Source organism: Watersipora subatra, chromosome 9 (genome assembly GCF_963576615.1).
Source record: "Watersipora subatra chromosome 9, tzWatSuba1.1, whole genome shotgun sequence".
Lineage (NCBI taxonomy): Eukaryota > Metazoa > Bryozoa > Gymnolaemata > Cheilostomatida > Watersiporidae > Watersipora > Watersipora subatra.
Window position 1 is genome coordinate 16243086 of NC_088716.1, and position 72089 is coordinate 16315174.

The 72089-nt window shown below is 34.9% G+C and overlaps 1 protein-coding gene and 1 pseudogene across 1 annotated transcript; both read right to left on the reverse strand.

Annotated features, from left to right (window-relative positions):
• Nucleotides 1-14093: 14093 nt before the first annotated feature.
• LOC137404836 (fumarate hydratase class I, aerobic-like) lies at nucleotides 14094-49794 on the reverse strand (annotated as a pseudogene).
• A 696-nt stretch (nucleotides 49795-50490) lies between these two features.
• LOC137404837 (malignant fibrous histiocytoma-amplified sequence 1 homolog) lies at nucleotides 50491-56926 on the reverse strand. Its single transcript, XM_068091064.1, has 5 exons — nucleotides 56841-56926; nucleotides 55196-55336; nucleotides 51159-53203; nucleotides 50997-51080; nucleotides 50491-50723 (listed from the first exon to the last, which is right to left on the reverse strand). Exons 1-5 carry the CDS (start codon nucleotides 56924-56926, stop codon nucleotides 50491-50493), a joined length of 2589 nt encoding a protein of 862 aa, XP_067947165.1.
• Nucleotides 56927-72089: the final 15163 nt, after the last annotated feature.

Sequence of the window (72089 nt, forward strand, 5' to 3'; positions counted from 1 at the left end):
ATTCCAATCTACGGCGGCTTTTTGTTTTTGAGCTTTTAAGAGCTTGTAATCACATTTCCACATATTTTGCACCTACAACACAGCAGAGTAAGACATGGTGAATCTTTTGATACCAAATAACTGTAATGTGAATTTTGTTGCAAGTCAACCTTTAAAGAAGCACTTCATTAGGGGTGGCATTCGAATAAAGGGTGGCGCTGTATTTTCCACACACCTCGACCGAATGTTGAGAAGATAATCGAATGTCACCTATAATTTGTACTCTCTTTCAGGCAATACAACATTAACCCTTTCGAATGCAAGACATTTGCTAGCATACCTCCAACTTAGCGTAGATCTTTAAATAAATATGCACAAGGAAGGTGATACATGTTTCTACCCATTGATATTTATTGCTTGCAATTAACCTATGATGATCTTATAGAGTAAGTTGCATTATCTTAAAACTTTAAAGTTTTTTATTTCATCTTAAATTTGAAGGCGTATTTACATTTTATAATTATTTTTAATAAGGTTTCATAAGAGCTCATTGCACTTATCGATATGTTTGTTACAGTTTAGAGAGTCGATCCATTGTTAGCTGAGTGGAGATTATCGCAATCGTTCTATCAAATAATATGCTATAAATCGGCAAAATTACAAGTTTTACAATAATAATGATCTATCAAATGTTACAAATATATATCCAAAAAATGTGAAATAAACAAACCATAATTATAATATATGCAGCAACTAAAATTAACATTTCAAAACAAAATTATTCCTAATAAAACAAAAATATTAGCATTATTTGCTTGGCCAGTTGCTTTACGATTGTTGCTTCTGTTTAAAACCATTTCATATTCTTCCGGCTGTTTACTACCTTCCACACTGTCTTCTCAACTTAATCTGTCTTCTGCACAGCTGAGCTATGCACTGAGCCATGCTAGAACATTGGCGTCTTAACTAGTTTTAGAAGAACAAAACACACGAGGCCATTTTGAATAAAAACTTCTAGCGCGATTAAAGAGAAACCGCGTGTAATCAAAATAACCTAAATATATTAGCCTCAAAATATGTAGTAGCACATTTCCCACCAAAATTGTAAGAACTTTTTCATATACATCAATACATCAAGACTGCGTTGAAAAAGGAACTACTATTAGCTTGATACTGTTACTAATCACTCCTATGGTGTTGCTTTCAAAGTTTGTAACGAAAAAACCTGAAGATATGGAGTTGGAAAACAGACTTCGCTTCGAACAGAAATGATGAACGAATTAATTTTTATTGAGATAATCAACTCACTATTAGTAGTTTTATGGACACTATTCTACTGATCCCTTGCTATTATGAGTTCGTAACAATTAAGAATGTCAAATAGCGACGGTCGAATAAAAACTGGCCTTGAAATAGATGTGACATTTAATTAAAGGGTGACGCTCTATTTTTCAACCCTTCTCCCATAGTGATGGTCAAATAGAGGGGATGTTCAATTAAAGGAGGAGTTCAAATGAGGGTTTTACGGTACATGGAAAGTTTACGGTTACCATTAAAGCTAAGCAAATGGTTGTCAGATGGCCCATTCCTGTCACGGCCTACCTCTGCAGAGAATCAAAAAGCCGCGTCACTGGGTGTTGGGAGGAGGTGGTTGGCGGTTTGCCAGTACCAAGGCAAAATATAAGTATAGGCGAAATTGTTGAGAATACACCCACCTCTCAGAATCTAATCATTTTGTGTTGAGATATGGTCTAAGCCTTGGGTCATGATCTCTAATCTTAGTAGTGTGAGAGGTACCATGTTACAGCCTAACTCTCTTCAGTATGCTGGATATTCTAAGGAAGGCTACAAAGTTCACACCATCTAACCGAACTAATGGTGTTTGTGAGCAGTAACTAAGCAGTGCCTTGCTAGTTTGTTGACATTACTTATCACTATACTTGAATCCTAGACTAAGGTGCTTGATTGTCTCCCTCGTTATTTATAAGAGGCTTGGTATGATATGAGAGGAGATAAGAATTGGTGTAGCAACTATCTGAACTGAAAATAGCAAGTAGATAGGACTGCTGTCCCTTTTACTTCTCACCATCGTCTCCTTGACTGTGTATTTTAGTGAAATTCAGTTGTTGAGTGTGTTTAATAGCCTTTTAGTTCAAATTATATCACAGCATATCTTGTGGTTGTATAACACAGTGTTCTTAGTACATCATATGGTTGTACAGCACAGGACTCAAAATATATCATAGCATATCTTATGATTGTATAACACAGTGTTCTTAGTATATCATATGGTTGTACAGCACAGTAATCAAATTATATCATAGCATATCTTATGATTGTATAACACAGTGTTGTCAGTATATCATATGGTTGTACAGCACAGTACTCAAATTATATCATAGCATATCTTATGATTGTATAACACAATGTTCTTAGTATATTATATGGTTGTACAGCACAATACTCAAATTATATCATAGCATGTCTTATGCTTGTATAACACAGTGTTCTTAGTACATCATATGGTTGTACAGCACAGCACTCAAATTATATCATAGCATATCTTATGATTGTATAACACAGTGTTCTTAGTATATCATATGGTTGTACATCACAGTACTCAAATTATATCATAGCATATCTTATGATTGTATAACACAGTGTTCTTAGTATATCATATGGTTGTACAGCACAGTACTCAAATTATATCATAGCATATATTATGATTGTATAACACAGTGTTCTTAGTATATCATATGGTTGTACAGCACAGTAATCAAATTATATCATAGCATATCTTATGATTGTATAACACAGTGTTGTCAGTATATCATATGGTTGTACAGCACAGGACTCAAATTATATCATAGCATATCTTATGATTGTATAACACAGTGTTCTTAGTATATCATATGGTTGTACAGCACAGTAATCAAATTATATCATAGCATATCTTATGATTGTATAACACAGTGTTGTCAGTATATCATATGGTTGTACAGCACAGTACTCAAATTATATCATAGCATATCTTATGATTGTATAACACAATGTTCTTAGTACATCATATGGTTGTACAGCACAGTACTCAAATTATATCATAGCATGTCTTATGCTTGTATAACACAGTGTTCTTAGTACATCATATGGTTGTACAGCACAGCACTCAAATTATATCATAGCATATCTTATGATTGTATAACACAGTGTTCTTAGTACATCATATGGTTGTACAGCACAGGACTCAAATTATATCATAGCATATCTTATGATTGTATAACACAGTGTTCTTAGTATATCATATGGTTGTACAGCACAGTAATCAAATTATATCATAGCATATCTTATGATTGTATAACACAGTGTTGTCAGTATATCATATGGTTGTACAGCACAGTACTCAAATTATATCATAGCATATCTTATGATTGTATAACACAATGTTCTTAGTATATCATATGGTTGTACAGCACAATACTCAAATTATATCATATCTTATGATTGTATAACACAGTGTTCTTAGTATATCATATGGTTGTACAGCACAATACTCAAATTATATCATAGCATATCTTATGATTGTATAACACAGTGTTCTTAGTATATCATATGGTTGTACAGCACAGGACTCAAATTATATCATAGCATATCTTATGATTGTATAACACAGTGTTCTTAGTATATCATATGGTTGTACAGCACAATGCTCAAATTATATCATAGCACATCTTATGATTATATAACACAGTGTTCTTAGCATATCATATGGTTGTACAGGACAGTACTCAAATTATATCATAGCATATCTTATGATTGTATAACACAGTGTTCTTATTATATCATATGGCTGTACAGCACAGTACTCAAATTATATTATAGCATATCGTTGATTGTATAACACAGTGTTCTTAGTATATCATATGGTTGTACAGCGCAGTACTCAAATTATATTATAGCATATCGTTGATTGTATAACAAAGTGTTCTTAGTATATCATATGGTTGTACATCACAGTACTCAAATTATATCATAGCATATCTTGTGATTGTATAACACAGTGTTCTTAGTATATCATATGGTTGTACAGCACAGTACTCAAATTATATCATAGCATATATTATGATTGTATAACACAGTGTTCTTAGTATATCATATGGTTGTACAGCACAGTACTCAATTATATCACAGCACATCTCATGCTTGTATAACACAGTGTTCTTAGTATATCATATGGTTGTACAGCACAGTACTCAAATTATATCATAGAATATCTTATGATTGTATAACACAGTGTTCTTAGTATATCATATGGTTGTACAGCGCAGTACTCAAATTATATTATAGCATATCGTTGATTGTATAACACAGTGTTCTTAGTATATCATATGGTTGTACAGCACAGTACTCAAATTATATCATAGAATATCTTATGATTGTATAACACAGTGTTCTTAGTATATCATATGGTTGTATAGCACAATACTCAAATTATATCATAGCATATCTTATGGTTGTACAACACAGTGTTCTTAGTATATCATATGGTTGTACAGCACAGTACTCAAATTATATCATAGCATATCTTATGATTGTATAATACAGTGTTCTTAGTATATCATATGGTTGTACAGCACAGTACTCAAATTATATCATAGCATATCCTTTGATTGTATAATACAGTGTTCTTAGTATATCATATGGTTGTACAGCACAATACTCAAATTATATCATAGCATATCTTTGATTGTATAACACAGTGTTCTTAGTATATAATATGGTTGTACAGCACAGTACTCAAATTATATCATAGCATATCTTATGATTGTATAACACAGTGTTCTTAGTATATCATATGGCTGTATAGCACAGTACTCAAATTATATCATAGCATACTTTATGAATGTATAACACAGTGTTCTTAGTATATTATATGGTTGTACAGCACAGTACTCAAATTATATCATAGCATATTTTATGATTGTATAACACAGTGTTCTTAGTATATCATATGGTTGTACAGCACAGTACTCAAATTATATCATAGCATATCTTATGATTATATAACACAGTGTTATTAGTATATCATAAGGTTGTACAGCACAGTACTCAAATTATATCATGGCATACTTTATGAATGTATAACACAGTGTTCTTAGTATATCGTATGGTTGTACAGCACACTACTCAAATTATATCATAGCATATCTTATGATTGTATAACCCAGTGTTCTTAGTATACCATATGGTTGTATAGCACAGTACTTAAATTATACTATAGCATATCTTATGATTGTATAACACAGTGTTCTTAGTATATCATATGGTTGTACAGCACAGTACTCAAATTATATCATAGTATATCTTATGATTGTATAACACAGTGTTCTTAGTATATCATATGGTTGTACAGCACAGTACTCAAATTATATTATAGCATATCATATGATTGTATTACACAGTGTTCTTAGCATATCATATGGTTGTACAGTACAGGATTCAAATTATATCAAAGCATATCGTATGATTACATAACACAGTGTTCTTAGTATATCATATGGCTGTACAGCACAGTACTCAAATTATGTCATGGCACATCATATGATTGCATAACACAGTGTTCTTAGTATATTATATGGTTGTACAGCACAGTACTCAAATTATATCATAGCATATCATATGATTGTATAATACAGTGTTCTTAGTATATCATATGGCTGTACAGCACAGTACTCAAATTATGTCATGGCACATCATATGATTGCATAACACAGTGTTCTTAGTATATTATATGGTTGTACAGCAAAGTACTCAAATTATATCATAGCATATCATATGATTGTATAACACAGTGTTCTTAGTATATCATATGGCTGTACAGCACAGTACTCAAATTATGTCATGGCACATCATATGATTGTATAACACAGTGTTCTTAGTATATTATATGGTTGTACAGCACAGTACTCAAATTATATCATAGCATATCTTATGGGTTGTTATTTTAAAAGGCTGTTTATAAACTGTTGTACACTTGAGCTTAGTGAATGATGAAACTATTGCTTGAAACATTAAGATTAGCGCTCAAATGAGAGCGGACAACTCAAGGTGGTGATGTTCAATGGGAATACTCATCTCATAAGTTAAGCAGAAAACAGCTAATATTACAATCAACTAACCTTGTGATCTACATGTAGATCAGGAAACTCATCACCCACTTCGCAATCATCTTCTGTCATACAGAATACAATTCCAGGCCTTTAATAAAAACAGGCAAAAATCAGATGGTTGAGGTAGAAGCCACATGCCGCAAAGGTGAAAAGCTGAAGCCCAGCAGCATCTCCTAAGGTACATGAAGAACATTAATTTGACAATCATTCTCAACAGAAAACTCCTAAATATTTAAATGTATATCCAAAATTTTGTGTGACTCAATTGGCATTATTCATTGCCATTGTACATCGGCAGTAGTGTTGTGAGATATTGCTAAGTATGCCAGTACTCAGCATGATGTATGATTGTATAATACAATGTTCTTAGTATATCATATGGTTGTACAACACAGTACTCAAATTATATCATAGCATATCTTATGATTGTATAATACAGAGTTCTTAGTATACCATATGGTTGTACAGCACAGTGCTCAAGTTACATCATAGCATATCTTATGGTTGTATAACACAGTGTTCTTAGTATATCATATGGTTGTACAGCACAGTACTCAAATTATATCGTAGCATATCTTATGAGTGTATAACACAGTGTTCTTAGTATAACATATGGTTGTACAGCACAGTACTCAAATTATATCATAGCATACCTTATGATTGTATAACATGGTGTTCCTAGTTTATCATATGGTTGTAAGCACAGTACTCAAATTATATCATAGCATATCTTATGATTGTATAACACAGAGTTCTTAGTATACCATATAGTTGTACAGCACAGTACTCAAATTATACCATAGCATATCTTATGATTGTATAACACAGGGTTCTTAGTATATCATATGGTTGTACAGCACAGTGCTCAAGTTACATCATAGCTTATCTTATGATTGTATAATTCTTATTCTAAAGAAATTCTGTTTCCTCAGCACATATTAAAATGTCATAATTCTTTCCGTTAGTTTGTCTTACTCGAATATCAGACTAGTTTGTGCTGCCTGGATACGAGTCTAAGTATGATAGACATTTGATGGATTCTACTTACCCTCTGCTAGTCTATTCCTTTCTAATATTATTAAACCTGAAGTGTAGAAAGAGATAACTCTACATTTAAATGAACAGCCTGATGGAGATCCTAAAAAGTAAAACAGAGAATGTTACTTTTACAATTGGGGAAAAACTAACACCAAACTGAAAAATAATCTAGAGTGACATTGTTCATTTACCCCACAGCCGTACTTGACTACAAATATCAATGATTTGTAGTTAGTTTATTTCTTAAAGATGTGGTTGCGTCAAATTTGAGTTGATCTTAAAAAAGAATTTTTTCCTCTATCAGTTAATTTGTTGTTTATTGTGTTAGGCGATTTTATTGCCAATATATTTGAAGATTAAAACCAAAAAAATCTAATCGCGGTAAAAACGCTCAGGCCAAAAAAACATGCCCGGACTTGCCCAAAATGATGTCACGTGCGATATATCTGTCAATATATCTCGTATTCACATCGGCTATTTGCGATAAAAGTCTAGTCCTACGCGGCTCTATTGGCATATACTTTATTTTGTATTTGCTCGTGTTGGCTACAATAAAATTTTTAATCCTGCTACAGATACATTATTATGAATGTTTCAAAGGCCTCAAATAACGAAAATTGAAAATTTGTCTTACTCACTTTCTCTAAATGCTGCGTAAACATTTGAGTACTGACTACCAATTCTACCGGTCTACGGTAATTCTGTCAAGCAAACTATGTAGAATAAGGTCTTTGTATCGGCAAGGTTCCGCCGCTACCCACACTAACGATAGACAGCCTTCCAAAAGCCCCGCCCACATTATGCTCGTCGCACATCCTTGGGGCGGGGCTGTATATCATTTCCCACACCGAAAACTAGTTTCTTACTACCGTAAGTAAAATAAGCAAGCTGCGTCTTAGAAAAGAATATACATAGGGATAGAGTTCCAAGGATGAGAAATCTGCTGCAAACTGGACTTGAACTCACATTCTCCTGTTTTGCGGACATCCATATACCGTAACCAATTCACTACAATATTTTGCGAATCATGTTTTGCATTATCTTCAACAATATAATTTTATTATATAATTTTTACAAGCAAAACAATTTTCATCTCGGCATAAAGCTTTTATTAAAAATAATCATCAAATCGTGGCCACTCACATAGTTTTAGCTGATACAATAAGACAAATTCATCTACTGCAGCAAACTCAAACAAAACATCATGGTTTATGCAGCACACATTCAAGTCTCTCTTTCCCATTTATGGCAGTTTCCACACTGACAAAGCTGCTTCAGCGGGTGGGACCACATAAACATCCTGTAATCAGTAAAACAAATGCAATAAATATATGTCATTCATAGATATGTCATTCTAACGCGTATTTACTGAAAGCTTTCAAATTGGGAGTTAGATAGATTGTGAGTGTAATTTTAAAAACGAGTAAATGTTTAACAAAGGCACAAGTACGCCAAGCCAACGATTCGAAGCTTTAGTTTTGGAAGTTGAAGATTTGCATTGATCAATCGATTTTCTTCCTTTTCTACAAGTGAGAAGTGAACATCTAAAGTCAAATCATAAATCTAATTTACTAGATAAAACTGCCACAGAAATATTGAAGCAAATGTAGCTAGGTGAACCGATAAAAAGTATAAATCGATTATTAGTGATAGCAAAAAGTTATAATTTTATTAATTAGTACATGTATTAATGAGTACAGAAATATTACCTTTAGTATATTCATCAACCTAAGCCATTGTATTGCTAGATGCTAAAGATTAAAAAGAAGCCGTCAAGAACTCACTGTACATACGTATCTCGCACGCGCAGAAAATTACCTTTTTAGCCTCAAACAGGGAAATATAATCTGAATGTAAATTCAACAGGAAACTCTATAGGAGACTCAAAGTAAAAGATAAATTTACCTCCATTCTCCGATCTTCCTCCGTAGAACTTTAACCACCTGATGCCCAGAAAACTCGGAGTCACCTTCGCAGTAAGTTCACAGCAATTTTTACAATTATGTTGCTTGCCAATAAAACGTGTCGATCGAGTAATTCATCAAAGTAACGATGTTAATTGATTTAGTAAATATCGATGTCCATGCGATTTAATAATAGAGTGAAATCCCTAAATTTGAAATCACCGACAACGTGTTTTACGAGTGATAACATTTATTACAACCTATAAAAAAATTTCGCGCTGATGATTGGCTAATGAAGCAACCTTATATTTATCGCTTGTGGTTACTTTTCAGATGTATCACTAGTGACGTCAGGAAAGAAGCACCCGCTGGACCGTGAGCTTTTCAAAAGAGGGCCTCATTCAAACGCATATATCTCTGGACAGGGTTGGTCTACAAATACAAAAATGGCATCAAATTGTAGCTGATGTTTTAGCTTTTTATGGGTCTTTATTTCATTTAATCGATTTTTTTTGACGCAACCACATCTTTAAAGGCTATTTATAAATACTAGTGATGCTTGCTTCGTTAATAGCTCTTGAAAAGCTAAACTATTATATTTCTACCATCAACTTCTTCTAAAGACAGCTCTGTGTGATTCCTTTTACAGGTACCAAATCATCGATGACTGCTGTTTTTCATTGTTGGGTAATGAAACAAAGCTTAACAGAAAACACCAAAAGACCACGCTAAGTTGCAACGATATTTTATTTTTGGGGCAAGCATGACATTGTGTGAGTCGCAATGTTTAGGATAAAGTCATAATAGATAATTACCAGATTATCTAGAAAATAGATAGAAGCATTCACCATGTTAGTAGTAAACACAATTGCAAAATTTGACTGCTCTGCATTGGTGACCAGGTCAAATCAGGGAAGACATGATTTGTATATTACATATAAACAGTATACTGTACAAAGGTACAGTATAAGTTTATAATGTGAGGAAACATCATAGCTAACATAAACATCAAGAAAGTCCTAGTATAGCACACTATAGTTTATGATTGTATAGAAATGCACTCAGAGTGTGCTTAGCATACTATATGAAGTCTTTTATTTGTCTAGCAATTGTTCATAGAATACCATACGGTTGCATAGCATAGTTTGCATATGTGTTAGCAATTCTCCAACTTTCACAATTGGTAAGCTAATGTGCTACATGGTCGACATTCTCTCAGAGCTCTACGACCAGTTAACTAATACAAAAATAAATAGCTATATATAAATATAAATTATTACCTAATTGTTAAAGTTAACTAATTGACAAGACATGGCTATATATAAATACTAGTCATTTGGTCTAGCAGGTAATATTTGAGTTGATTAACAACTATGATCCTTACTACCTGCATAAGTATATACATGTATATGCACCAGCTGAATGCCTCGCATTTGCACGGGTAATAAAGAACAGTTTATATACATTAACTTATCTGCATTACCTTACCAACTATATTACTTTTACACTACATTACCTGCAACTGTTTACAAGATTTTTTTTATTACCCGTGCAACGCGGGCATTGAGCCGTGAGGCCAGCCGGTAATCGTTACATGTAATGCAACATCATATATGTTTTAACCAACACATCATATATTTTAACCGACGTAATGAATATCTTCATTATTATTAATTGCTATGCTCAGTTTGATACCTAGTCGATTGGGTAAGCACACTGCCTCTAGAACTGAAGGCGCGCAGTACAAAGCCAATTTTTTGTTTCTAAAACTTTCCACTATGATTGTACAGATAGACAGACACTGAGATTTATATATAGACTAGCTGCGCTACCCAGCGTTGCCCGGGTAATAGAAATCTTTGGACAGAAAATTGATTTGTATTTACCATATAACAACATTTGCCATTCTAACTTTCAAACTACATATCATGAGAAAAGTGTTTTGTCTTATAAACAATGAGAAGTAGTGAGAGTTTCGCGCTATCAGCCAGTACGTTTAATAATGTAAGCGAACAGCTTCTCGTGACATTATGCTATGACCCGCATTGTACACAAATATGTTGGGTATTTGCTCTCATATACTGATTTATATTGGCAAGGTAGCAATTCGATTTCTGTGGTCCAGTGGATAGCATGTCTATCGAGCGAACGGCTTTTTTATCTCTATTCCAAGATTTTAAGATCTATAGCCGGAATGAGTACCAACGTATCCACATATATACATACAGAAGAAGACAGGCATACTTTGAGAAATATATATAGATAGTACTACTGGTAGTGATTATTAAATATAGATATATAACATTTACCACAGAAACTGTTTAACCCTTTTCTTTAGAAACCGGTTACATCGTACTAAGGGACTTGTCCCCTCGTACTAATCCCATGTCTAAACCCGTCTAGATTCAGTATTTCATCGATATTTTTTAAATCCAAAGATTTGTTTGTAAATTTGTATTATAGTAACTAAGTTTTGATTTGTACGACAGAATTTGTATTAATATTTGAATAAAATTTGTGCTTTGCACACATGAACAAGCTGGTCACGTGGTTAAAAGTTTCATTTTATTTGTGCAAAAAATTTGTATTATTAATGACTACGTGTTAAAGTTTAGCTCAGCTAAAAAAATGTTTGACCGCTGTATCGATTAGTTCAGTTGTACAGAAAAGGAATTGGGGTCAGAAGACACCGTGGAAGGTATTGAACAGACAGAAGAAAATTTTGTTGCAAGTCAACCTTTAACACTGGACCAATGATATTTTTGGCTACTACACTTTTATAATAAAACCTTTAACAATGGACCAATGATAATGTGGCTACTACATTTTTATAATAAATAATGTTTGTCTGCATTTTAGTCAAACTGCTTGAAAAATAGCAATTTTTTTGCAGTTTCACTAAACTACAAAAAATACAACATTCCTTTTTACACATGCATTGACTCTTGTGCAGAACTATTGTGCTAGCCGAACTCTGCTTTAGCCACAAAAATAGTGTATGCCAGCACAAAATGGGAAGCATGAATTAATTCCGCTCAAAAAAGCATTCTACACAAAAAAGCAATGAAATCCCTGATGAAATAGTTGATATTTGCTATACAAGCAGTCAACAGCCTGAGTTAAATCATGTAGCAGAACTAGTAATTGTGGTTTAATGTTATTGTGATATATTGCAAGTGAATTTTTGTAACAATTGATAGAAATTTGATTTTGTCTATTTGGGAGAATTGAATTGAAGGGAGTCATTGAAGTGATAATAGCTAAAGAATTGAATTGTGATATTCTTGCACTTAATTGAGAATCGAATCAATTCTTATAGGAAATATGATGCAAAAGAATTGAGAATTGAATTGTTAATTTTTAGGTGAGAATTGAAATAAATCGTGTCATGTTTCAAAGACTTATAAATAATCATTGGAATAAAATAAGAAATATGCATTCACATTTAAAATTATAAAATAAAAATTGAAAACTCCAACTTTTTGCAGTGCAGCCTAAAATATTTTCATGAGTTAACTGCAAGCAATAATAACCAACTTGTAAAACAATTTTTCAACTTTCCAATGTATATTTATTCAGAGATCCATGACCAGTTGGAGATAAGTTAGGTCAGCCTTTTCGTAACTATGTCAAACGATAAAATTGCTAACCGACAGGCTCGATTCCCTGAACAATTCTCACACGTTAGGCTCGGTAGAAGACACATACATCAAAAACTCGAGCATCACTCATAAGCAAATAAGTACACACATTGTTTTATTATCTATAGTAAAAAACCTTATAAAAATAGGCTAGATACCAAACATCATTGCATTAGTACGACGTTCTATGAGCCTGAAATATTTTCTAAAAGCGGTAAATTGTATGACAAGCAAAAATCAGATACACTACATAAAAATTTCAGCACTGCATGAGTAGTCCATACCTTAATTCAGAAATGCAGTTTTAATCTCATTCTAAACTAACCTCTGCGCCCGCCAGAAAAAAAACCGAATAAAAATATCGACTTTATCGTCCTTAGTCTAGCTTGGTTTTATTCACAACACCGGGTTTATACAAAATTTTAAAATTTTCAGGATTTTGGGTTATTGTAAATAAAAAGCATCACACGGAATCACTAAAAATGATCTAGTGACTTTCTTTTAATAACATGACAGGTGTGACAACTTCTCAAAACTTACATCCTCAATTTGTGATTATTTCAGTCATGGTCCTAATAAAACATGATGCACAAGTATACCAGGTCTAAATGAGAAGCCATGTAAATGGTTAATTACCTAAGTTCTAAATACTATTTTTAGCATCTCTCAAATTTCTAAAATGTCATCATTTCACAAAACAAAAGTTTGACTGGTACAAACCTAAATATTCTGCTATGTATTCAACAGTTGCTTAATAAAATATTGACTACTCAAGTAATACAGATGGTATATTACAAGCCAATTTTTTATCATAAATCCGTGTAGTAGGGATCTTGTGTGATTGGCATAAATTTATTAAATTTTATTATTTTGTTGAACTTTTAACTAAAACTATCTGTACAACATAAGAGACAAAAATAACATACTATATTGGCAAATTCCTATAGTGATGCAGAATCAAATAAAACTTTATTGAACGATTGATACCAGCCAGTCATCTGGTTATTATATTAAAATAGACCATTCACAATATCGTTATGAACAAATGAGAACGCATGGATATAATTAAATTGAAAGTTGTCTTCTACCGTATATACAATAACTCCTGTGCAAGAGCTTGTGATAAGATAGCTGTCAGATATCAGTTCTGGAAGAAAACCAGGAGAACCTATTTTGCCAAGGAAACCAGAAACTACTATGACCTATGATGACAACAATACACGCAGAAAGGAAATTTAATGACCTATTCATCTTAACACAACACACAGACCACCTCAAAGAATGTCAGATGCTAACTGAACGGAAAACCACAAATCACTTTATCTCACCATAATATATACATTTATTTATATATCTATTCAGATTCAACACAACTCATCAAAATATTGCATAAACATCGGAAGATGAGACATGAGAGCTGAGCAGCCATCCAATCCTATATAGAGCCTGTACAGAGTAGAAGAGAGCCTCCATGCGTACATCCCGAGCTACAATGAAAAGATTGAGTATATAACATGAACAATAACTGCATGGCTTACACTTTTACCTCTTTTACTACTGTTTTACCTCGAGGAGATAAAGCCATTTGGCTGAACACTACGATAATACTTGTACGTTTCTGAGGACATCTTTTTTTATCGCTCATTTTGACGAGATATACATTTATTATACTACAGATTATTTAAACAATTTTCTTTATTCGTTTTATGCCCAAGTGAGGCTTGTTATTGATAAATATACTTTATATCGAAGACTGAGATAGGCCAATCTATTACTGATACGACAACGATACTTGAGTTTGCAACCAGCATTTGAAATTGACGCCCGAGAGAGGCTATATACTGATAAAACAACAGTGGTTAACACTCATTCTACAAAGGAACATACATTGGTGCCCAAGCGAGGCAGGACAACTATTGAGTAGGCAGTTAAGTATAAAATATTCAAGAGAAGACAACTTGTGTCAGAATTGCAAATACGGTAACAGATCATACACAAATTCGCAGTATTGATTTGACAGTTGATTGATATAGAGAACATTTCTTTGCCTGGCAGGAAGAGCCACTTTGCCAGTTCAAAAAATTTATTTGTCACGTGAGAAAATCAGTCAGGAGTGCTACCTTACATAACATTATATAGAACCACACGAAAAACACGATTGCACTTATAAGTTACATTTTATTAAATTTTGAAACTTTCATTTAGTTTAAATAATTATATACATATTAATAAAATATTATCAAATTTTCTCCAGTGACAAAGCTGTAGCTTTGCACCACACTACGAGTAATTTAGAAATTTAGAAATTATATCAACAACAAAAATATATTTATATAATTTAAATATAAATATATTATTTTATTTATTACATATTATATTAATTATTATTTTTCTCATGTGACATAGCCAAACAGAAAAGTGTTCTATTGTTTTTCAGGTAGTGGAGGCGTGTAGCCAGGATATAGGTAGAGCTTTTAACCATCAGTTGGTAAACACATCAAGGTGGGCTGCTGTCTGCTTATTCTTGGATATCTGTTGTTAACCTCTATGCTTTTTGCTCTCACCTTCTTAGCTATCTACAAGGTGAAGGATACTTTAGAGTACCGGGTAAAAGCCTTGCTTCAGTTGCAGAAGTATTATGGTAGACAGGAGAACAGGTTTGTGAATTCTGATGTGTTTACCATCAGAATTCTACAAATTTTTACAAGTATCCTTCACCAAGGTGAAGGATACTTCAGGGTAAACGGCACTATTCAATTTTAGTTCTTGAATCATAAAGTTAGCAGACTTTCCTTATGGTTTGTCAAATAATAAAACCTACTTAACAAATATGTGGTGTCTAAGAAGCTGAGAGAAACACTTCAAAGTATAACAATATTTACTAAGATGCTGTTTAGTAAAAGGTGAAAAATGAAAGATGAGGGTTAGTGACAATATTATAGCTATTATTAGGTAGTACCTGCTCCTCAAACAGCCTCTTTACCTCCCGATGACAGCTGTATTTATAGACAGCTTTCACAAGGGCTCTTATAAAGAAGGAACCATGAGTATCGTGTCTTCCAGAAAAATAACCTGTAAATACCAACACAGCAGTAGCTCCATCTACTCACAAGCTGTTACTTACGAAACTGGAAATGCTGTAGTATACTCCAAACATGACATACGGTGCTTCTTATCACATTATATAATATTTGCAGAATAAACAGCTCTTATTGGTCACTATGAGATATTCTAGCAAGAGAAGACAAATCATAACACAATATAAAAAAGGTTTCTGAAATGTTTATTTCATTCTCATTAGGTAACTCTAAGCCATGAAAATGAAGAGCTGTAGCAATTTTACAGAGATATTTGTTATCAGTGGAAACAGAGAGACTTCATATTAGAGATGGTCTTCACGAACAGCCGTTTAAAATCACAAAAAACTGGTCATTTTAAAATTGAGCAACCCTTATCAAAGGGTAAGTACATGACACTTGGTGTACAATATCCACACCATGTGTTTAATAGTGACACATTGTGTAAAATAGGTACACTTTGTGTACAATAGTAACATCCGATGTATAATAGTGACATTCAGCGTATATTAGTGACATCCGATGTACATTGGTGTAATAATAATATGAGGTATAATAATAGGGTATAATGGTGACATTCTATGTGCTTTTTAGAGACACCCGGTGTACTAAGTGAATACTATCGTTATAACAAGTGAAGAATTGATTGAAATTCAATTGCAGCAGCCTATTGCTGTGGCAACTCATTTCCAATTTGGAAGGAAGAATCATCACTTTATTGCTGAGCGTCAGGGTTTTTCTGGTTACAAAACTGAAATTTTTTGGTTGCTTTTCGTGCAATTTGGAAATACATCCTCAGTAAGCATGCAACATTACAAATAAGAGAAACTATTAAAACAGTACAGGTAATTTTAACAAAAACTTTGGATCCAACCAATATGTTGCCTGACAACAAAACAGATGTTGAACAGACAACTCATAGATATTCATATCTAGAAACTGTATGATTTGCTGGTTCTTCTGAACGTATTCGAAATGTAAAAACTCGCTCTATTAATTTGTTCTACTTGAATACAAGTCGAAGTACATAATACAAATTATGTAGCGATGTCAGTCAAACAAAATATTACATATTATTTGCTAATAAATTCTCATCAAACTTGTGCACTGGTAATAAAGTGATGAAATTACTAAGTCCATAAGTGATTACTCATCAGTAGATATAATCTCATAATCAAACCTGTTTGTTTCAAGTCTTTTGTCTCTACTTGATGGATTCTACTTTCACTCTGCTGTTTTTCCTTCATTAATATTGTAAAACCTAAGGGTTGTTTCTTCAGTGTAGGATGAGACAACTCTAAAGTTGACTAAGCAGTTTGAGGAGCTCCTACAAATGTACAACTAATGTAGGTGTATCATTTTTTAAGTTCGTGAGAAGCTAGCGTTTTTGGCATAAAATTCAAAAGAAATGATGTGTGAAATTATTTAATTACACCAAAGCAGTACTTGATGACAAAGATTGATGATTTGTATTTAGTTTCTTCCTCGAAAGCCAATTATAAAATACTAGTATTGCTTGCTGCTACAATCTTTACTATAATAATAAGAATGCAAGTCTGTCCTTCTGTCTGTCTAAATCCATGCCAGGAGAATGATAAAGAATAACTATAAATTGAATGAAATCATATTTTAAAAAAGATTATGAAGTGCTACTTTCTGCTTGAGCAGCTGGTATGTATGAAGATGCAGAAACAGCCGCACACATTTCCAGGTGCTTTAAAGTAAATATGATAACTTCCACCTATTTAGCAGCTGGTATGTATGAAGATGCAGAAACAGTCATACACATCCAGGTACTTTAAAGTAAATATGATAACTTCCACCTATTGAGCAGCTGGTATGTATGAAGATGCAGAAACAGTCATACACATCCAGGTACTTTAAAGTAAATATGATAACTTCCACCTTTTTACATACACCTGCATTTATAGCAAAAGGTACCGACTTTAATCAGTTTAAACAGCTATCATTTCACTAAATGAGTTGACCTAATATAAACCATTAAATGGATTTTGGAACAATTTTTTCGTTTCATAAATCGAGATAAGACAACTCCCATTAAACAAGGATAGCATGTTTTTAGCAGCCCTATACCTATAGTAAACCAACATACTTTAAAATGATTTGTCATGTTCTCCATTTAAGTAAAAGAATTAAAACAATTCCCTTTTATTGGTATAAATAAGATAACAATAACAAATTTAAAAGTCTAAATTATCAAAAGTTGAAAAATTATTAATAATATAATTATTAATATTATGACGTTGGCACCGGATGAAAACAATAAGAGATGAAAATATGGCTACTTTTAATATAACAGAGTTGGACACTATTCCAAAATAAGAAGCCATAATGAACAGGTTAGTAAACAGAAAAGATCTTTATAAACTTTTACGACTAAAATTTAATTATGAATTGGAAGTTTTTATTCATGTATAATTGAGCTCCATCTGCATGAACAATTCCATTACCTATAATGATTGTGTAGGTCAATATATTTTATGAATCATCAAATGTGATGAGACTGTATAAAGTTACATTAGCTGTCCTCACACTGACTGAAATACTGAAGTACTTTCATAATGCTGCTGTTATGGCTGCTCTATAACATGATATCTTCTAATGGATTGACAGCATGTATACATGTCAATTGATATAATGTTTTTAAGCTCATCTTGTTTTCTGCTTATACACTGTGAGACCAATAACCTGTCTTTACATGTCAAAAAGCTTATGACACAAGGATTAGCATAATCCAATTCCACTGCTGAGTACACCTGCACTTACAGTCAGATACTAAATAAACCAGATGGGTTAACAGGGTTAAACACGTCTGGGACAAACATTGTTAAACTCGTCTGAGACTAACAGAGTTGAACACAACAGGGAATAACAGAGTTAAAAAAGCTGTCCGGTCAAGACCTACAGATGCTAACCCACATACAAACATTTATATTATGCACTACGGTAGATACGAATGGTGTTGTTTGTACAGACACTAACCTATAACTCTTTATAACTATATTTAACAGTGTTACATGGAAGCTCATCACACTAAGTGATATGTTTGCTACAGTTTGCATCCCAACTGGCTTTTTATGTGTAATAGAAGAGGAGTTATAAGAGAGGATCTACAGTAAGCTGAGTCTATATAACAGCAATTATGCTATCAAATAATATGCTATAAACCCGCAAGCTTATAGGTTTTATAAAAATTTATTGAATGCTACAAATAGATATTCAAAAACAAGTGACATAAACAACCCATAATTATAATACATGTACATGCAAAAACTCAAATTACACTTTTTGAACAAAAATCTTTATGAAAAATCTTTATCTTGACTTTATTGCTGAGCGTCAGGGTTTTTCTGGTTACAAAACTTTTGGTTGCTTTTCGTGCAATTTGGAAATACATCCTCAGTAAGCATGCAACATTACAAATAAGAGAAACTATTAAAACAGTACAGGTAATTTTAACAAAAACTTTGGATCCAACCAATATGTTGCCTGACAACAAAACAGATGTTGAACAGACAACTCCTAGATATTCATATCTAGAAATTGTATGATTTGCTGGTTCTTCTGAACGTATTCGAAATGTAAAAACTCGCTCTATTAATTTGTTCTACTTGAATACAAGTCGAAGTACATGATACAAATTATGTAGCGATGTCAGTCAAACAAAATATTACATATTATTTGCTAATAAATTCTCATCAAACTTGTGCACTGGTAATAAAGTGATGAAATTACTAAGTCCATAAGTGATTACTCATCAGTAGATATAATCTCATAATCAAACCTGTTTGTTTCAAGTCTTTTGTCTCTACTTGATGGATTCTACTTTCACTCTGCTGTTTTTCCTTCATTAATATTGTAAAACCTAAGGGTTGTTCCTTCAGTGTAGGATGAGACAACTCTAAAGTTGACTAAACAGTTTAAGGAGCTCCTACAAATGTACAACTAATGTAGGTGTATCATTTTTTAAGTTTGTGAGAAGCTAGCGTTTTTGGCATAAAATTCAAAAGAAATGATGTGTGAAATTATTTAATTACACCAAAGCAGTACTTGATGACAAAGATTGATGATTTGTATTTAGTTTCTTCCTCGAAAGCCAATTACAAAATACTAGTATTGCTTGCTGCTACAATCTTTACTATAATAATAAGAATGCAAGTCTGTCCTTCTGTCTGTCTAAATCCATGCCAGGAGAATGATAAAGAATAACTATAAATTGAATGAAATCATATTTCAAAAAAGATTATGAAGTGCTACTTTCTGCTTGAGCAGCTGGTATGTATGAAGATGCAGAAACAGCCGCACACATTTCCAGGTGCTTTAAAGTAAATATGATAACTTCCACCTATTTAGCAGCTGGTATGTATGAAGATGCAGAAACAGTCATACACATCCAGGTACTTTAAAGTAAATATGATAACTTCCACCTATTGAGCAGCTGGTATGTATGAAGATGCAGAAACAGTCATACACATCCAGGTACTTTAAAGTAAATATGATAACTTCCACCTTTTTACATACACCTGCATTTATAGCAAAAGGTACCGACTTTGACCAGTTTAAACAGCTCTCATTCCACTAAATGAGTTGATCTGATATAAACCATTAAATGGATTTTGGAACAATTTTTTCGTTTCATAAATCGAGATAAAACAACTCCCATTAAACAAGGATAGCATGTTTTTTGGCAGTCCTGTACCTGTAGTAAACCAACATACTTTAAAATGGTTTGTCATGTTCTCTATTTAAGTAAAAGAATTGAAACAATTCCCTTTTATTCGTATAAATAAAATAACAATAACAAATATAAAAGTCTAAATTATCAAAAGTTGAAAAATTATTAATAATATAATTATTAATATTATGACGTTGGCAATGGATGAAAATAATAAGAGATGAAAATATGCCTACTTTTAACATAACAGAGTTGGACACTTATTCCAAAATAAGAAGCCATAATGAACAGGTTAGTAAACAGAAAAGGTCTTTATGAACTTTTACGACTAAAATTTAATTATGAATTGGAAGTTTTTTTCATGTAAAATTGAGCTCCATCTGCATGAACAATTTCATTACATATAATAATAGTGTAGATCAATATATTTTATGAATCACCAAATGTGATGAGACTGTATAAAGTTACATTAGCTCTCTTCATGCTGACTGAAATACTGAAGTACTTTCATGATGCTGTTGTTATGGCTGCTCTATAACATGACATCTTCTAATGGATTGACAGCATGTATACATGTCAATTGATATAATGTTTCTAAGCTCATCTTTTTTTCTGCTTATACACTGTGAGACCAATAACCTGTCTTTACATGTCCAAAAGCTTATGACACAAGGATTAGATGTCCAATTCCACTACTGGGCACACCTAGAGTCAGATACTAAATGAACCAGTTGGGTTAACAGGGTTAAACACATCTGAGACTAACAGGTTTGAACACAACAGGGACTAACCGAGTTAAAAAAAGCTGTCCGGTCAAGACCTACAGATGCTAACCTACATACAAATATTTGTATTACGCACTACGGTAGATACGAATGGTGTTGTTCATACAGACACTAACCTATAACTCTTTATAACTATATTTAACCGTGTTACATGGAAGCTCATCACACTAAGTGATATGTTTGCTACAGTTTGCATCCCAACTGACTTTTTATGTGCAATAGAAGAGGAGTTATAAGAGAGGATCTATAGTAAGCTGAGTCTATATAACAGCAATTATGTTATCAAATAATATGCTATAAACCTGCAAGCTTATAAGTTTTATAAAAATTTATTGAATGCTACAAATAGATATTCAAAAACAAGTGACATAAACAACCCATAATTATAATACATGCAAAAACTCAAATTACACTTTTTGAACAAAAATCTTTGCATCATTTGCTCGGCAGGTTGCATTCTGATTGCTTTCTTTGGAACAATTTTATTTTCTTGCTGTTCAAAACCTTTCAACTTTTGACTTCAAATCTCTTTCTGCACTGCTGAACTAGTCGATATTAGTGTCTAAATAATTGTTTTAGAGAAGCAAAACTTTTACGATCTTCTGTTTAAAAAACTTTTCGCAAAAATAATGATAATTCTTTAGCCCAGGCTCACTGCACAAGTTATAGTGCAAGACAACTTACGAAGAAATTCGTTTACCAAATTACCGTCTGAAACGCACTTCATCTGTAAATTGGGAACCCTCTGTACTACAATGAACTAAGACAATAGGAAGGATGGTGCTACATACAAACACATAGAGAACTGTTTGTGTATAAAAACCTACCGAGTTCTGGATACTCCAGCACCTCCACCTTAATGCGGTTTTGAGCCAAGACTGCTGCTGGGTCTCCTATTGACCATAAATATAATCCTCCATCTGTCTTACAAGCCTACTTTACCTGTGAAACAAGGTACAAGCCAAGAAAAGAAGGTACAAGAAACAAGGTATCATACAAAATATTAGCCTGGGAGACAAGATATTAGAGTGTGATATAAGATATTAACATGTGAGACAAGATATTAGCCTGTGAACAAAGACAGTAGCCTGTGAGACGAGACATTAAACTGTGAGACAAGGCATTAGCCTATGAGACAAGATAATAACCTGTGAGATAAGATATTAGCCTGTGAGACAAGATATAAGCCTGTGAGACAACATATTAGCCTGTGAGACAAGATATAAGCCTATGAGACAGGATATAAGCCTATGAGACAAGATAGTAGCCTGTGAGACAAGATATTAGCCTGTAAGACAAGATATTAGCCTGTGAGACAAGATATTAGCTTGTAAGACAAAATATTAGCCTGTGAGACAAGTCACTAGCCTGTGAGACAGAATATTATTCTGTGCGACAAAATATTAGCTTGTGAATTAAGATATTAGCCTGTGAGATAAGATATTAGCCTGTGAGACAAGATATAAGCCTATGAGACAGGATATAAGCCTATGAGACAAGATAGTAGCCTGTGAGACAAGATATTAGCCTGTAAGACAAGATATTAGCCTGTGAGACAAGATATTAGCTTGTAAGACAAAATATTAGCCTGTGAGACAAGTCACTAGCCTGTGAGACAGAATATTATTCTGTGAGACAAAATATTAGCTTGTGAATTAAGATATTAGCCTGTGAGATAAGATATTAGCCTGTGAGACAAGATATTAGCCTGTGAGACAGTATATTATTTTGTGAGACAAAATATTACCTTGCGAACCAAGATATTCGTGTTTGAGACAATATATTAGCCTGTGAACAAAAACCGTAGCCTGTGAGACAATATAACATTAAACTGTGAGACAAGGCATTAGCCTGTGAGACCAGGTATTAACCTTGGAGATAAGATATTAGCCTGTGAGACAAGATATAAGCCTGTGAGACAAGATAGTAGCCTGTGAGACAGTATATTAGAATGTGAGACATTCATGAGTTGTCATCCTTTTGCCATCATTTGTCATCTAAGTAATCCTATGTTAGTAATTGTCATATTCATGGCCTACTGATGAGTGTTGTCTTACATACATCTTATTATCAGACATATACTAGCTTCTTGTAACTCTTGTACTTATATATTTACAAGCACTTGTCATGAGGTGTCATACTTACAGCCTTCATTCCAGTTCCTTTGGCAAGCATGAACCTGCCACTACCGGCAGCCTGAAATTCTTCAACATATGAGTCCATTCACCCAGCTGTTGGCCTGAATGAGACACTGGCATAATCCTGCAAAGGTCAGCAGCAATACAAAATAGCCTCATAGTTTCTAGTGTTGGGCCAGTAAGGAGTTATTTGCTCGTACTGACACCGAGGGATTCCCGGTATCTGGGAAAACCAATCATTTTTGGTGACAGCTAGATATCCGTGGCCGATTTGATATGATCGGTATTTATCCGTAAGAGCCTATCGGTAAATGGTTATCCGGATAGATTTCTGTTTTTGACAGGTAACAGCATTACCAGCGACGTGATGCGACAAATGAACTGCTTATGAAAGAGCTCATTTGACGTCTCGCACACAATCACCATGTAACGGCATGAGATTACAATCGTGCGTCAATTGATGTTATGGTTAATTGTAAAAACACCTCTTTGACGAACATGCTAATCAAAAAGAGTTTCTCAGCGCATATTGGCAACCACAAATTTTTTTCTCAGACATTCTGAAAACACAACACAAACATATACCGAACTACAATACCCACAATACCGAACTTTCTTAGTTGGCAAAGAATACCGAAAATGGTAAATACCGAGGATACCGACACCAGGAAAATCGATAAAAAGTGCAAGGATATCCTACCCGGCACTAAATTCTGGAAACATGAGTGAACAACTCTAACTGCAAATGAGAATGTGGTACATGTAGCAAGGCTAAACGGTACACATAATATGTCAACAGTTTAAAACAAGAAACTAAGGCATATTAGCAGCTGTAAAATCTGCATCACTCAATAATATATGGTAAATAATATTCAGCTTTATATAGTTTATATATAACTTTAAAAATTTCCCTAAGGCTAACTGTTTACAGTATATAGACTCTGTGATCATAAGCATATTACTAGCTGTAAAAACTGAGTAGCTGTAAAAACTGCATCGCTCAATAATATATGGTAAATAATATTATATATATTATATAATATTAGGCCTTTTATAGTTTGTATATAGCTTTACAATGTTCCCTAAGGCTGAATGTTTACAGCGTATTATATACTCTGTGACCATAAGCATACCCGGGGAACTTTATGGTGAAAATGCTTTTTTGATCTGACTAGCAAAAATACCTCATGTCTCCAGGATTACTTCTATGAAAGGAAATTTGCATGTGGCTACTTTTCGACTTTATTAATCAATCTCATCATATTCTATAATAATTATCACTTTCACTGAATATAACACTAATCTCTGGATACATTATTAAGCAATTTTGTTTTTTTCAATAAAAAACTATAAATGGGAGTAGCAAAGTGAGATCGTCTCATTATATAAACTTCAAAAAAGAAATATGTTGAAAAATGTCAGATAGGTAATTTATCTAAGGGAAATCTAAGCGTTATCTAAGCGTTTATCTAAGCGTTATCTACTATAATTATCTTGGCGCAATTATTCTGAGGTTTTGGCAGGTGGCTGATTAGATCCAATTTGGATTGAAGCGTCAATCCAACAAGCTGAGGGTCAGAGGTCAGCTGAAACTCAACTAAGCCAAACTTTTTTGCGAAATCGCGTTCAGCGTTATTTTCTTTAAAACAACTTTTTATATCTAAAACCTGAAGGAGTATCAGAGTAAACCAAATGCAGATTTCTACAGAGGACAAACAGACAGAAAAACAAAGACAAATTATTCATACATAACTTAATAGACTACCAGAAGAGTTTCCACGAAGTGATTTCAGTCTAACCAAACTTCTAATATCTTTACCAACCCAGTCTACAGTTGTATTTATATGTTTCCTGTAAACTAGGCTAGATTAACTACCTCTGGTGTTTTAGCAGGTCCTGCATAATAGACTGGGTACTTCAGCATATAATCAGGCATGTCCTCTCCATTGTCTAACCTCTCCTTAAGCTTGGTATGAGCAATATCTCAGGCTACCACTAAAGTTCCTGTTAAACTCAACCTGGTCTTGACAGGATGTTTGCTCAGATCAGAGAGTATCTCAGACATGGGCTTGTTTAGGTTGATCTGCAGACAAAAAATATTCTAATCAGAGATGATCTGTAGTTGTTGCATTGAGTGTATGACACGGTTGTATACATATCCTTTATGAATGTCCAGCATTGCACGAGTAATAAAAATAGCTTATAAACAGTGGCAGGGAATGTAGTTGCCATTGGCTAAGTTCACTAATTTGCCAATGAAAAACTTTGCAAATTTGACTAACTTAAATGTTGACTTGCAACAAAATTCACATTACAGTTATTTGGTATCAAAAGATTCACCATGTCTTACTCTGTTGTATTGTAGGTGCCAAATATGTGGAAATGTGATTACAAGCTCTTAAAGCACATCAATTACATAATTTTTTCATCGTATATTTCAATACATCAGAGTCTTGGCTTTCGAATGAGCTATTGTTTGCCATGGTGAGACAGACATTGGTTGGTGTTTATAGCATTTCCCCAGAGCTCTACCGCAGAAATGTTTACCGGCATAGGCTCGGAAATTGTGACGTCAAAATTTTCTTATGCGGTGTTGTGTGCTCTTACCGCTTATTTCACTGCTTACCGCTTATATTTATCAACTACAATAATGACGCTAATGTCAGGCGAAGATAGGACAACTCCAGAGAACCAATAAAGATGACAAAAGAATCAGTGTCATTATTTTTCTATATACAGATTATTTCTATGATAAATAACTTAGATTCCAAGCACCATACTATGTTTTCCCGATGATATTATGCACTAGCCCTCTCATTTTATTGTGATGCTGAGGGTTACAACTGAGACTAATTAATTTCAAGCATTGCGTGATCTCGCGAAAGTGCGAATGACATATCATCCTAGCGCCACGCAACTGCAGGTCACAATTTAATCGATGTGATTTCATTACCTTTATCAACGACAGCATATTTATTGAAACATAATTAAATAACACAGAACAAGTGTTTGTATTGGTCGAGCCCCGGACATTGTTGATTATTTAGAATCCTAGTTTATTAATAGCGCTCTCTGGGTTTAACAGCACTGATTGTCACAGAAAAACGCAGCCTCAATAGCAGCGAAAGGGATCGACTATACCTAAGGCTAAATCATAATTGTGACATCACATTTTGAGAACCTGAACCAAGTGTTTTTTTTCGCAGGACGTACTTTTGACTCGCTATTTGTTATAGTTCTATTGTTCTTTGTGTATTGAATATAGGCTCATTCGAAACCCAAGACTCTGATGTATTGAACTATATAATAAAACAATTATGTAATTTATGTGCTTCAAAAGCTCAAAGACGAAAAGCTGACGTAGATTGGAATCTCTTTATTTCTCTGACGTATTCATTACAGTTTGGTTATCGTCTTGTCAAGTGATGTTCTCACGTGCATTGAAAGGCCAATAAAAAGCTCAATATAAAACTTATCGTAGCACTAGTTTATGACAAACACTTCGGGTTTTACTGAAGACCCGTATCAAATATAGATGCTCGCTACTTTACAGTTTTGTTTCAGCATTATCTAATCGTCAAGTCGTAATCTGATCATGTGACCGAATAGTTCGCCAATAATTTTTGCAGCACTTTTCGATTATTACAGGTGACCAACAGGCTCGTCATGATTATTAGACAATGATATGTACTCCTTCGAGCTAAGGTTAAAAAGTTTAACAAATTTTTTTACGGTAAGTTATAAGATATCAGTGCTAAAAGTGACAGCATTACAATGACGATAAAACAGACGCGTAAGAACAATAAACTACCCATGAAGCTCGTGTGGCTAAGTGGATAGACTGTCCGTCTGCAAACCATTAGGTTCAGAGTTCACATCCAGTGAAAAGTGGATTTTTTGGTCCTAAAACTTTATTGCTATAACCAGACACATGATTGATATCTATATATAGATAGATACACCGCATGCAGAGATGCTCAAATCGCAAAGAGTAATCTGCAGCTAGAATGATTATTTTAGCTGCAGATTACTCTGATCAATCAATGATTATTCAATGAAATATGATCTTCTACTCAAATGTCATATTCTGGGACAATTTTTCAAAAACAAACACAATTATCAAATCTGATGTTAAATCTTATTATTGTGTTTATAGAAGTACTCAAGTGTGCAGGACTTTACAATTAGCATGGTCATGCAGGAGGAGATAACAAATGTTGTGCAAGCGTCAGTGCTGTGGAAAGCTGCTGAGCCAAATCTGTTGGTATCAACTAAATTTGGTTTTCTGTTTAACACAGTTTTATGAATTCCATTTTCATTGATCAACAGGAAGTTACTTTAAACCACCCATTACCCAATGATATCTTAATAACTGCAGACTGTCAACATGTTTAATGACAAATAGAAGTAAATAGATATAAGACATCATTACCTTCACAACATCAGAGCTGAGGGACTGTGAGGTAACATCAGGCATATATTTTAAATGTCTGTTTCAAGCTTTTCAAGAAATATACCCTCAGATGTGATCTTTTTCAAAGCCTACCAATAATATACATCTAAATATAGTCTTGTCACTCCCTGGCAGGTGTTCTACACTAAAAGCCTATATACGTGTCACTTTTTTTCTGACATATATTCCATCGACTCTCTTTTCATGAGCCGGAATTAGATATTAAAGACTCTCAATAGAAATAGTTGTGAAAATACGACATAGTTGCTTTTGTAATAAAGGTTTTTTGGCCAAAAAAATTTAGTGTTTGACAATATTCGCTGGTTTATGCTTGTTGTTTGAAAAATATTTGCAAGAACAAAATTACGGAGCCAATTATGAACATTTGCAAAATTGGTTTTTGAATTGAGACATAAAAAGTGTAGAAAGCGCAGTGTATATTGCAAAAAGCTAAAGTAATAACATTACATTACATCATAATCTAATCATCAGCAAAAACCTCAAATTTATAAACTTGTTCTAACACAATTTGTTCTAAATTGCGTTTTGATTCAAATCATCGCATTTTGAATCGTCCTAAAACGATTCTAATCTGGTACATATGGAAGTCATCACAACAAAACTTGACTGACCTAATGTTGAACCATTATTGCTATAACTAAGGTAGGATTATATTAAAAGCCCATGTTTCCATGACGATAAGTCATGGACTAATAGTTTACCCGTGAATATCGCAGATTTCTACTTGTATACGTATTGTACACTCCTTGTGACAAGGCCTCCGCATCATCTCCACCTGTCCACACTTGCTGACCTTTCTTTCCTGGGAAATTATATTCTGATGTACACATTCTGTACACATGATATATGCATGATGTACGCATCATGTGTTCAAGATATCTTTAGAACAAAAGTACAGATCTATTTTGAATGCGGCCTTGTTAAATCTAATTGCAACATCTAAAGTTGGTACAGCATAGCATACCCATAATTATGGCTGTTCCAGTATCCTGACAGCCAGGTAGAACCATACCAGCCACAATGTTAGCATTCTTCAAAAACTTCAAGGCTACATAATTGTCATTAGGGGATGCTTCTGGTTCTTTGAGAATATTAGACAGCGACTAGAAATAAAATATCACTTTGGCTCAAAATGAACAATAATTTTGAATACCCGGAAAATCTTTTGGTTGCTAAATAAACCAGACAATAAATCAAAGTAAAAATCTAAAAGACGGAATCCAAAATATAAGTGTAATAAATACTAATAAATACAGAACAGGAAATGATGAGTAAAAATGAGGAAACCTACCAAATAATGCTCTTATTGTATGATTTCTTCACTATCTAACCATGACAACCATGTTAGTAAAAATCGATTACTAGTCCACATAGTTTTTAAGTAATACCTGAAGATGAGCTGGCCTGAGGAGGTGAGATATGTCAACCATAGCCTGTTCACAGAGCAGTGTCAGTGCTTGAGGATTAACCACCAACATATTTTTGCCTTGAAAAGTGCTCAAAGACACAAAGTAAGTTAAAAAATAAAATTGGATACACTGTTGCGTTCCTGAGCAGACCTATCCAATAAACTATAGCGTTATATACAGTATATTATTTGTATTTACCATTTTGGAACATTTATTTACCTTTATTTAATCAACCAGATGTTGAGCCACTGAACTAGAAATAATTCCAATATTGTAAAAGACAAACCTATTTGTATCTGTTATACATTGAAAATGTACAAAAAGGCACACTAAAAGCTAGAACACCGTGTGAAAACCTAGGAGTTAGCTGTTTGTAAGGTGGGTTTAGAGGCTCTGTGTTTTCAAACATATCCTGGTAATAAAATGGCTGAAGTGTTCCAGTTGACCGTCTAAGCAGACATAGTGGCAGCTTATATACAGCGTGAAGGAAACTTTTTGCAAGTGACTGCATGTTCTGCAATAGATGTTAAAACTAAACAGAGCAATAGTCATAATTCAAACTGCTGAAGCAAAAAAAGAACAGTACATGGCGTTGTAGTGAAATAATAAAAAAATTATCTAATCGGAAAAACATTGAAGAAGGGTCTTAATTGCGGTAAAACAAATAGCACACGTAAACAATCATTGTTTGCAAACATGAAAATATATTTGCAACATGAGCTGCCCAGACTCAAAGGCATAATTGTTTTTGCAATAAAGTGAGATGCAAATGTCTATGTACTGTTGCTTCAACACTGCATGTCGGTGTGTATAGACTGCTGGATAAATAAAACTAGTCATATAAAGGGGTACCAGAGCAATGATTTTACCGTTGCCAGATTTCGAGTTAAAACAATATAATTGAGTAGTTAATTTAGCCAATGATCTAGAGGGCTGGTCATAAAGGTAGATATTAGATATTATAAATGTTTCACAGCGATGTTAACAAATGTTATTGACAAAACTTTAGGATCTTGGGTTATAAAAAACGGAATCGCTTAAGATTAAATTTAAGGTGTGATAACTCCTAAAGCCCGTTATAGAAATGATAGATATACATGTATACAACTTACATGTGTATATATGAACAATCTTTATTGTGGTAATCAATAGTCATATTTTACCAACATGTTTTCCACAAGGTACTACAGCAAATAAACTAACTAAAAAGTGTACAACAAAAAACATACAAAATAAAAGTATAAAGTTGAACTAAAAACTAATATAATAATGTGGGAACTGAAAACATAAAATATGTAAAAAGCAAGCTTGAGGATTGATATGAGTGTTTAAACAAAAAGTAGACAAATAAAAGTTCTGTGAAAATAGCTCTATGTATCTATGACAACAAATTCCTAGTTATGAGAATAACAGATAATTTTTTTTAAAAATAGGTAAGACTAGATGGTGAATGATATTATTGGTCAGAGGATAGTAATTATAGTTTGAGTTTTGTTTTAAAAGATTGCAGATGAAGAGTTTTTAAGTGAGTGCAGAGGTTGTTAAATGAACTTAGCAGGTTGCTGTTGAGTTTGTTGTGGTTTATGGCACTAGGGCGTTTAAATCTGGTCCTGGTTTTGTGATCATGGTTTACGGTTTGAAAGTTAAAGCTGAGATATTTAGGGCAGTTATTGTGGAGTATTAAATAAGCAGTGAGGCAGATGAAGTACCGTCATAGCTTAGGTAAAAGAAGAACACCAGTATTGCTTGTTATTAAGTTGGTAGGAGGAAAGCGATGGTTTTATGGGGTATATTTAGGTCTTTCCATTTAGGTTGCAAAGCTTTTTTTGTACCATAAATAGTGTGTTGGTATAATTTACAGGTTTTGTAGGGTGGAACACATGTAGGCCATATATAAGATAGGAATGGATAAAATTATAGTAATATAGTCTGGCAGTATCAAAGTTCATAAGATGACGAATGTTATAAAATAAACGTAGGTTAGATTATATTTTATTTGAAATGAATGAGATGTGGTCTAGCCATGATAAAGAGTCGTTGATGATAAAGCCAAGTAGTTTAGAAGTAGATTGTCTTGCTAGGGTACTGTCAAATATAGAAATTGTCAGAGGGAAATTCAATGGTAGATTTACTAAGATACGGTGCGATTTTGAGATGTTAAGAGATATTTGATTCATATTTGATCACGCATCACTGTTGTATAAGTGTTAGGTCTGCATTTATTGTAGATTGGAGGCATGAAGGGTCCGTTTTGGATATAGCAAATGAGGTATCGTCAGCATAAGCATGAGGTGTGCTGTGGAGTGGTAATTTAAGTAAATCATTCATAAAAATTTGAAAGTGTGGGTGCAAGAATTGAACCTTGTGGAACGCCGGCAGCTATAGGGAGAACATCTGAGCAGATATTTTTCATTTCCACGCATTGGTTCCGTCCATTTAGGTATGACCTGATGGTGTCAAGAAGCTTACCAGTTATTCCTATGTTTGCAAGTTTTGAAATAAGGATGTTATGATTAACCATTTCAAAAGCATTTTAGAAAACCAAGAAATAAAATGACTAAAATATTTTTCTTTCTGACCATGTTTGACCAAGTAGAGTAGAAATGATGAATGGTAGTGATGCAAGAGTGGTTTTTTCAAATCCTGTTTGTAATTAAGCTGCTTATAGTTTTGTTGCTATCTAAGTGTATTTGAAGCGCAGTAAGTATATGTCTTTCTTAAATTTTAGAAAGTATCAACAACGTGTAGCTAGAAATCGGTTGTATTGCACCAGCATTCACAACGCACCAGCAAGCATCATCATCAATAAGTGACTAGGTGTGAGATCACTTAAACTGTACCAGCATTCACAGTGCGCCAGCAGAACAACTGTATCTCCTGGGCCATTTCCACTTGTCAGAAGCCAGAAGAAGTGGTATTTTCCTTCAAAAGCAGTGACAAGTTCGGAGTTGTGATCCTTGCGAGTAGAGGGTAAATGATCGGACCACCTCCCTTAGCCTACTAACCAATATTTACTTCAGACAATAGAGAATCTTTTTGCATTTGTATTTTAGTTATGTATTTTTCCTATATTTTGATCTAGGAACTTTTGTATATATATATTTCTCAAAGTTTATGTATTGTTCGTCGTTGTATATGTCCATTTATAGTTATCAAAAACATGGAATAAAGAATCCGTACCGCAGAAGATTTGATCTCAGACCCTCCCCTTCGCCAGTCCAAAGCCTTACCAATTCAGCCCCTGGCAATTTCCCAGGCTAACAGGAAGTGGCAGGCAACTGTCATAGTCTATAAGCTGATTGTTAATACCCAACCAACTTCGGGTAGCACAGCTAGTATTATATATAATAACCCTCTTGTATACGACTAAAGAACACACTGTTGGAAATGTTGTCCTTTTTAATGTGATTCAAACAGCCTGTGAAATATGTTTGGTTGCATACAAGTAGTGAATAACCTGTACATGGTTATGTCAATAACAAATCAGTATGTTAACAGTCTGTGCTGCTTTGTCCTGGGTTGTTTCAACCTAACTGACATCAATTGACAAATATACATTTATGAAACTCAGGCTAAGGATTAGACAGTATCCCATGAAGCAATGGATGGATTATACCAAGTGATTAGTTATACTAGTAAGTTGTTGTTGGAGGAGATATACCCAGCCTTTGAGAACATTTGCAGCACAAGGTTAGGTCTAATATATCAGCGTGATCAATAAAAGGCCAAGTCTTTTGCCTTTGAAGGATTTTATTGCAAATACATTATTATTCTATAGATATCGATGGGAGTGGACTATGAAAATGAGTTTATTGAAAAAAATAGTATAGCAGATGCTCTACTCTCAGATATATTTTGAGAAAACATGCAGCACAGGAAATAAAAGGAAAATACTTGTCACCTGGTCATAAGATAAAAACAGATCACCCAGAATATTATAAATAAGAACATATTCATATACAGTAGATGCTACTACAATGTAAATAATCCGTAAGGGGAACATTTACCAAAAATTCTGGTGTGGGAGTCGACCTGGATATAAGTCGATGGCCAAAGTTTGATTTAAAATTCCTTCGTTTTCACATGTACCTGCTATAGTCGACCTCATTTTTTGGCTCACATCTTTTGATTACCAATAGTTCAGTCGGCATCACAGGCAGGTGACGGCTAGCTGAGGAAATGATATTCTCAGACGCCAACAACAAAAGCACCCATGCGTTTTTGTGTGGTCAGCAATACGTAAAATTAACATAAAACGAGATAAAACAGTTCTAGTGAAGACCACAAAGCATAAAAACTTCACTTTCATAGTGGTCCACCTCAGTAGTATAGTGAGAGCAGATCTACACATTTGTGCACTTAAAGTTGGATTTTGGGTACATTTTAGCCCGAGAACCTCGGAGAATGGTGTTGTCTGATGGAAAGTTTGGGGGGGTAGGTGTGTGAGTGTTGGGAGCTAAGGTTATGAAGTTTGAGAGGAATTGTGGGAAGGATGCGGTGCTGGTCGAGAGGAATTGTGGGAAGGATGAGGTGAAGAGGGCGATGGTTTCGGGTTTCGATGCGATGGGTTTGGGGTTCGGGTGTTGACGAGTTGAGCGATCGATCGTCAAATGGTTGGGGTCGGGTTGGCGACCGGTGGGGTGAACGGTGTTATGTCGTTTCGGTTGAATGAACGCTGATGTTGGACGAGTTCGGGCGTGTCTATTCGTGGAATCGGTTAAGTCTCCCTTCGTTATAAAACTCTTTAAAGATGAGTAATAAAAAAGGGGAAAGTCGAATGAATTATTCATTATGAAAAATTTCTTTTGAGAAGACATGAAGAGTCTTTATAGAAAACTAGATGATATAATTCAAATTTCTCCAATACTATTTATTAGTTTTGGATTTTTTCCGGTTAACGGTGAATTTTTACGAAATTTAATTCAATTTGAACATAACCCCTCGGATTGTACTTATGGTATAGCTAGTTATGAAATTATTCAAAGGTTGGGAATTACTGAACGACTTGTTCAATGGGCTAATCCATCTTCACGATCAGCGAGATATTGTGTAGGCAACTCAGCTCGTTCAAACTTTTGTGGATGGAGATCAATGCCTATTAAGTTTGTTTGTTATCATCCACAATTCGAAGAAAATAATGGTAGATTTACAGCTCCAATTAATTCTTCCACTACTCGATCCACCATCAGAACTACACATACATCCAGAATTCCTACCACCACCACAACTACACTCGCTAGTACAATTCCTACTACCACCACAACTACACTCGCTACCATCATTCTAGCAAGTGGAATCACAACTCTTCCATCATCTGAAAATCTTAAGGAAAATATAACTAATACCCCTCCAAGTAATAAAGAAAGAGGCTATGGAAATGAAAGTTTTTCTGTAGACAAATTACAGGATGTCGAAATTTTTTATCATAATCACATGCTGCTGCTAAAGTTGTAATCTAATTTTCATGCTTTCCTAAATTTTTATTCCACAATGAAAATGATATGTGAATATTGTATTGATTTTATTTTAATAATAGTATCTTAAAATATACAATAAAATATAAATTCTCCATCTTTGGAGATGAAGATTTTATTTCTAAAGGATCTATTGATTTGCATATATATTCATTCAAAAAAAAAAAAAAAAAAAGAATTTTTTTTATAAATACTAATTGTCAGTTTTCTATGGAGATGAAGAGCTTGTCACTTCAGAATATTGTAATTCTTTCTTATCGAGAAAGAAGTATGTGCTGCTTGACTCGCTTTTCTCATCATCTTCTTTTTGTTTTGCATCATCACTGTTTAAATATATAAAACATTGAGGAATGAGAAAGGATGAAATAAATGGATAACTATATATCTTTGGTTTTAAATTTCTCAAAATCTACTTACCAAAATATACATTGAGCTAAGCCATCGTATACGTCTTGTCCACATGTGTAGGAAGGTAATCTGTCTATAGGATAATCCAATGGTAAATCCAATTGCAACTCCGTTTCACTATTTTGAGAGTTTGTTTCTTTCGAGATGTTTATTTCATCACTTTCCTCACCATCTTCTTGATACCTGTTTAATTTTTTGAAAATCCATTGAAAATTGAGAAAAGATGATGTATATAAAATGAATAATTATATATTCATATAAAACTTTAGAATTTAAAATTTCAAAATGTACTTACCAATGTACACATTGTGCTAATCCATCATATACATGTCCACATGTACAAGAAAGTAGTCCGTGTGTACAATATTCCCATGGTGTAGCCCAAATTTGAACACAACTATCTGTACATTTCCCTTCTGACATTTTACCCTTCTCAGAATTCTGTTAGCTTATGAAGAGTGTTATGATAATAATGATTTGTTCTCGATTGCTTTTATAAAGTTGAGCATCTGTAAAACGCTTGAGTGAGTTTAATGAAAATTTATAAATAGATTACAAAACATTTCTCTATGCTTACAATTTCGCGAAAATGAATTTCGCGAAATTACACATATATATTATATAGTCAACTTTCGCGAAATTGGATTTCGCGAAATTTCACATCATATATATTATATAGTCAACTTTCGCGAAATTGAATTTCGCGAAAAGTGAATTTCGCGAAATTGGATTTCGCGAAATTTCACATCATATATATTATATAGTCAACTTTCGCGAAATTGGATTTCGCGAAATTTCACATTATATATATTATATAGTCAACTTTCGCGAAATTGGATTTCGCGAAATTTCACATCATATATATTATATAGTCAACTTTCGCAAAATTGAATTTCGCGAAAGTGAATTTCGCGAAATTGGATTTCGCGAAATTTCACATCATATATATTATATAGTCAACTTTCGCGAAATTGAATTTCGCGAAAGTGAATTTCGCGAAAGTGAATTTCGCGAAATTGGATTTCGCGAAATTTCACATCATATATATTATATAGTCAACTTTCGCGAAATTGAATTTCGCGAAAAGTGAATTTCGCGAAATTGGATTTCGCGAAATTTCACATGATATATTATATAGTCAACTTTCGCGAAATTGAATTTCGCGAAAGTGACTTTCGCGAAATTGGATTTCGCGAAATTTCACATCATATATATTATATAGTCAACTTTCGCGAAATTCAATTTCGCGAAAGTGAATTTCGCGAAATTGGATTTCGCGAAATTTCACATCATATATATTATATAGTCAACTTTCGCGAAATTGAATTTCGCGAAAAGTGAATTTCGCGATATTGGATTTCGCGAAATTTCACATGATATATTATATAGTCAACTTTCGCGAAATTGAATTTCGCGAAAGTGACTTTCGCGAAATTGGATTTCGCGAAATTTCACATCATATATATTATATAGTCAACTTTCGCGAAATTCAATTTCGCGAAAATCTGTTTGCTATTTTCGCCTCATTAATTCCTTTGGACACACCCATCATTCTTCAATTCACTATATAAGCATTGCATGATCTGATGGAATATTCTGCCTCATTAACCATCTCTTGATGCCTACTTATATTTGAGAATTTGGGTCGATCGAGCGTTGATACCATAAGGCTTGTATGCTTCAGCTAGAATTCTGTTAGTCGGCTACTCGCGATTAAGTTCGTTGAGTGTCGCTGTTTTCAGGGGCTGTTGTGTGGACAAGCGCCTTGGCATTCGACCTGATTGTTTTCCTAGGTTTACCTATGGAATTCTCCTGTTTGGTTTGGCTTAACCATTCCATAACAGCCTCTTGACCAGTAAATAGATGAAGATGATGAACTAGTAAAGAGGCATACATGGATTAATATGTGGATTATTTTGAGGATAACTCCAACTCAGCGTGAGTATATCAATATATAAAACTTATATCAAAAAAGTAAATAACATTCGGTTGTATTTTTTACCAAGTTTATTTCGATATAAAGTATATATGTATATTCAATTGTAAAATATAGAAAAAAAAATTTTTTTTATGTCAGTTCTTCTAGTAATTTAACAATTTGGGAAGTTCCTTGAATATGTACATTGTCAATACCTTCATTTTCTTCGTTATTAAGACTTTTACTAATTTTTCCATTCCAATCATATCTATCTAGTATAGTTTTTCGAACTACATGATTTCGTGTATCTTTTTCAGAAATTTTTAGCATAACTGTTAGAAAATCTTCTATTGAACATCCTCTGCTCCAAAATATTGCAAAGAGAAGACAGTAATCTCCACATGTTGTTGAAAGAAAACCTTGGAGTAGAACATCATTCCATTTAATTAACTTTATTCCAGAAAGTTTTAAGATTTGAGCGACATCTGGATATGTTGAAGGATCTCGTCCTGTTGAATCGAAATAATTAATTTCGGATTTTGTTCGAATAACTCCTATCCAGTGTTCTCCTGGTTGATAAGAATAGTGTGTGTTAAAAATATATATTCCTTCATTCGATAAAAATTGTTCTATAAATTCATTTCTTGCACAGACAGCAAAAAAATGATTATTAGTCATGTGATCTTGGGAAAGAACATCGAAAATATTTGCTGTATTCATCCTTAGAATATGCTTCCACCACTGAGTCGAACGCTAAAGTCAGAAGCGATTTCCATCATTCCATCTTTTTGTATATATGTATTAAGATAGACATTTTCTGGTGTTGCAACCCGAAAACCGATATCGATTGTTAGTGAAACGTGTCTCATTAAATGAAACCCTTCGGATGAGAGATCTCCTGTCAAATCGAAAGCGTATATTGCAAGTCCAGTTTCATATTCACTCAGTCCAATTCCACTTCCTTCAGAAGAAAGATCTTTTCCCATTGCATTTAGAAGTTGTACATATGGTCGAGTATACATTCTATTTACAAAATTTGGAGTATATCGTTTTCCAAAAGGTAGTCCATCAATTTGTAGTTCTACATGACTCACATCGTAATGACCAAATTTGAAAGGATTACGATTGTATGATCCATTTTCTCCATCGTGTGATGAAAGTGAAACAAGTATTAAATTTGGTCTAAGTGTGTTATCAGCAATTTTTATTTGAGTATGGGTTAATCCAGTATTCACATTATAAGATCTGGTGTATACCCGAGAAAGAGGATACTTTGCATTAACACCATTAAGTAGTTTTTCGTTATGTAAAAGCTGAATTGTTTGGTTGATTTTTAATTTTCGAAGATGAAGTACACATTTCGTCAACTTTACTTTTCCCCCTCCTCCAGGAGTAGCTGTTGCTGCCATCAAACAATAACTTGGTTTACTTCGGTCTAGTTCTAATTTACAATTCAATCCTGGAATGAGATATCTTTCCTGTTGAAAAATGCTAAGATGGAGTCGTCCAAAAAACTCAAATGTGTTTGAACCTCTAATAAGATTCTTTCTTGCTGTAGTCGCACTATTATCGAATTCCGCACCATCTTTTGCAAGATTATCATCTTGAAACCATCCTTCTGCTTTTAATTGGTATTGTTTTGCTTCTCTGCTATTATTGAGAAGGGATTCTATGAACGATCTCATAGGATAATCACTTGAATGTTCAACAACAGATCCATTAATTTTGAATGTTGCTGTTTTGATTAGCGAATGAAAAAACGCATCCCCTGGTACAACATTTACATTAGCAGCAGTATTGTCTAAATCGGAACCATCGTCCTTGACTACTTTTCCTTCGATTTGCAAATATGAATTACTTAAATCGATATAGTGTTCTACATCTCCAGGTATTTCAATTTCAATTGGCCCATATTCACTGAGACGTGACGGAGCTAATTCACTATAATATCCGTGCTCCACCGAACTATGTGTGCCTGGAACATCAAATATACCCAAACTTTCGTTTATCGTAAAAGGAGAACCCGATATTTTTAAACCTGTTGAACCAATCTCTCCAGAACTCATCTTTCACTATTGATGTATGTCAATGAAATGAACTAAAAAATATTGAGATAATAATATATAAAGCATTTTCAAATTTTAAAAAATATTTGGAGTGGCTTTTCTCCGTCGCTTTGCAGGTTTGCTACGGTTATTTAATTTTCTTTTCCCAGGTTTTCTAACTCTTGGAATTACTACTTCATCTGTTTCTTCTTCTTCTTCTTTTGGTCTCTCTACCATGTTATTAAGATAATTGGATGCAGCATCTAACCCTTTTTTCCCTAATGAGATAGCCGTTTTTTTTGCTAGAGGCGCAACAGCTTTTGCTAATTTTTTAAATATTCCTGATAGTCGTCCATTTCCCATCACTCTCTTTCCTTTATATGGTGTCAATCCGCCATTTCCTGATTGATTAGACGTGTAATATTGAATGTAAAAGTTTTTTGAGTCTTCTGGAGTATATGGAATTAATATGGAATTCATTGTTTCTTTCTGAAATGAACCGTTAGTATAACCTTCCCTCCATCAAATGGTACTTTTTCTCCATCATCACTTGTTATAAGGGTCTCTATCACATCAGTAGAAATTTTATCCACTTCAACGTAATGCGCTTGACTGAATTCTGTATAAACTCGAGAGAACTTCTTTCCACTTACTGGGACAACTCGTAGCAATCGTACATTTGCATCTCCAACGAGTCTGTTACTTACAATTGATGAATATACGTAAAATGATGTAAATCCATAGTTGATATCCGGAGATGTGATGTTTCCGTGTTTTCCCACATTATAAGTTATCTTCGGATCTAATCCTAAGATATTTGCGAAATCTTGTGAAAACGAAACCTGAACACTCGAATCTCTTACATACAACATAGATTTGTTGGATATTTTGTCGTATTCGAATTCCATAGTTGGATGGAGATTGAAGGGTTTTAGAACATCATGAGTTCGTTGAATTACTTCATCTATATCTTCGTATCTTCCATTTCCAATTTTTATGTCGAAACGACGAAATCTCCCATTAAGTTCCGCTTTTGTGATGCTTATTATTCCTTCTACTACATTTGGCCAATTATTTAAAAACGATATATCTTTTAGAGCAACTTCCCATTGTCCTTCAGTAAAATCTACATATCTGGCTAGTCTAACTGTAAAGTTTGAATTAGTATTTTTAGGAAAGTCACCAAAACTAGCATCAGAAGGAAGAGTTACGAACTCCGACATTTTCAATTCTTTCAATGAAGTTCAATTCCTTATCATCCTCTTTTATTTAACAAAATCTCTTTCATTGACCCAGCTATTGAATGAATCAGGATATCCCATCCATTTAACGAGTATTTCCTTTGTTCTTCCTCGTTTCCGAGATTTGAGAATTTTCTCAATTCGAAAAAATGCGGGTTTTTTTACTTTCTGTAGTTCATCTTCATAAAAAGTTCCATCAACCGGTTCGTTTGCTAAATCACGTAATTTATAGATAATCGGTCTTTCAAAATCAAGCACTTCTGTAATTTGAAAAACTTCAACTGTCCAATTTATTGTGAAACCTCTTTCGAAAACTGTTCTAGCTTTACTAATACGAACGTAATCATCAATATTGAATTTGGGAGTACTGTCAGAACTATATTCTCCATTTTCATAAATCCTATTCCAGATTCTTTCTTGATTTTCATAATTTACATCATTCGGTTTTATTCCTAATGTTGTGTGAATAGTATTGTTATATGCTTTTACCATTTGTGGTAAAACATCAATATATCTACGATCATCCGAATATGTCATGAATCTATACATCTTCACCCGTAATGTTTTGTTGAATCGTTCTATGATGGAAGCTTTAATTGTCTCATTCTCAGATGTAAACCATTTTACTTTATTTTCTTTCAAAACTTTTTTGACATCTCGATTATTAAACTCTTTTCCTTTTCCTATTTTGACATGATGGGTGGCTCTGTCAATTGGTTTAGTTTTTGTGTGTGCTGCTCATCGGATTAGTGAGATATTTGGATGGATACTTTAGTTTTTGCTCATAACTACGTGGACCTTTGTTGTTTTTGTTGAATATGTACTAGTTGTTGACATTGACCACAGTCATTATCTTGTATTTGTATATAGCCGTTGTCAGACTCATTGTTCATATTGACTTGCTCATCTGTTAAGTAATTCTTATGTAATCATCCTCTTACTCTCTTGTCTCACTTATGTGGTAAGCCAGCTGCTGTTCAGCTTTCAAATATACAAGAGTAACGGTTTTGTGTGTGTGTGTAGACAATGGCCTCGGCCATATCTCGCTAAAGGCCACCTGTGCATGAAATAGCGGTTTTATTAAAATTTGTGTTCTACGAACATATTTGACTAATAAGGGTAGTATATAAATGTATAAAAGTATATATAATAACAAGCAATTAAAACATCATATTGTGTATAAAATGCAATCTACATTCTCTTCCATAGCTGTTAACTTATCTTCATCACCACTCCACTGGAAGACTGCCATTTTTATCGCTGAATTGAAGCCTATACACATCCACTACTAGCTACTACGCGTTGTTACTAACTGATCCCGATGTTGAACTTTGAACACAAATTGACTGGCATTTGCCGATAGCTGTTTGACCAGTCTAATGTCTGCAAACATGTCTGAAGGTCATGCTTAGCTTTGTAGGTATAGTGTAACTGTAAGCAGGTTCTGAATATAGATGGATGAGTAATGCAACTACGAAAAACCTAAAAACCGGCTAATGAACTTGAAAGGAATATACTCGAAGCCGCTATAGCGGCACATGACCCGAAGTAGTTAAGTTAGAAATTCTAAAACAAGATGTAAAATTAAATTTTAGGTTAATTTTATAGAGAAATCTTTGGACAACACTGTCACTATCATAAAAAGTCTTCAAGATCGTTGGTTATGTTATTAACAGATAATAAAATTCAGTTACTAGCAATTGCTGGGAAAGTCGCAAAAATGTGTCTACGGCGGTCGACCATGGAAAACGCATGAATGAGTCTACTTCAGTGAAAGGATTGAAAACGTTGGATTTGCCACTGTTTGTGATAGCAAACATGTTTATTTCCTTCCGCAGCTGAGTTACTTTTACTTTTTTCCAGCTTTTGAGTACTACAGAACTACAGCTACTACAGAACTTGCACTCCGAGCGTTGTGATAGGCGACGGTGAGAAGAAAGCGAGCAGCGTATATTACAAAAAAGCACACCATCTCATTCAATTTTAAAAATGCTTGAAGCAGTACAATGCCTCGCAAAAAGCCTACTGGCCAAACGCAAGAACAGATTGATTCCCGTAGAGAAAGAGACCGAATTCGCAAAGCAGCAGCTAAACGAGCAAAAACTGCAGAGCAAACACAGCTACGCTCACAACGAAACAGAACTGCTACTGCAGCTGCTAAAAGTGCAGAAACTGCAGAGCAAACAGCTATGCCTACAACGAAACAGAATAGCAGCTGCTAGAAGAGCAGAAACCGCTGAACAAACACACGTACATCGAGAGTAGGTCAGAATAGATGCTGCAGCCGGTAGAAGTGCAGACACTACTGAGCCGACCCAGCAGCGACTCAAGCAGCTCAGAGCAGCCGCTCAATCGGCCGGACATGCAGAAACCTCCGAGCAGATGCAGCGGCCACAAGAACATGATGCACTAGCTACAACAGCTGCTCGGCGGGCTGAATTTTCAGAGCAGATAAAATGGTGACAACAGCAAGATGCACTAACTACAGCAGCTGCTACCAGGCGTCGTGTATGTACAAAAAACTTCGCACTTGACTCCAGTCCTGCAACACAGTATAGGGCCGAATTTTTCTATGGAACGAATGTCCAAAAATGCCCCAGATGTAATGCTTTACATTGGAAAGGCGAGAGGCCATATATGTAGTTTGTATAGTAGATTTTATTGATAATAAATTTTATCAACAAAACCACATTACTGCTGCACAGTTTGTATATACCATGTCAAAACACGGGCTATAGACGAAGAACTGGTGAGTCATAACTAGTGTTTCAAGCATGTAGAAGTCTCAATTCAATAAATGCTGGCGATAGCTTAGCAGTGCTATAGCAAAATATTTTCTAAAATTTCTTAAAATATGTAAAGTTAAAATATGTAAAACTTTTCAATAGTGCCAGTATGAAGAACTTCAGTTTGCCAAGACATGTCAATTTCATTATCAGTTCTATGTACAAAATTAGGACAAATCCGATTTGAGTGGTTTGAGACTGATGCATTGTAGACTAGCTGTAAAACACATTGCATATTTCCATTGGTCTCTCCAACATTATTGACATGTACGGCTGCATATGTGTATGCAGTCAGACCAGCAAAAATTTTTCAGTAGATTGCATATTTGGAGTTGTTTTACAGTATGAAAGACAACTCTCAATAAAACTATTGCTTTACGTAAATCTGTTCCTGAACGTGGGTAATGCAGCTAGTATACAATAATTCCTGTGCAGAAGCTTGTGATAAGATAGCCAATCAGAAAAGTGTTTTACTGTCTTTCAGGCGGTGGAGGAGTGTAGCCAGGAAATAGGTAGAGCTTTTTACCATCAGTTGGTAAACACATCAGGATGGGCTGCTGTCTGCTCACTCTTGGATATCTGTTGTTAACCTCTACGCTTTTTGCTCTTACCTTCTTAGCTATCTGCAAGGTGAAGCATACGTTAGTGTACCCAGTAAAAGCGCCGCTTCGGTTGCAGGAGTATTATGGTAGACAGGAGAACTGGCTTGTGAAGAGGCATGAGTTCCTGATGACTAGACATGCAGTTGATAGAAGTGATAGAGAGTTCTTATAACGAGTTGAGAGTTTGAGCAGATATGATGAGGTAGTTAATAATAGAGTAAGGTTTGCTCAAATAGTGGCAGTCAACGGGTTGAGAGATTGAGAAGTGAGTAGAGACTAGATGAAGAATGCTGATTGGACATGAGATATGTTGAATGAGGTCCTGAGGACTAGAGAGATGGTGAATAGCTTTGACAGGTTGTTGAGAGTGGAGAGTAGAGGTGGTGACTTGAGAAGTGAGATTGAGAAGGGGATAGCGAGGGTGTCAAAGGAAAGCAGCCGAGATAGTACCTTAGAGGTAGTAATAGATGGTGTGATTTGGCAAACATATACTCTTCTAGAGGTGGTCCTAGAGATAGTAGAAAGTATTATTGAGATGGCAGTGATGATCGTTATCTTATAGTATACAAGATGTATACAAAGACAATATGTTAGTAGATATGGAGCAAGGAGTTGAGAGTATAGTAATGACAGAGACAGTAGGAGGAATAAAGACAATATACTAGTAGATATGGGGGGCAAGGAGTTGAGAGTATAGTGAGGACAGGGACAGTAGGAGGTATAAAGACAATATGTTAGTAGATATGGGGGGGGGCAAGGAGTTGAGAGTATAGTAAAGATAGGGACAGTAGGAGGAATAAAGACAATATGTTAGTAGATATGGGGCAAGGAGTTGAGAGTATAGTAAGGATAGGGACAGAAGGAGGAATAAAGACAATATGTTAGTAGATATGGGGCAAGGAGTTGAGAGTATAGTAAGGATAGGGACAGTAGGAGGAATAAAGACAATATGCTAGTAGATATGGAGCAAGGAGTTGAGAGTATATTAAGGACAGTGACAGTAGGAGGAATAAAGACAATATGTTAGCAGATATGGAGCAAGGAGTTGAGAGTATAGTAAGGATAGGGACAGAAGGAGGAATAAAGACTATATGTTAGTAGATATGGAGCAAGGAGTTGAGAGTATAGTAAGGAGAGGGACAGTAGGAGGAATAAAGACAATATGTTAGTAGATATGGAGCAAGGAGTTGAGAGTATAGTAAGGACAGGGACAGTAGGAGATATAAAGACTATATGTTAGTAGATACGGAGCAAGGAGTTGAGAGTATAGTAAGGAGAGGGACAGTAGGAGGTATAAAGACAATATGATAGTAGATATGGAGCAAGGAGTTGAGAGTATAGTAAGGACAGGGACAGTATGAGGAATAAAGACAATATGTTAGTAGATATGAAGCAAGGAGTTGAGAGTATAGTAAGGATAGGGACAGTAGGAGGTATAAAGACTATATGTTAGTAGATATGGAGCAAGGAGTTGAGAGTACAGTAAGGACAGAGACATTAGGAGGAATAAAGACAATATGTAAGTAGACATGGGGCAAGGAGTTGAGAGTATAGTAAGGGAAGGGACAGTAGGAGGAATAAAGACAATAGCAAGGAGAGGTATGTCTCTAGACATAGAGCAGGTAGTAGAAAAAGTAGTGGAGAGAGTTTGCTACAATCACAAATGTAATGGTCATGAGATCCGGAGTTGTCTTATCGTTAAGAGTTTTTCTTGTCAAAAGAGCGTCCATGTACCCTGTGGTTGCAGGGATAAGAGTAGAGAAGTGAGATAAAAAGGAAAAGAATACTGCAATTAATAAGGAACTGAACTCATACATTTGTATGAACGGATATGAAGTCAAACACACTACAACTTAGCCTTAGAAGTTAGGCTGAGGATAAGGCTACGAATAATTGTGCTTCTGTGATCTCTCACAGCGAATGGGACTGGAGGCCAACAAACGCTGCAAACACGCTAGCAAGTAGAATGAAAGTAAAAGAGAGTTCTTACAACAAGTTGAGTGTTTGAGAAGATATGATGAGGTAGCTATTAATAGGAGGTACAAGTTATTGAAGAGTTCTTACAAGTTGAGAGTTTGAGCAAAATGAGACTGGAGGCCAACAAACGCTGCAAACACGCTAGCAAGCACTCATATTTAAAAAAATCGCTCTTAATTAAACATACGTGCAATGAACAGACAAAAATACAAACACATGACTTTATATATTTAGATAGATGGGTAATAAGGGTGTCACAATAAATGGAAGACTAAACTAGAATTAGTCATCTCCTGAAGTGAAAAATAAGCAGAGTTTTCTTATGGTTTGTCAAATGACCTACTTTACAAATCTAGGGTGTCTAAGAAGCTGAGAGAAACACCTCAAAGTATAACAATATTTACTAAGATGTTTAGTAAAAGGTGAAAAATGAAAGATGAGGGTTAGTGACACTATTATAGCTATTATTAGGTAGTACCTGCTCCTCAAACAGCCTCTTTACATCCCGATGACAGCTGTGTTTGTAGAAAGCTTCCACAAGGGCTCTTATAAAGAAGGAGCCATGAGCATCATGTCTTTCAGAGACATAACCTGTAAATACCAATACAGCAGTAGTTCCATTTACTCACAAGCTGTTACTTACAGAACTAGAAATGCCATTGGACACTGCAAACATGACATACTTCCGTTGATTTCGAGAACACAGCACGTGACACTACGTGTAGACATAAAAGGTTTTATGAACAAACTCATCTCATTATTGTCTAACAACTCTGAGCCATGGAAAATGAGGAGCGGTAGAGATTGTACAGTAATATCTGTTACCAGGGAAAATGAGAAGCTGCAGAGATTGTACAGAAATATCTGTTACCAGGGAAAATGAGGAGCTGCAGAGATTGTACAGAAATATCTGTTACCAGGGAAAATGAGGAGCTGCAGAGATTGTACAGTAATATTTGTTACCAGGAAAAATGAGAAGATGCAGAGATTATACAGTAATATCTGTAACCAGGGAAAATGAGAAGCTGCAGAGATTGTACAGTAATATCTGTTACCAGGGAAAATGAGAAGCTGCAGAGATTGTACAGTAATATCTGTTACCAGGGAAAATGAGAAGCTGCAGAGATTGTACAGTAATATCTGTTACCAGGGAAAATGAGAAGATGCAGAGATTGTACAGTAATATCTGTTACCAGGGAAAATGAGAAGCTGCAGAGATTGTACAGAAATATCTGTTACCAGGGAAAATGAGGAGCTGCAGAGATTGTACAGTAATATTTGTTACCAGGAAAAATGAGAAGATGCAGAGATTATACAGTAATATCTGTAACCAGGGAAAATGAGAAGCTGCAGAGATTGTACAGTAATATCTGTTACCAGGGAAAATGAGAAGCTGCAGAGATTGTACAGTAATATCTGTTACCAGGGAAAATGAGAAGATGCAGAGATTGTACAGTAATATCTGTTACCAGGGAAAATGAGAAGCTGCAGAGATTGTACAGTAATATCTGTTACCAGGAAAAATGAGAAGATGCAGAGATTGTACAGTAATATATGTTACCAGGGAAAATGAGGAGCGGCAGAGATTGTACAGAAATATCTGTTACCAGGGAAAATAAAGAGCTGCAGAGATTGTACAGTAATATCTGTTACCAGGGAAAATGAGGAGCTGCAGAGATTGTACAGTAATATCTGTTACCAGGGAAAATGAGACGCTGCAGAGATTGTACAGAAATATCTGTTACTAGGGAAAATGAGAAGCTGCAGAGATTGTACAGAAATATCTGTTACCAGGGAAAATGAGGAGCTGCAGAGATTGTACAGAAATATCTGTTACCAGGGAAAATGAGAAGCTGCAGAGATTGTACAGTAATATCTGGTACCAGGGAAAATGAGAAGCTGCAGAGATTGTACAGTAATATCTGTTACCAGGGAAAATGAGAAGCTGCAGAGATTGTACAGTAATATCTGTTACCAGGGAAAATGAGAAGCTGCAGAGATTGTACAGTAATATCTGGTACCAGGAAAAATGAGAAGCTGCGGAGATTGTACAGTAATATCTGATACCAGGGAAAATGAGGAGCTGCAGAGATTGTACAGAAATATCTGTTACCAGGGAAAATGAGAAGCTGCAGAGATTGTACAGTAATATCTGTTACCAGGGAAAATGAGAAGCTGCAGAGATTGTACAGAAATATCTGTTACCAGGGAAAATGAGAAGCTGCAGAGATTGTACAGTAATATCTGTTACCAGAAAAAATGGAGAGACTAATGATTAAGGATGATCTCTATTAGCAAACATTAAAAAGTACAAAAACTATAATTTTAGTGATAAATTTAAAGCTAAGCAAACCTTTACATGGCATGAAAATATATTACCTACAGTTATTACAAACTGAAACTCACTATGTGTATGTACACAGGGGTTGACAGAGAGTCTATAGTCTAAATATATACAGTAATACTTGAAATTTTTAGTGTCTGGTTCAACTACTAAACTGTTTAACTGAAGGTCCACAGGCTAGCAGGATTAATTGTTGTGAAGGAAAACAGAGACAACAATAGAGGGAAATTTAAACAGATGAAGTACATATCACCTTCTCTGTGTTACAATCCAATTTATAGGTAAGATAATCTCCTACCAAAGACCCTTCAATATACTCATAAGTAGATGATTTACCAGGAAAACTCGCATTCATGATGAAAAAGTCATCCCCCGCCAAAAAATCAGCGGAGTTAGTACTTGTAGACTGAGAGCTAGATGTGGAAGGGAGGGCAACAGTTGGAGTTGGGTCTGGAGATCTAGAGGAATGAGGGATATTCCCAAATGGTAGATCATAGCCACCTGTAATAGATATTCATATGTTACCAGCAGCTGTATAATTACTCTGTGTTGTGGAGGAGGTAACAGTAAGTAATTTATGTATATCAGGTGGCGGATCACAACTATAAAATGAATAGTAGAGATCCTCATGGGGATGTGTGAAGTTGGTTGATTTCTGTAGAGTTGTCTGCTCTCGCTATACTTACAATGAGATACCATGGACTTTATCAATACCTATAAAAACAGTTTAGCATCGAAACCACATTAATTGATCAAAAACTCGTTTCAACTAATTTATTCGCGGAGTTAAATTTCGAAGCCATGCCGAATAACTGGTGAAAACCTTGAATAATTTTATAAAGTTTGATGCAATGGCAATAAAACTCGAAGCCCGGCGATGATTTTAAAGAAGTTTTGGAACTTGGCTACGTTCAGTACTTCTGCCTAGCAGCTATTTTTGCGATGACACCATTCTGCATATCTCGTGACAACCTTGAATAATTTTGTAAAGAAATGTGATGCATTGGCAATGGTGTTAGCTCAAAGCCCAGGCAATGATTTTTAAAATGTTTTGGAACTCAACTACGTTTAGTATTTATATTAAAAACTAGCCTAGCGACTAGTTTTCAATTTGATGCAGTAGTTATTCTCCCTTGTGATTAAAAATAGAACTAATTATTCACGGAATTTAATAATTCGCGGATTGACTGTTCGCAAAATCGCAAATTTTTATAACCAATGAATATTTTCATCGTGTAGGGCATATCCATTTTCATTAAATGTATTTACAGAAAAAACAACGTCAAGTCAGCGTTTTCATAGAAAAATTATGAGACTTTCTACTCGCTACCAATCTAAAGTCAGTGGCTAAATTACCCACAAATCTCATGCTCTCGCAGCTCTAAAACACAGAACAACCCTGCACCTACTATATAGCTAAATATTACCGGCATGTGTTAAACTTTTCAGTATATTTACTTAATACAAAGATATAATTTATATAATTAATTTACTACTGCTGCAAGACATTGACGTAAAAGGGAACCATAACCAAATGTCAGTAAAATCTGATGGTAGTTGCTAAAGTCAGCAGGTAAAATTTCTCAACTGGCAGTAAGTCTTTGGCTGTATAAAATAAAGTGTCAATAGAGAATTGTCAACCTACCTCCAGAGCAAGCTTGAAAAATAAGTAGCTTGGGTTTCCCTGCCATGTGAGGAAAACACCGAGGAGACAGCAGATCATATACTGAAGTACGAGGAATTGCTTGTCGGTCTGTACCGTAGAGATGTGTCTCATTCCCGTGTGTCATGACTACGAGTACAAACATGCCATAGTCTTTGTGATCTTCAACCTCAGTCTCCTCACGTATAACTCTCAGCATCTCCTGTATATATTATATGAAGTTGACCTTAACTCTGTATCATCTACTTAGTTGTTCATTTAAGGCTGCTTACGAAGATAAAACAAGTGGTCTTACATTTACTAGCTACTAAAAGCTATGAAACCAGACAGACTTGATAACAAAAACTTAATCAATCAATCTATCATAACTGCACTATTAAAACTTCTGTTGCCATAAAAAACAACATTATATACAATAGAGAAAGCTAAATAACAAGATTGTCTATTAACCTGTGCAGGAAGATCTTCATGAACTTTGTTTACAAAAGACAAGCTTTTAAAGAGCCCATCTATATTTTGCTGGTCTGTTTGTGACCCAGTCCTTTCACTCCCCTTGCTGTCTACGCTGCCTTCAGGTGCAGAGAAGTGGATGTTGTTGATAACCAAACAGCGCCCTCTCACAGGATTTGTCATCTCATAAACCTAAACAAAAAAGTATTGGCAGTTGACAAGAGTTCCAACTTTAATGATCCTTTGGAGGTGCCATGAATGATGAAGTTTCATATCATGAAAAGAAACTTACAGATGACGAATCAAAGAGCTTCTTAGCCCAGGCTTTTTTACTCGATTTCACTCTCAAGCTGATGATAGCCAACTCAGCTTGATGTTCGTCCAAGTAATCCAAGCTATCAGACAGCTCACTGTCATCACCTTCAGCTGTGATATGAGACTGGAGTTGTACTCTTTTCCCTCTCACATCTTGTTTGGATGATGATACAGCCTGTGGCCTTAGATGTGCTGTAATGTTGATAACTTGGTAACATATATGACAGTTTGATGAGAAGGAGTAGAAAGAGAGGACCTGTCTTTGTAAGAACAGTTGATATTATCTAAGATAGTAGATTTAACTAAATGCATACATGGAAATTACTACATTGTAACTCAAGAACAATCAGACCTTGAGTATTTTCAGGTAATCTATTATAAAATTCCAGATACTTATCAGAGAATATGAGTGCTTCTTCTTTAACCAATAGAAATTAAAAATTGCAAGTTACATGGAGCACATACCACTAGAAATGGCATGTCGTTGAGAGATAACTTTGGACAGGTACTCTGTCACTTTCTGTGTTTCATCATCTGAAAGGCTGTAACCTGCAACAAACAGAAAGATTAGCACGAATACAAGTTCTTTCCATAGCAACCATTAAAACCAAATTGAAATTCACTCACATGGGTAGACGAGTGGAGAAGGAATGGTGGGCCTCCCACTTGCCTTGCCTTCAGCCTCTCGCTTGCTGCAGAAAGTAGGCTGAAATCCAGAGAAACCTTCTGCATCAACTTTTAATTGGCATTTCATAGGATGATCAGCTACTGTTGAGAACAAGGGACAGAGCCAATCTGGATCCACAAAGGTACCAGGGTGAGGATCCCGTAAGTACAGACAGTGTGGGCATACAACTTTAACTGACGGTCGACAGGCTTTCCAGGTTGATGTGATGTATTCCAGGATAAGCTGAGTGGTTTTTATGAGACGCTTCCAAGAGGAGGCAAGCAGTTGCGCTGAAGTTGAAACTTGAACAGTAACTCTTTGCTCTGCGAAGAAATGGACAAAATGGGTTGAACTTTCCCCGTGGTAAATCGTCGAGCCGTTGTTTCGAACCTTCATAGTTGAATGAAGACTGGTTTCCACGTTCAAGAATTTGACTATCGCTAGATGAAATGCATAGATGGGTAAAGGCAAGCCTCCAAACTCTATTCCAAGTCGAAGCTGAAGATCTCCATCCGTCTCCCAAGAGCCATCCATGCTAGACTGAGAGGCAAAAGGAATAAGATAGTATTCTTTTGAACGCTTACGCACTCGCCCATGCAACACCTTAAAGCTCTTCAAAAGCTCTACAGACACTTCCCCGGGAAACTTGCCTGACTCCTTTGTCAACAGATAGTACAGAAGAGCTGTGTCTAGTATACCATCATGTTTAAAGTCCTCAACCATTTCCTCGTATTTACGTTTGTTTATCTGCCGACCTTGATACAGAAATGATGTAAAGGTAGCCAGCCTCTCTTTCCACTGCTCTTCCGGTTGATGATGAAACAAAAGAGATATTGTTTCGCTGATATGACGAATCTGGTGAAAGACAAATGGTTTAAGGGATGCTATTTGGTTATACCAGAGGATGCTACCAGTGTTATGCATATATCGTAGCACTGTGTGAGATTCCTTGACGGAATACTTCTCCTCAATAAGTGAAAGATTTATGACTGACTTATCAGTTTGATCCGTCACAAACTGTGTGATTTCATTCCATGCTTCAGGAATAATTGTTTTGAATGTTTTACATCTCTTACCTAAAGCCAGCTTGAGTTTCTCTATGTTCGATGTATCTGACTGGTCATCACTGAATATAAAAACCTCTTCAGGATGAAATACTGGTGCTTTGGTATTAGACAAATGTAGGATCTTCTGAAACTCCCCTTGCTTTGTGCCATAAAATTCCCTTTCCTCTGCTAGCATATTTCTTCGAAGATGCTCGATCTCCTCCAAGAAGTTGTCTTTGCACACTTCTACACTCTGACTTGTGACAGCATCAGCATGAGTGAACACGAGTAAAGGTGGGCCGAGAAAGGGACAGGACAAATACAAATGAGACATCCAGTCCCAGCACGTTTTTTTCGCAGCCACTTGTGAACCCTTTTTGTGTGAAATTTCCAGGAAATGTTTGAAACTCACAACAAACAATGGTATATTATTTTCTTTTAGCGCATATTGGTAAGCAATATGGTAAACATCTTGGCCTCCGTGATCGATAAGGTTGGCAGTAGAATCTGGTAGCTTCAAATCGTGAACTTCAAAGCCTTTTGTGGCTTCATCTATGAAGGACACATCTGACTCGGATCGCTTTGTCAAAACACGTTTCCCTTGGCGAAGACTTTTAACGATACTAGTTTTTCCAGCAAGGAAATTGCCAACGATGGCGACTGGTGCATTACAGACTTCTATTTCTCTTCCCTGGCTAAGAACTTTGAAATATTCCCGAATTGCGTGAATTCCGTCCTGACATACAGCGTATGGAGGAGATATTAGTTTTGAACATCCATAACAGTTCAGCATTTGAAGTTTGTTGAGAGCCATAACCTTTTCATCTATCTTTGTCAGTTCATAGTTACCGCTGATGTCAAGCTCCTTCAACTCTGTGAGATGAAACACAGCTTCAGGTACTTCCTTCAACTTATTCCCGCTGATGTCAAGCTCCTCCAACTGACTCAACTTGCTCAGCCTACATAACAACTGAAGCATATTAGTCTTATCTTAATGTTATTTATAATTATATTTATTTACTAGGAAATCTTAACAGTAACACAAACTAACATCACAACCATAATATTCCATCTTATTTTAACTGAGTGTATATTCTACCTCTAACAATGCAGTACCAATTAGTAACCTTATCATACCTGCTGAACATGTCAAAGAGACTAGATAGTAGACATAAAACTTTCTTTAATCATAACAGGTGTTTTTGTAGCAGTTATGAAAAAACAAGAATTTTGGGCTAAATAATTTCTTTCCCGGTTATTTACAACACTCACAAATGATGCCTGGAATCCTTTGTTAGAAGCATTTATAAATCTATAGAGTATAATCTATTAGAATATAAATACTCCACATGGAGGTTAGATCAGGTCTAAGAAAATCCAGCCCAACCCAGGCCAGCAAGTATTGAAGCCAGACTAAAGCCCGATCATTAAACTTTATTTGCAAGTCTGAATCAACAAAACCTGAAATTTTATATCGCAAGTTTTTTAAATGAAAATATTCAACATATTTTCATCATCACAATCAATACATTTACACAATGAAATAACAGATTTCACAGCATAATAATCACAGTCATTACAATTATTTTCTAATACACAGTATTGGTACAATGGAGGTATTACCTACTGCACAATGAGCAGTGCTGGATGCAGTTGCAGTGTTGCTGGTGCGTATTTCACAGTGCTGGATCCATTAATAACTTTTGCACTCCAGTGTAGATATATTAGACAATCTGACACATGTATATGTGACATATTTATATAGACTAATGCGCAGTATTGGTGCAATGGAGGTATTACCTACTGTACAATAAGCAGTGCTGGATGTAGTTGCAGTGTTGCTAGTGCGCATTTCACAGCGCTGGATCCATGAATAACCTTTTAATGCACTATAGATCTATTAGGCCATCTGACATATGTGTATGTGACGTATCTATATCATATAGACATCCTCATGTCTATGTATTGATATGTCCATATTATATAGACTGATATCCGTGCCTTGGTTATATGTACATGTGTGTTTGGAATTAGTTTCTCACATGAACTTAGCATACATAGGCAGATCTCAGCAGCCAGAATTTCTCACACAGACCAGCTTGTAGTGGATTTCTTTGACAGGTAATAGTAGGAACAGACTCAATCTGCTGAGACCACACACGAGTGATCAGATTGGTTGACAGACTGAAGACAATCAAAGCTGAAGCTGTTTACGCTGAAGCTGGTTTCGTTTCCAACTTTCAAACACCATTGATTGTGTGCAATGTGTAGTAACAGTGGCAATGCTGAACAGACACATGGAAATCCAGCAGTGTCAGGTTATCCACAGTATCAACTTCATACTAATGCATAGTTGCAGTATGTATGCAGTTTAAAGTTTTGAAGAATACATATTCACAGTATGCATGAAATGCTGGGTTTCAGGTAATACATCATGGAAATAAATGTGCAGTAGACCGTAGTGGGTAATTGCCAGTTGGAGTGCAGTTGCAGTAAATATCTACTGTGCATTAGAGAGATGTAATGCACTAAAATGTACTGCAATGATGCAGTGCAGTTCCAAGGCATCACAGCCATAGTTTGTGGACATGAAAATGATTTTGTACCATTATTATCCACTACCATGATTATTATTCAATGATATATTATTGTACATGTAATGTATCGATTATTTCATCAATATTTTTAGAGTGTTAAATTTGTAATGAAAAAATTTAGTTAAATATATGACACCTGGTACACAAATACTGTGTGAATTAATTAAAACCTTTAGAGTATGAAAATTTCACTGACAACAATTATTATATACCATAAAACATTTATGTAATTTTAAAAATTTAAATAGATCTTTGCATGTGGTAACAAGAGCAAGAAAGATCCTGAAATGCTCTGGTAGTGAATATACTTCTTTTGCTCAGAAACTTCCTACAGAGAGACTGAGTTATACTCACGATTCAGGGAGGTCCTGAAGTTGGCACCAGTCCAAGAGTAGCTCAGTGAGAGTAGTAAGAGTACCAACGACCTCAGGGAGGCCTTCTTTGAAGTTATTGCCAGTCAGCGCTAGCCCCTTCAGTTGAGTCAGAGAGGATAGACTGTAATATATACATGTGATAAATTAAAGGTATAATAGTATAGGTTCACAGGCTATGATAAAGTATCTCAGTACATAAAATGAATTTGTTCTGCTATTAAATGAAGAACTACAGAGCAGATGGGCAGCTAGGTTGAATGCTCAGTTATCATAATAATCTGTATGAATTATTAAAATAAACCAAACCATCACATTTACTGATAAGAAATCAATCCATGATTTATTATTGTACATGTAATAAATTGATTAATTAATCTATTTTATTGATTTCCAAATGTAAATATACTAAAGCTAAACAGTTAAATATATAAAGTATGGTGAACAGTTATTATATGGGAGGATAGAAGACATTAGCTAGAGGGTCACTTCCTGAGAAATTACTATGGAAATACATATTTGATCAGTATTTATTCCTCTTATATCCTGAATGTGATGTGTGAATGTTAAGATAATACATGATACAGAAAAGAAGCAGCAAAAATGTAATAGATTTGTATTCTTATCTTTAAGAATTTTTTCTTTGTTTCATTATTTTATGTTTAGTTTTATGTTATTTTAACTGAGTGTATATTCTACCTCTAACAATTTGATATTTAGTAAATTAAAATGCTTCGGAAAGCCATAGCTGGTGAATCTCATCGAACACTGTATAAAAATTATGACTGGATATTTACCAGTGAAAATGTTGAGTAATAACCAATAAAGAGATATTTATTGTTAAATTGCCTAAAATCCATGTGAATTGAGTCTAGAATCAGCAATGCATAGGTTTAGTAATAATGAGTAATACAAATAAAGGGTACAATATACTCTAACATATTCTAAACATTATAAGCCAACCTGATTTATATATTTTTACTAGCTGCACAACCCGGCGTTGCTAGGGTAAGAAAAAGTCTTTGGACAGAAAATTTATTTGTATTTAACATATAACAACATTTACCGTTCTACCTTTCAAACTACATATCATGAGATAAGTGTTAGTTGAAATACTTTAACATAAAATAAAACTACTGTAAAGGTTTTCAAACTTTGTCAAACAACTGTAACTTTTAAACTTCATATCATTAGGAAAATGTTTTGTGCAAGTCAAATAAATTAAAAAAATAGAACTATAAAAGGGTTTAGATGTAAATGTGAAATAATTAGCAAGCACGTAATAACTCAATTAAACCCGTTTTGCAACAAATACAACAAAAGATGATTCGGTAATGATACGATTAATACGAACTGAGAAAACAAAATAAAAATCCTGAATATGTTGAATTAATAACAATTTTGGCATAAAAGTTCATGTGTATAAAAAGGTTACTGTTCCACCAGAAGCTTTTCATGAAAGTGTTGTATACGCGGAGTTGTTACCTCTCGACTTCGGTACAAATGTTAAAATAAGATATCAAACTGTCTTTGTCTGACCGAACAGAGAGAATCTTCCTATGGAGACCTTATAATTCTCCACAGGAAAAGAATTGGCTTTGAGCCCAGATATAGTAATTGAACCTTACGAAAAATATTTATTAACAGGGGCATCGTCACGCATGGGCACATTGGTAAAATAATCAGCGTGCGCTGAAACAGGAGTGGCACACATATCCACACACACACTTTGAGAAATATATACATGTATATAGATTGTTTAGATGATTTATTTATAGTTTGGACCCCATTTGATTTAACAGACTGGATTTAACAGACATACATTTAACAGACTAATAATCATATTAGGTGATTGTATCTTTAATTTCATCTTTAAAACTGCTGAACAGATGATAACATTTGAATTTCGACTTACCAAGAATATTGAAAATGATCAACTTGGTATGTCAAGGTTTTACTGTACTAAGCTAGAAACCAGCTATGTTTTTCCTTTGATCTCTTCTACTGATTACTAAGTGGTCCACACAGGATTCCTTAAGCCAATTAGAAATATCGAATGGGATTAATGAAAGCCAATTAAGAGCTGCCACTTGGCTAGAGCAGATAAACTTTGACTAAAAAGCCAAAGTTGAAGAACTAGTAATATTAATACAGGAACATTAAAATGGTAATTTCATAAAACTTATAAGAGATAACTTAGATATGACATATTGTAAGACTAGCTTTTGAGTTTATTAGAGTATAAATGCTCAGCATGGAGGTTAGATCAGATCTAAGGATAATCCAGTCTAGCCCGACCCAGGCCAGCAAGTAGTGAAGCCACACTCAAGCCCGATCAATCAACTTTATTTGCAGGTCTGAACTGAAAAAACCCGAAATTTTATACCCCAAGTTTTTTGATATTAAAAAAATCTACATATTTTTATGGTTACAATAAATGCATTCACACGAGTGCTAGTCACGGGTAATAATACTCGTTGAACCCACAGGTTTATCTCCTCTCGAGTATCAGTTAATAGAGATTTCTGGTATTTCGGTCTTGCCCGTTCGGGTTTTGACTTTCGAGTTCGGGTTTTGGTACAGGGATCTGTCAAGTAGTGTGAACAAAAACTCGGTCTATTGCGCTGCGCTTTTGACTGTTTAACAACCCGCCAGTTAACGCTGCGAGCACGAATGTCAGTCGATAAAACAGTGGAAAATAATAAATAAATTGAGTGCGTGAATTAAATAAATAAATAATAATCCTTGAGTGCGTGACCCGGACTAGCCGGGTCACGCACTGAAGGATTTCCGCCACGCATACGTGTGCGTGTTTTGCGTGAGCGTGGCGAAAATCCTTGAGTGCGTGACCCAGCTAGCCCGTGGTTTTATCAAACATAAAACATATATTACGTTTTACATGTTATCAATGTAAGACGTAATATAAGACTAGATACCTATAGGTAAGCGGGGAAATGTTCGTTGAAGAAAGATTATAATATAATTCGCGTGGGTTGTGTTTTCAGAATGTTTGAGAAAAAAGTTGTGATTGCCAATGCGCGCTGAGAGACTCTTTTTGATTAGCGTGTTTGTCAAAGAGGCGTTTTTGCAATTAACCATAACATCAATTGATGCGCGATCGCAATCTCATTCCGTTACATGGCGATTGCGCGTGAGACGTCAAATGAGCTCTTTCATGAGCAGCTCATTATGCGTGAAACTCTCCCACGCATCACGTCGCTGGTAATGCTGTAGCCTGTCAAATACAGAAATATTTCCGAATAACCAATTACCGATAGGCTTTCACGGATAAATACCGATCATATCAAACTGGCCGCTGATAACTAGCTGTCACCGAAAATGATTGGTTTTCTGGATACTGATAATCGCTCGATGTCGGTAAAAGCGGATAATTCCTAGCCGGCCCAACACTAATGTGTATTAACAGTGACCATGCTGAACAGACACATAGGCCATTCCATGGGGACTGGTCCAATGTGTGTATTGACCCGTCACAGATATGATTAAAACTAATCCTATGTGAAAGAGCATGTCAAACTTGGTGGGCATCCAAATTTTTTAGTCTCTAAACATTTCGTGGCGCTGCCGGCATCACCCCAAAGTTTGCCGTTCAGGAGGGGCGACTCCGAATCGGAATTTTTTAGGTTTTTTGACAACAAACATCTCGAAAACTATATCTTCTAAAACTCTGAATTTTTAGTTATGTCTTCTTCCACATGTGATCTATCATTTTCATTTAAAAACCTGTCTGTCGGAGGCTGTCATTTGGGTCAGAGGTCGCTAAAGTAGGTCAGCGGGCCCTATTTTTGGCAAGTTTTGTAGATTTAAGCTATTTTAGCGTCACGTAAAACCCGAATTTTTTTTCATTTTTTGGCAATGTAACTCTTGATATATGCTTATTAATGTATTTTCTACATAAAAATAATTTATATTTGTCAGATTTCATCCTCATGTGGGTGTGGGCGGGACAAATCCAACATGGCTGTCGTCGGCAGCGATGGAAAAGGGTGACAGAAACCACTAAAAATCACAGAGATAGCGTGAAAAATTATATAATAAAATAATGTTTTCTACATATTTCACATGCGCTGATTCCAAATCTTGCTTCAAAATCATTGATATCATGGTAGAAGTTTGCCTTTTAACCACTTTAAAACTGGTCACGCCACAGCCAAAAATCACTGCAGGTATGTTATTAGCCATCCCGATTATGGGCACCTTGAGTTATAGCCTCTGCAACATGGATATACAGTCAAACATGGATAACTCGTCCACGGATAGCTCGAGCACATGGTTAATTCGAACATTTCCTTTGGTCCTTTCCCACGTAATGATAAATTGCTATAGATAACTCAAACTCAACACTGTTAATTCGAACTGTTTTTTTGCCCAACGGATACCGAAACGGTTGTTATCGCTTTAGAAAATCACTTTATTCAAAGCCATAGAGGTAAACTTCATCTTTTCGTAATTCATAAGCGTCGTTATTACCACCATCGGCAAAATATTTTTGTCAACGACTTTTCTAAAAGTTTGGTGAAATTTGATTTATACTGCTATACGATGAATTGCACGGGCTAGCCGGGGCACGCGTGCAAGGATTTTCGCCACGCACATACAAAACAAAAATCGCATGTTGTTTTTGTTTTGTATGTGCGTGGCGAAAATCCTTGAGTGTGTGGCGTAACCCAGCTAGCCCGTGATGAATAGTTTTCCGACGTTGATTCCGTGTTGAATCAACGTCGGAATGTTGAATGTTTAAATCGTCTTAAAAATTCTTGTAATTAAACGTATACGTTGTCTGAGCTACAAAAAAACTATTCATCGTTTGACCTAAACACAGAATACGTGTGTACATTCAATAAGTATCTATTAAAAAAGCGTGAGTGATATAGAATGTACCGTGAAACCTCGTAAAACTTCTAATTGAACTGCCTCGGAGTGTTGCTCTTAACGAATCCCAGGTAAAGTAAGGTAATCTGCATAAACTTCAAGAAAAAACGGCAAAATTGATCGTGGGTAAAACCCCAAAAAAAAATGTCTTTTCTTTTGAGCATTTCAACAACGATCAAGTTTTGCCAATGTCAATCTGAAAAACGTCCTGGCAATAACATCACCTCAAACAACAAACCAATCTCAAGTGATAGAAAAATCTCTATACTTTTTCATGAAAACGTTTTAAACTTTACATTAGAAGCATTTAATTTGAAACAAGCCATTTGTGCTTTTGATTTATATTATAGTTTGTATATGTACATGTATCTACTAATAAATAAGTAAATATATGGACTTGTGACAGTGCTCTGATAACTTGAATGCTCTGATAATTCGAACACTTTTGCTCGGTCCCATGAAGTTCGAGTTATCCATGTTTGACTGTATATATCTTCCAAGCAGTTTTGGGACTTCCTCTTTTGAGCAGGGAAAATTTTCCTTGCAGCACTCATTTTTTATAAATATGCTCTTGCTAGTTAGTTGATAATTGGTAAAAGACGTGAGAGCATGGATTGCAAACTATCTGCGCTTTCGAAGTGCCATATAGGCACTTACATAGCCAAGACAGACCAAGGAAAGCTGCAAGTAGTAGACAAAGAGCTGCGGTGGATTGTAGCGGAAAAATCAGGTAAAAATATTTAGCATTTTTGAAGTTGTTAAATTTCACATGGATAAGAAATTGAACATTTTACCATGAGGAGAAATATGTCGTGGGCATCCAGTAAGGCATCAAAGTTTTCTTTTTTTGGTTTGGCGCTCTCTAAAACAGACAAGGTGTGTGCCCACCATCTAGCAATATACACTAGCAAAAACAGTAACAATGTGATTGTCAACAGGTCCTGCCTTGATCCATTCGATAAACATTCACGCGGAATAAAAACTGGCTTGACACTAGTTGACCAATCAATTAAAGAAAAGCTCGAAGCATTTTCGGTCAAAACACACATTGATCGTAAAATATGCAGAAACTGTATTTCTAGTTTGGATACTCGCAAAGACAATGTCGAAGAAGAGTATTGCCCTCAAAACTCAAAGGAACTGATAGAATCTAATGTCGAAGAACTAAATACGTCTTTAGAATCTTTAACAACACCCATTAAAACGAGTCAAGTTTTAAAGTTACCTCTGAAAAGAAAGGCAGAATATGCTGAAAGGAAAGCAGAAAAAACTAGAGAAATCTAACGTGTAATAAAAAGATCTATTGGTGTAGCGGCTGCCAGCGAAAGACCTAAAAAAGATCCTTTTGCGGACCTTATGGAGGATATCAGAGAGAAGTTGAAAATAAGCACATTTAGGGAGCAAGTTTCTTTGTTAACACTTTTGTCCCATTCCTGGCCAATAGATCAGATTAGCAGAGATTTCAATGTGTCCGAAAGGCAAGTCAAAGAAGCAAGAGAGCTAAAGCGAACAAAAGGCATCTTAGCCACACCCCAATCCACCAAAAAAAGGTAATAAAGGTTTAGCGGCTAACATAAAAGCTGATGTAGAAAACTTCTACAAAAACAGTGAATTTGTTCATTTCATGCCTGGAGCAAAACAGGTCTCAACACATAGAAGCTCTGATGGTACTAGAGAATATGAACTGCAACGACTGATTTTATGCAATCTTTCCGAGTTGTATAACCATTTCTGCCAACAAAACCCCATCAGTGGTAACCAGATAAAGCTTTCAAAATTTTGCGAACTTAGGCCAAAGTTTTGCAAAACTGCCAGTGCCAATGGTACTCATTTCGTTTGTGCGTGTACCATTCACCAAAACTTTCGTTTCATGGTTGAAAAGGTACCGGAACTGAATCACTACACGGATGTTCTTGAAAAGCTGGTTTGTGATCGTAAGCAGGCAAACTGTATGTTGAGAAAATGTGAGAATTGTCCAGGTCAAGCAAACATTAAAAATCGCCTTTCTGAGCTGTTTGAAAAAGCTGACTATGAAGGAGACGATGAAATCACATATAGCCAGTGGGTTACTACTGACCGGTCAAACATTGTGAAACACTGTGCAACCATCTCCGAATTTATCGACACAATGTGCCAAAAAGTTGATGAACTAAGTACCCACCATTACATAAAAGAGGAGCAGTCTGCATTTCTCCAGAATCTGAAACAAAATCTTCAGACTACGGAAATCACCATACAGATGGATTTCGCGGAGAATCACTCCTTTATTGTACAAGATGCCTCCCAATCGTTCCACTGGAACAATCTCCAGGCCACACTACATCCTATAGTAGTATATTACAAATCAACCGAGGGAAAACTTTTACACATATCTTACTGTTATGTAAGTGATTATTTGCATCACAACCATTTAGCTGTCTATACGATGCTCAAAGATTTCCTTCTTCGACTGAGACGTATACTGCCAAATCTTCCGATGATACACTACTTCACAGATGGCTGCACAGGCCAATATAAGTCATAAAAAGCCTTTTGTAATTTGATGTTTTACACTGAGGATTTTCAGGTGACGGTCAAATGGCACTACTATGCAACATCGCATGGAAAGTCTGCTTGCGATGGTGTAGGGGCCATCATTAAATACCAGGCACGTCGAGCAAGCTTGCAGCGAGCTTTGGAACATTTTATTACTACGCCTCAAGATCTATATAACTTTGCGAAATCAAACATTACGAAAGTGCTAACTTTATGGTTTGATGAGACAGATATCGACAAAGTGCGTTTACTCCAAGAACAACGATTTGAAGCAGATGGCGTCCCTGTACCTGGATCCCGTAGCCATCATTGTTTCCCTTATGGCCTGTAGCTATCACCAACCCTTATAGGCAGGTGTACATCTAATGGTGAAGTATCTATCAGTATAGATTATGACAAAACCTTTACAGGAAATTTGCTGACAGGGCTAATTCAGACTCGGCAAATTGTGTTGGCAGAAATTAAACCAGGGGATTACCTTGCCTACAAATATGAAAAGGACTGGTACATTGGATCTATTATAGATATAGACTTGAAAGAAGAGGATGTAAAAATTAACTCTCTCTTACCTCATGGACCAGCCAAGGTATTCAAATACCCATTACGACCAGATGAACTGTATGTTCCAATTCAACATATCTTGATGCGGGTAAATCTTGAGACAGCTAACCACCGCCAATATACCTTGAGTCAACATTTACAGGAAGAAATCGCTCAGCTATTAGCATGATGTCAATGTGAGTTAAAACTAGCATATGTTCAAGCAGTTACTAACTATGCTTCAAATGTGATGACTGTCACATAGATGGTAATTGTGAATTCAATGTCTATGCAGATACACTGGACAGGGCAGCTTTATTGTGTTGAAATCGGCTTTGAATGGTTTTTTATATAAAAGTGTCTTTAATTCATTGTGCTATTAACCTATTTTCTAGCAGAATATCATATATTTTGAGACAAGATTTGGAATCAGCGCATATGAAATATGTATAAAACATTATTTTATTATATAATTTTTCGCGCTATCTCTGTGATTTTTAGTGGTTTCCGTCACCCTTTTCCATCGCTGCCGACGACAGCCATGTTGGATTTGTCCCGCCCACACCCACATGAGGATGAAATCTGACAAATATAAATTATTTTTATGTAGAAAATACATTAATAAGCATATATCAAGAGTTACATTGCCAAAAAATGAAAAAAAATTCGGGTTTTACGTGACGCTAAAATAGCTTAACTCTACAAAACTTGCCAAAAATAGGGCCCGCTGACCTACTTCAGCGACCTCTGACCCTAAATGACAGCCTCCGACAGACAAGTTTTTAATGAAAGAAGACATAACTAAAAATTCAGATTTTTAGAAGATATAATTTTCGAGATTTTTGTTATTAAAAACCTAAAAAATTCCGATTCGGAGTTACCCTTCCTGAACGGCAAACTTTGGGGTGATGCCGGCAGCGCCACGAAATGTTTAGAGACTAAAAAATTTGGATTCCCCCCAAGTTTGACATGCTCTTTCACATAGGATTAGTTTTAATCATATCTGTGATGGGTCAGCACACACATTGGACCAGTCCCCATGGAATGGCCCTCATGGAAATCCAGCAGTGTCAGGTTATCCACAGTAACAACTTCATACTAATGCATAGTTGCAGTATGTATGCAGTTTAAAGTTTTGAAGAATGCATATTCGCAGTATGCATGAAATACTTGGTTTCAGGTAATACATCATGGAAATAAATGTGCAGTAGACCGTAGTGGGTAATTGCCAGTTGGAGTGCAGTTGCGGTAAATATCTACTGTGCATTAGAGAGATGTAATGCACTAAAATGTACTGCAATGACTCAGTGCAGTTCTAATGCATCACAACCATAGTTTGAAGACATGAAAATGATTTTGTTTCATTATTACCCACTACCATGATTATTATTCCATGATTTATTATTGTACCTGTAATGTATTGATTAATCCATCAATATTTTTGTATTTTTAAATTTGAAATAAAACTCTTAGTTAAATATATGAAACCTGACACACAACTACTGCGTAAACTAATTAAAACCTTTAGAATGTAGAAAGTCTACTGACAAACATTACTACATGGCATAAAATTTTAATGTAATTTTAAAAACTTAAATAAACTTTTGCATGTGGTAGCAAGACCAAAAAATATCCTGAAATGCAATGGTAGTAAATATACTTCTTTTGTTCAGAAACTTCCTACAGAGAGACTGAGTTATGCTCACAATTCAGGGAGGTCCTGAAGTTCGCACATGTTCAAGCGTAGCTCAGTGAGAGATTTAAGAGCTCCAACAACCTCAGGGAGGCCTTCTTTAAAGTTGTTGCCACTCAGCACTAGCTCCTTCAGTTGAGTCAGAGAGGATAGACTGTAATATATACATGTGATAAATTAAATGTATAATAGTATAGGTTCACAGGCTATGGTAAAGTATCTCAGTACATAAAATGAATTTGTTCTACTATTAAATGAAGAACTACAGAGCAGGTGGGCAGCTAAATTGAATGCTCAGTTATCATAATAATCTGTATGAATTATTAAAATAAATCAAACTATCACATGTACTGATAAGGAATCAATCTATGATTTATTATTGTCCATGTGTTGATGAAGTTATTACAGATAAGAAATCTTCAGTTGAATACACTCACTGATAGTAAAAGTTGTTTGATGATACTTTGTGTTGATTTATTACTGAGTAATATACTATCATGCATCAGAATATGTGTAAGTATTCAAACTATTCAAGAATGTAAGATATCAAACTACCGTGATTGACCTAGATAAAGTGATGCCTACCTGAACAGTGCTAGTATTAAACATGTGATACAGGAGTAGATATAAGTACATAGAGATAGTCCAGTAGTAAAAGGAACAAGTAAATACTCATAGAATACTTGATGATTTACCATAATGGTTTTGATAGATTACATAATACTGCACATGAGGTACTTTATTACCTTTTTGTCACAAGAGTTTCACTAAAGTACATGTTGCTGTAACTTATCAATGATGAATATTATAACATTTCTGGTGGATGAAGGAAATGCTAGGGTTTTCACAAATACTTTAGTGAAATTACAAGAGTTTCACTAAAGTATATTCCGTTGCATTATACAAGTTACTGTAACAATTCAGTTAGATATATGATAACATTAACGGTGGATGAAGGAAATGTAAGGGTTATAACTTGGTATGAATTGCAGACTGATGATATAGCAGAATATTCCTATACTAAGGTATGGTATGTTATTTATTCACCTAGTTTATTACAGTTGGAAGGAGAATCACTACTCTGGTAGTATAAGTGAAGGTAACTCTGTACAGTTTTACCTTTCCAACTGGCAGTTCTCTGGAATGTTCTCTAAACGCAGCCCCTTCACCATAGGACAAAGTATATTCAGTGGAGGAATCTTTCCTTCACATCTAAAGCCTGTAATGGAGTCTTCACCAACATCATTCAGTACCTCCTCTACTGTTTTGTCTTGCAGTGAGTCACTGAGCCAGTCATCAGACTCCTGTGTAGATAGTCTGTAGAAAACTCTGTAGACTATAAAATAGGTTGTGAGAACATAATAAACCTCTTTTATTACTTACAACTACATTTTTGTCATATCAACAACAGCAAGCTCTTGACTAAAATAAAACACAACCATCATCTCTCTTGTTCTGTACCAAAGGTTGATAATTACTAGATGTTTCTGAGATATTTTATAGTTTGAAGATAAAGCATAGACATTATTTTCATAGAGTTCTCTCATGAGAAGTCAGCCAATAACATTTGATCATTATTAATTATATGATGACCCTTAGCGTCAGCAGTGTAATCAGTCACAGCAAGTCAGACTTGTGGCAGCATACCAAAGAGTTAATTGTTATTAATGTATCCAAGTCATTATTAGTACTATTTTGTGGCCACTTCTACTGATTCCTTTCTACTATGGGTTTGTTAAAATCAAAGAATTTAACCGGTAGTCACATAGAGGTGGCATTCAATTAAAGGGCGGGACGCTATATTTTTAATCTTTTTTATAGTGGCAGTCAAATAGAGGTTTTACGGTAGCGACAACTTAAAACTTGTCCGAACTTAAAAATGGAGACAAACATACTAACTGTGAAAATAAATAAGTTTAGAGTATACAGGCACCATGACATCTTCATCTCTAATGAAGATGTCATGGTGCCTGTACATTCTAAAATTACCTATTTTCACAATTAGTATACGTGACTCAATTTTCAAATCTCTATCACATATTTGACTATGGTGAGCATGGTTCAGTCAATCAGTGAAGCCATATTGAGTTAAATAGCTGGCTGATACTGCAGAGACTCATGTAAACAAGGCTATTAGAGGTCATTTTGTCTACCTCTTACAGGTCAAAGCTGGCACTCATACTTGTAAAAAATGAGATACAATATTCATCGTGCTAGCACCACGCAACCAGTAAACTGACTACTAGTAAATTACTGACACACAATGCAGGTTAACCCCTTGATAATTTGCCATGAATTTACTAGATATTCCACCTTCATCTCTACCTAAACCCTTACTATACCTTCAACTTTAATATCTATGGAAGGGAATGTTACGTTGTGATATGGCCTTGTGAAAACATGGTGAAAAATTAAAGACTGAATTATAATCTAAACACAGAAATATTCTTTCAAATCACACAAAACTAGCATAGGAGTTTGTAATACTTTGAGTAAATGGAACTTTTCACAAAATCTCAGTTTTTGAAATTTTTAAGAAAACAGCGAAGGGTAGACAACTGCTATAATGATAAATTAGTAGCAGAGTTTACAACTGTGTTGCTCTCATGAATGTAGAATCAGTTACTACTTCAAACTTATGTTGTGTTTTTAACATATTTATAATTCATACAAAATATATTTCACCATCATAAATGTAGAATAGCATACAAATGATATGATATGTATTTCATTTTTGTGAGTCACTTATATAAACAGCTAACATACAAGTTTTGCTTACCTTCAATAATTCTCTAATCTATTTAATTAAAATCATTATAAACTGATCAATTGTTTAAATATAACCGCAGTTTGATTGCAACTCATGTATAAACTTGTTCATCTTATCCAATGTCCAGACTAACGGATACCGTTTTAGCAAGGGTCGACTGTAGTCCCTGAATGTTATGCTGGTTAGTATAACTGTATATGTTACCATTAGTTTATGATGGAAGTTAACAAGTTAATAAGGGAGAGTATTGTAGAAGAACAACTATCAAGAATTGAAACTTAGAGATAATGAAATCCTGAGCCTCTGACTAGTGTATCTATCATAAGACCTTCTGGTTTATTCTCTCCGGTATTATTTCAACTTGGGTGGTCATTGATAATCCAGGCCAGTCATGTGTCAATTTACAGGCACTAGTTATGAAAAAGCAACCCTGATGGATGACTACAGTCAAAGCCTTTAAACTGAATGTTTGCATTAGAAGTTTTAGAATGAAGTTCTCTTTCTAGAACAAAAACATGTTAAATCATTTGCCAACGCAAAACAATGAAAACATATTTTTATTTCCAGACGATATATTTATTTTTTAGTTTTGTTAAGAATTTGAGTTGTGTTTTTAAGAGGCAATGAATACCGCTGTTTATTCCTAACATTGTTTCAAAAAGTTATAGAAAACCCAGAAAGATGTAATAGCATAACCTTTTCACATGCTGTTTCAGAAACGGAGACAACACAGACTCTGAACACTGAAGTACCAACATGGGTCTGTCTTCAAACAAGTTGAAAATATTTCTTTGGAACAGCAGATGCTGTTCATTTTAGTGTAAAAATGACAAACATGTGAGTTTGCATGACAAGAAACACTTAGTAGTGAGATGGTGCTTCAAAGTACTTCCAAACACATAAAACACAATTGATTTTTCCTTGTCCTTTGATCTACAATATAATCCCATTTTCTACATGTATACCATAAGAAAATTGCATCTTAAGAACAGGAGCTAATGCTATAGGCTTTAGCAAGGTAAAGTGACATTGTTTTAACAAGTGCATCTGGTAAATGAAAACGGTGGAAGGACTGATTTATAAATATTAATTGATCTCCTTATAGACCATCAACCAATCAGGAATATACTAACATAATTTGTATCAAACTATACAATATTATTTTAATGAGGAATAATAAGATATTTTGTTAAAACTATAAATTGAAAGTCAGCATATTCATTGCTGACCATAATCTCTCATATAACACTTTATCTTACCAGAAGCCTTTTCCTTTTCAGTGTATTCGCCTCTAATCCTCTCCCAAAACCATTTCAGCATGACTCCTGAATGACTGCAGATAAATATAACATATCAGTGCGTTTAGAATCAGATTTAACACATCAAAAACTATGTATGACTCCAATATTCAATTATGTATGACACTACAAACAATAAAGATCACTGCTTAGAGTTTTTGCCGCAAGGGAGTGTATATTTCCAGAAATTAATAATATAACTTACAGCTTCCTGAAAATACATACATCAATTTTACTTTCTGAGATAAAAGACAACTCCCAGGTAGGAAATAGTATTTGAATATTTCTTATGTAAGATATACTTGTAACCATTGTAACAGGTCAACATGATCCATGAACTACTTAAGATAGTTCTAGAATTTACCAGAAAGAAGCTTTATAACTTTAGGTGAGTAGTACATTCAGTTGATAGTTTGTTTGTTGATCAGAAAAGGCTCTCAGACTAGCTAATAATAGTCATATATTGTAATTGACAGAGTCAGCGCTATGTATTGTTAATTTAACACTTGTCCAAAATATTCAGCATCCTGGCTATGTTAAACATAACATTACACACGCTAGAGGGTTAATCATTATAATATATGTGATGGAAAAAACCTCCTACAATCAATTACCAATTAGTGCACTACATCTGTCAAACTCACCTTATAAAACGTGGGGATAACTCTTCAGTCTTTTTGTAGTCTCAATATTGCTCTATGTTCAACACGCCTAAAAATGAACGTACCATATTAATATGATAACTTAATTTTAAATTACTCGTAATGATTACAGGACAGACAACCCTGTTCCAATCTGTAATAATTCCATCGTGAAATCTATTGTAATCCATAGGCATGTTTGCACACAAGCAGTCTCACAGTACCACAGACAAATTATTATAAAACTCACTACATAATCTACATTAGCTAGGTTAACTGAAGACTTACGATTACAACTGAGGATTTCATATTACTATGTTTATGGTAAAATAAACAAATGACTAACAAAGACATAACTGTGGACAAATATTGTTGATGAAGTTAAGTCTATCATGAGCCACTGTATACCATTACTACTCATAGTCTATCATTATTGATATAGTTCACAAGTCAGTAAAGTTATTGCTACCTAGTTTTTAATTCTTTTTATAAAGCTTATTTAAATAATATAAAAATGGCACACCCCTTAAAACTTCTATCTTCCACTCTACTGGAATTTTTGAAAAAATCTGATTTCAATTTTAATTACCGTATTTGCTCACATGAAGCATTAGGTAGGCAGCATTATAATATTAGCCCTGGGGATGAGCTCACCTTTGAAACTTACAATTATCTAGCAACAAAGAAGTTTTAAAGTGACAGACAAATAAAACCTCCGGATGAGTCACCAGGTTATACTAAGTAGAAGTTACTTACAAGGCTGTTATTACTATTCATTAAATCAGTTTATGATGAAAAGATGATGTTTTGTTGTGTAGTTCTCTACTATAAAGAATAAGGAAATAACTAACTAGGCTGCAGATGAATACTACTTGCACAGACGCTAGCTGCATGTGGAATGAGCTCAGGGCTTCCCAGGCAATCAGGACTGAAACTGATCACGTGATGAAAATGCTAATGCTAAAAATAGCAACTAGTCGTCATGATCCAGAAATGACACCAAAGCTATGTAGGACTTGGAAGTGTAGTGAAGTCCATCACATTTGAACACGAGAAATCTTCATCTTCAATGGCTAAGTTACCTCATGTCAGCTTGCTGTCTTGGATTGACCAAAAATATTTTCGCAAATAGAAAAAGGATGTTATTATTCACATGGGATATTTAGCTCACTCCTGATGGTCATCTATGTAAAGACAGAGAACTACATGTATAATATGACTCTAATGTTAAACTATGGTTATTACTGTATGTCTATTATACAACTATGACAGTACTGGAAACTAGCAGTGTCTTGATCTGTGAGAGGTCATTGTGTGGGTATAACTTGTAGTGGATGGTGTCTATGAGCAACAGTTCATCATGTAAGTTAGACCCTCATTTAGCAGTTCTGAGTAAACTGAAGCACTGATATTGATATTGGAATGTGCAGAAGTTATTGCTAGGATCCAATAAAATATTAAATGTATTACAAATTAATCATAACTGGAAGCAGTGAGAATAACTGCATTGTCAAGAGATTCTGTGAAGAAATGTCCTAACATGTGTTTGATAATAACAAACCAACATGTACTAGCTGACACATAGGAAATTAATCATTGAGTGAATTACTATGAATATTTACTATAACAGTTCAATAACCCATAAGTCTACAAGATTATGTACACATTCGTATGCTAATCACCCATTACTCACAATTTTACAATATATACAATAGTATTTGCCCTAATTAGGATACATGATAACAGAGTAGGGTAAGGTATGTTAACAATGGCCATGTGGAGATGTAGCAAATGCAGAAAATGAATATTTTGGTGTTTTTAGGCTACAATAACCGAGCTTTTGTATATACAGTCATACCTCTACATACGAACTTAATATGTTCTAGGACTTAGCTTGTATGTCAATTTATTTGTGTCTCAAACCACTATTTCCTATATATAATAACTAAGTACCAACTAATCCGGTACCATATGAAAATCTATCTAAAAATATTACGGTGGAAAACTTGTTTTTAATTATTATAATTCAGCACCTATAGTATCTCAGTAACATATACCTATTTAGTTGTTTGATAAGATGTAACATCACTATGTACAATACCAAATGGAGTTTTAACCTTGAAGACAGACGTTGTAGTTAACGGCAGTCTGAGAGAGACTTAAGAGCAAGGCTTTAGTACACTGAACTTTTGTGACCATATGAGATAGAAACTTTGAGTTCAACTTCACTGAATTAAACCTAGTGAATTTAACTTACTAAACACACACTTGAGGCTAAGTTTCAATTATTCACTAAACTTTATTTAATTTCCCGTCAGGTTTTTAGTATATGTTTCTGGTTATGCCCTTTTACCTCTGGTACACTATAACTTTTAGCCAACCTATTAAAAAGTTTTTCAAACTGATTCGAGGATAAATACTGATCGATGCTGTTCTCAAAAATGGCTTCTCACCGACTTGGCCATATAGTGTAATGGCCATATAGTGTAATGGCCATATAGTGTAAT

Coding starts and splice junctions, on each gene's coding strand:
- LOC137404837 (XM_068091064.1), bottom strand. CDS start 56,926: ATGTGTGCCACTCCTGTTTCAGCGCACGCTGATTATTTTACCAATGTG. Junction 51,081..51,158: donor TTCTCCACTCGTCTACCCAT/GTGAGTGAATTT, acceptor TGTTTGTTGCAG/GTTACAGCCTTTCAGATGAT. Junction 50,724..50,996: donor ACGACATGCCATTTCTAGTG/GTATGTGCTCCA, acceptor TCAACATTACAG/CACATCTAAGGCCACAGGCT.